Genomic DNA, 64154 nt, shown 5'->3' on the forward strand with positions numbered 1-64154 from the left:
CCGTTAATGAAACATCACACTGTGGTTCGACTGGAGAATACGGCAATAGCATGTCAGAAGGTGAACGCGTAGAGGTCAGTAGAGATACTTTGCATTCGTGTAAGGTCGGGGAAGGCTATTCAGGTGACCAGGTCGAGGCTAGCAAAGCAGTAAAGCACCGGTTCCAGATCAATCAGGGGCCTACGAGTATGTATTCTCAACGTCACAGCAATGCGGCGCCCGTGCTATCATCGTAAACGCGTAAAAGACGCGCCGTTCCAGGGCGGTTGTCCCAAACTCAAAAGAGACGCATGGTTCGTCTCACCTGGGACGCAATAACTTAAGAAGCCGATTGAATAGCCGGTTGCCATGTCAGGATTTTGACCAAGGACGGAAACATATTTGTTGTGAATCGACAACTTGGTTTTCAGTTGAACTACAAGTGCTTTATTTGAAGTAGTTTTTGTGAGCGTCATGCTTTATGCACCCCATAAAAATTGTTTTGAACTTGTAAGGGCTTTCGCTTGTTATGTGCATTCGTGAGTATTGTGCCTGAACGCCCTGTGAACTTTCTTTGGAACTTGCCAGCTCATGATTATTCTGACGGGTGTTCTCACTGAACTTTATCTCTATCAGTGTAATGACATCAACTCAATGTGCTGTGTGTTTGGACCAAGGATAGGTGGTGAAGACACAGCGAGCATAAGTGTGAAAGGTGTCGCGCACTGACCAGCAGTTTTTCCTGTGGAAAAACTTGTCCCAAAAGGGGCTTATGTGATGTGTGGTGCGCGACGGTGATATTTGTGGTGTGCGACAAGGTGCGGTACATTTAAACAAGAAGCAGACGACAAGGAGAGCGCGCGCCGCTCTACCGCGCCGCGCCGAAAACGACGACGCCGAAGACCATCCAGCACGTGAGCACGCGGCACAAGGAAAACAACAGAAGAAAGCCAATCCAATCGCAAAGGAACACGGAGCCTCGAGCAGCCAATGAGAAATCGACGAATCGACCAGAGTAGCAGAAAAAGGAGCTGCACTGGCAGTAGGGGGAGGAGTCCCAGAAGCGGCACCAGGACAAGGTCGGCCACCGGATCGGGAGTTGAAGACGGCCGTCGGGTTCCGGACCCGAGCCACCAGGACTTCACCCGGCCGGGGCCTCCTGCCAACCCATTCCTGGGCGCCGCTACTCCGTCCGTTCGAGAATTGCTGCCCGAGGCCGGCAAGCGTCTGCGCCCGTGGGCAGAACGAGAGCTGTCGGGCTACGGGCCCGAGCTCCACGTCCAGCTGCCCGGCCAGAACACCGCCGCCGTCAACCCGTGCTGCCGAGCCGCCTGTCTTCTCCCTCCGAGCCAGAGCTGCCACGCTCTGGTAGCCGGTCCGATACAGCGACCTTTTGGTGAGACCAACAACGCTTCTCTCGTCGTCTCGTCTCCGCTTCGCCGCGTCGAGACTGTAGTGCATACGCACACCCGCAGCCTGCCCGAACTTGCCTCATATCATTAGCGTTCTAGCTACATGTTTTCATGGTATATTTGTGTGTTTGTTTTTATGGGTTAATTTTCGTTTCTAGTTTCATTAAAAGTTCGTGTGTTTCCCAACAAACGGCTTTGTCCTCGATTGGGTTCTGGGAGGCTTCACCTCAGAGAACCGCCAGAAAATATAACACGAAAGAACCTGCTCATCACACATGTGCAGTTCTCATACATCCTTCGGGATGCTCAATTGCCCACGGTCGATGAAATGATATATCTTGAGGTGTACTTGGACAAAACGCTAATATTCCCTTCACATGCTAAATATTCAAAACAACGTGCCCTTCGCGCTCTTCGGATTGTTTGACATTTATCGCATGACTTCCACTCGCCTGCTGCCTTTCTGAAATTGTATTTTACTGTGTGCCTTGCACTGCTCGAGTATGCCTCTGTAGTTTGAGGCGGAACGTGCAAATTAATTCAACCCATTGAAGGCATCCAGAATAAATTGATATCTGTTTTCAAGCACAGTTTTTGTCTCTCTAGCGGCCGTAGCCCAGCTCTCTTCAATATATCCCAACTCACAACTCTAAAATAAAGTGGTATTAAAGAAGACCTTTTGTTCCTCTATAAGGTTGTCTATGGCATTATACATTGCCCTAAGCTTCTTGATCATGTGCAACGTTCCGTGCCGCAAAAGCGTGCAAGGCAGCATTCTGCATTCCCTGCCCGGCCTTGTTGCATTAACTTCTGTCCTATGGCTCAACTTCAAAAAATGTGTAATAAGTATTGTGCCTGTATTGTCATATTTCAGAGTTCATCGTCTGTGCTTTGTATATCTTTCCTGATTAACGTTTTTTTTTTTTTTACGCCCGCCTTCTGGTCTTCAGGTTCCCTATTAAAGCGAAGCTTTCTATGTCTCACAAATTCGTCCTTGAGCACCCAAACGCACTGCAAGAAAGCCAACTTACACAATGAATCTATCTGCGCATCTGCGCACACAATAGAAGAGTGCCGCACGACATACGTGTCGTAGAACACTACAGCCACATTCGCAGTTGTACCGATTAGAGCAATGGAAACTGCAACGCCACGCTATCCAGGCGAACTGTATATATCTGCATTGCACTACGCGTGTCACGCAATGCTTTGCCGGCCGTCACCATGGGTAGACCGCGGGTGCAGCGCACGGCAGTAGAGGCTGCCGTACACGAACGTAAGCGCGATCATGCCCGTAAGGCCGATCCAGTGTATCGGCAACGGCAGAGCTTCTGACCGTCTACCACAGCGATCACAAGTCAATACTGTGCAAGTGTAGTGGTCCCTGAAAGTGTGAGTGTGCCCGTGTAATCAGCGGCTACATGATTTAAAATAAAGGATATGCAGCTTAACGAAAAGCCTTCATTCAACTTCTACGTTCAAAAAATACAATCCTAAACAAGCAACAAAATCACATACGCATGGCATCGGGTCGCTCCGTATTTCTTGAGTTCGTTCCGTGGTCCTCGGCTTTGGACTTTGATTCAGTTTGCATGGGAGAAAGCTTCGCGTTCAGCCATCTTTCTTTAAGAATGGGGCTTTGATTTTTTTTTCATATCTCTATCTCACATTGTTTTGCCTACCACTATAGAAGGCAGTTTGGCTAGTTGGTGCTTATTACAGACTTGAGACATCATTATCGAGCGCGAAAAAGATATCGGGCGACTACCAGAAGCACACAGCAGATAGCTAGCGTTCTTGCTATATGTCTCTGTCGCCCTAGTTATTAATGTCTCAAGTCTGTAATAAGCAGCTAGCCCAACTGTCTTCACTATTTGTGCTACCTTCCAGTACAATGGGCCCTGTTCTTCCTCCTTTTCTGCTTGTTGATCTTTCAGTAACATTAGTCAACCTCATTGCTACGTGCCACGCCCGGGTGCTTTCCTTCGCACTGAACAACCATTTCGTTCCATTGAAGGTTCATGCTCTTTTCACACCCGGTTCCCCTTCAGCCAGGCATGCCAGAAGAATTACCAAGATTATGCGTTCTAAAATTTGGCGCCAAGTCCGGCACTTCCAGCTCTGCCTGCGTGTATTCAGAGCATCACTAAAGAGTGGGCAGTGTGCCTTAATTTAATTAATTATGGGGTTTTCTGTGTTAAAACCACGATCTGATTATGAGGCACGCCGTAGTGGGGGATGCTGGAATAATTTCGACAACCTTGGGTTCTTTAATGTGCACCCAAATCTAAGTACACTGGTGTTTTCGCATTTCGCCCCCATCGAAATGCGGCCGCCATGGCCGGGATTCGATCCCGCGGCCTCGTGCTCAGCAGCCTAACACCATAGCCACTGAGCAACCACGACGGGTCAGTGTGCCTTGGAAGTTGTGTTTCGAAGAAGAACGCGCAAGGCTTCGAACATTTGTGAGTTTCTTTGGGCGAAATCTTTAGTGACATTGAACGCTTGGAAGAAGTGAAACCGTAAAGTGCTCTCTGTGCCAGGAAATGTTACTCGTTTTGAGTGCTCGGTAGCCCCTAAAGTTTATGAAGTGTTGAAATGTGGGCCACAATTTTGCATGAGCCTAATGCAACGCCCGTCTCACTTACTGCTATTGTTATAAATGTGGCCAGTCGCGCAGTTAATTATGAACAGAAGAGGTGCATTTCTGATGCGATTGATTGCCTCCCTTCGAAATGCCGTGAAAGTGAGCTTAGCAAAGCGGCGAAGGAATCGGTGCAAGTTTTAAAAGCAAATGACCTTGCATGCTCCGCATGTTTCAGACCATGAAGAGTTTTTGTTGGGACGCCCAATTGAGAGTACCACGAAAAATCCAGCGGAGCTAGTAGTTGCTAATAATTTTTTTTAAACAAAATCTGCAGCAGCGCACGTGAAGAACAGGGCACTGACACTGTTCAAGGAAATGAATCTAAATAGCCTTGGAAGTACCTGTCAGTGACGAGGAAGGTCAAGCTAAGCTTGTTCTTTTCAGCTAAGACACACAAAGAAGGAATGCCGCTGACGACGATAGTGAAAGAAGAGGAATGTTGGCAAGGATAGCTTTCAAAATTTCTTCAAGAACACCTCAATCTTTCGCCATGTAATGATTATTTCCTAGCGCGCAACTCTACCTCTGTAATTGAATATTTCTCTGGGCATGAGACGGCCGGGGAGCGGTTTATTCCTTTATCGGTAGCTCGGTGATTATCAGCATGCTACATATAAGCGTTGTGCTTCGGCATTGCATTTTTGCCCTATAAAGCAGTAATAGCCGCAGGGAATCGCATAAAAAGAATGCGGTGGCTATTTGTGAGGACACGAGTTCCGTAAAACGGCTGAATGTGCCGTAGAGTACGAGAGGAACAAGATCGAAGGAAAATTAAGCCAGTTCCGCGCTTGTGAAATCTGCGAGCGTGGATGTATAGCGTTGTGGGTGTGACGCTCGCCTTCGGACCGTGAGTACCCAGGTTAAAGTCCCGCCTTGCCAAGGAAGTTTAGATTGTTCTTTTTTTTCTTTGTCTCTCACGATGTTTCTTTTTTTTTATTTCTCTATCTCTTTCTCTCTATTTCATTCTCCCTCTTCTTATCTCTCTCTCTCTTTCTTTCTTTCTTCTCTCTCTCTCTCTCTCTCATTGTTTTTTTCTCTCGCCCATAGCAAGTTGTGTTACAATCGTTGGTACAACGCTTCCATATCGTTCCCATATATAAATGCATGTTCAGCAAGCGTGGGTGTATAGCGCAGTGCATGGTTATGGCGCTCGCCTTCATACCGTGGGTGCCTCCGGGTTCAAACCCCGCCTCGCCAAGAAAGTCCATCTTGTTTCATTAATTTCTTTATTTCTCTCGCTCTCTTTCTGTCTCTCTTTCTTTTACTCTCCTTTCACCAGAAAAAACGCAAAATAATACATATACTTTTTATAGGAGTTTTGTTACTGCCACATATGTGGGACTCAGGGATGAGAAGGCGAAAATAGGAAACAGGTCTTCATTTCCGGCGGCTCTTAGGAAGTGTGTAAAACTTCAAAGCAGTTAATCATTTCAGTATCTACGCACAAATAGACCGAGCATTTCTTGCAAAATAATCGGCTGCGCCTTTGCGTGAGTTCAACTTGCACATGTGGGCGTTTTTTTTTTTTTTTTTTTTTTTTTTAGCCATTTTTACCGGCCAGTGGCCAACATTATCATGCCTCACAGACAGCTCTACGTGGTGAGCTCTTTTTGATACTAAGGCGTTACGTGAGACTGGCGCCTCTGGTGAAGATGCCGCTGAAGGAACCATGAAGGGTGAAAGATAAGTACACTCATTGTTCGATTCAGGCATGCCTTCTAGCGAGTATTGACACTGGAAGGACACGACTGCTATTTACTTGTACCCTCAACTTGTTTGGCTCAAACAAAGCTTCAGAAACATATTTAAAGGGCTTCTCACTTTCACCAAGCCTCTGCTGGCCTCAGAATGATCTGTTCTTCCCGGCAGTTGATGTTGATGTCCTTTTTTACCCAGTGCCATATTTCGATGTTAGCTGCATTTCTTGCTCACTGTCTGTAAAGCCTTCCCTGACGCTGCGCGACAGTCCTTGCGACAGAGTGTACTCTTCATCGCAATCAATTCCCTCCAATTTTTCCTCGTCGCTTCCACTTGCATATTCAGAGTCAAAGAGAATTCTCTCAATTTACTCCTCTGTAAGGCGCTGCCTGCATAGTCGACAACGATTTTTTTTTCAAACGTCAACGTGAACTAAACTGACAGCGAACAACAAGCACCAATGTTATTTGAAGGCAAGCGAACGAAAACTACATAATTGCGGAGCCCTACACACAGCGTTACACTTATCGTCGTTTATCCGCAAAACAGGACCTCATGGTCCTGAGTGCCACAAACGTGTATGCGAGCCAAAACTATACAAAAAGTATGCAACAACCCGTGTCGCCATTCTAAAGCTACTTAGGCGGATTCACAGAGTTCATAGAAGAAGATGTCGGTGGTGTTTTCAACTTTATATTAGAAGAAATAAACACAGAGAAGCAAGAAAATGCCGCACACTCACTGTATTTGCCGGCCGCACTTGGAAGCCATGTTTGCAAAACAAGAAACGCCCCTCTGTGGTACCCGTCGGGACATCTAGAGATCGTAAGTGGAAGCATCGACATCCACATTTGTGGCAGCTAGGAATTAGGGGTTATGCGAAAGAATTTTCTAGGTAAGAAAACATTTCGACAAAACTGCCATAAACATGGCACCTGGGATACAAAGGGTTAACAGCTCCACTGTAATATAATTGTTCTCATCCTCTTCTTCCGCGAGAAAGAAAAATTAAACGCCCTAACGCCGCAATTAGACTTCGGATGGCCATGCCGCATGCTCAGATCACGCGCTATACAGGGTGTCCCAACTATCATGCAGCAAGATTTAAAAATATGCAAATGACACGTGGCTGGACAGAACCAAGGTAATGCTGTTTGCCGTCGCTTGCAGATACTCAGAGTATTTTTTGCATTCCGCCTAATTAGATAATTAGTCGTAAATATTAATCAACATCTCAAATATTTTAATTAGATGAAAAGTGTCAATGAGACAATTGTAGTGCAACAGGAGAAACAACCGATACAACTTTCTGGTGTTTCATGCGTGCTACATAAAAGTGTTTTTCCGAGCGTGACAGAAGCCTACGAATACACAAAAAATTGCCGCGCGACTGGCCACTCGAGGCACTTTGCCTGTATTCGCGGGCTGCACGGAGAGTTGTGATGGCTGCACGGAGAGTTGGCTTGCAAAGGCTGGCTGCCTAGCTCCTTCCTCCGTGCTAATAACTGATGACGGCGATTTACTTATAGCATGCTTGTGCTAATAATGTAATTTACACATACAGCATTTTGTTTATGTTGTCTTAATGTTTTATCTCGTCCTTAAATCCTATGTCTACCTATTACAGTAAGCCTATGTCCTGTAACAATTCCGGTCCTATCAATCTCTTCCCCGCTTTTTTTTTCCACCAATACTTAAAAGCGTCTACTGCTTGTCTCGTCTGCTGACCGTGTTTAATGCTTCCATCCGCTTTTAATCCCAGCGATTCGTGAATGTGGACGTCACCTATGGGTGTCACGCTGGGTGATAACCTTCGCATTCCATAAAGATGTGGTCAGTTGTCCCGGATTTTTGCTGTGAGACATACCTCCTCTTGTTGCGAATATTTGCTCCGGTATGTTTTTTGTCCCTGGACACCTAACTGTTGGCCTTAAATAGGAAGACACTATTTCTGTTACCGTACAGATTTTCGGCTCGTGACTTTTTTGTCGTTTTTTTAAATCCCCATGTTTTTTATTCATCCTTGCTTAACAGGCGCATCGAGTGTCTGTGCAACTGCTATTGTTTAGGAATTGTGAATGAGAAAGCGTGCTAAATAATGGCACACTAGCGTATGAAGTAACAAAGATTGAATATCCATATCTAAGCGTGCGTTAAGAACACGACTGAAGAATTTTCTCTTGTATTTATTATTTTGGGCTGGCGCGCACGCCAAGCCCCACTACCAAAAATTACATGTCCCACCTATCCCACTTTGGGAAAGTGGCGTACTTCAGCTAACCAGAGTGCAATGGGAGGCCTCGGCACGTGGCACAGACCTCGCTGATCACCAGGAAGCCCGACACCAAGTAAGTAAGACCTGATCTGTGTCGTGAACAAACCCCATTCCAGGAGCAGCAGCGTCTGTCACAAGTTTGAAAGGCTGTTTTACAGTAAACCTAAAGCGCGGCCGAAGAGTCAACATTGTAAAATTAGATATTTGAATACAAAATCCAAAAATACGCAGTCTATAAATTCAAATAAAAAAGGCAGTTGCTTTGCTACGAACATATTAAGGAAAGACTACATGCAATCATGTAATACATATAGCCGACCACCCAAGTGCTTCCGCCTGGTGTGCGACCTACCGCTGGACAACCGATTGCTCAACCAAGCGTGAAGTATTTCATTTGAACTAGTAACATAAGGAAACCAAGGTGAACATTCACTAATTCACGAGCAGGTAATTTCACGCTCAGGTGGCTCATGAAACAGTATGCTGTGCCAGGAATCTTAGTCGAAGAAGGGTGGTGGGGGTGGGGGTGACACCTTTATTTACAAAAAAGTGACCGTCATGTGCAGTGCGTCGGGGACATGCATGCAGCAGTGCGACGATACCTACTTTCCTGCTTTTGATCATGCCACATCAACCGATGAAATGTCATTACATCATTAATTGAAAAATTGGAGAGTTACAATAGCCCCACACAAGGCACCACTGGTAATCAAATCACCTCAAGCGCTTCTAGAATGGGGGCCTCAGTGCTACAGTTGTCCTGCTGAGGGTGGCCGAGCCCCTCTTTAAAGGAAGGAGTGGGTACCGCCCCCCCCCCCCCCCCACCCCCGGGTAGCGACACTGAAAGCTTGCTCAGGCACATTTCGTCTAATTTTGCAATTTCATAGGCCTCCGCAATCTCCCTTGTCATCCTCCTATGAGCCCTATACAAAATAGAATTTCTTCAAACAAGTGTTTGCAGCCACAATCTCGCACATAAAAGCCGGAATGGCCCGAGATTACTCCAGTGACGTTATATTGATGTTATTTTAGTCTCTCATTGATGCATCTGCCAGTTTGACCAACATACGTTCTTTTGCACGAAAGCAAAAGTGCTTACACGTTCTATCGTGGATTCCCGCCGACTAGCCCGCCAATGGGTCTAAACCAGACCTGCATCTTTCCTGCGCTTTTCGAAACCAACAACGTGGTTCAGAGGGAGCCATTGCTGCACGGCTGAAACTAATTGCTAGGAAGCAGCACACCTCGTGAACTAGTTCAGGTGGTGCAGACGAATCGAATAGACCTTCCTTGTTTCTTGAACACTTTTGCCCGGTGTGTATATCGATAAATGAATACATTAAAGCTGCACCTCGTGGTCAACTTCTATTTTTCTATACGAATGCGCGTGCAACGGAGAAAGCAGTTCATTATCACGCAACCGCTGAAGCGATTTGAACGAAATTGGTGCAATTTGAGAAAGTAATCTGAATTATACTGCGTGCAGAAGCAGAATTCATACGAACGCCTATTTACCCCCCCCCCCTCCCCCAAGGCCTTGTCTTCTTCTTTTTTTAGTAAGAATAGAGTGGAAGACCAAAGTTTACAAATACGTAACCCGGCGTCAAATACGTAACCGGCGTCAAATACGTAACCCGGCGTTCTGTAAGATGCATATGTCGGAACATCTGAAATTGACAAGTTTGGTAGGTGAGTTTACACCTTGTGTGACATTTTTACAGCGTTTTCGAGGGTTTTGCAAAAGTCCCGCTCATAAACACAGTGTTCGAGAATGGCGTACAACGCACGAATTTTGTGCCCTTTACATGTGCGATTGTAGGTTCAATATACACAAAATTGACATAGCTTCATGTTGCTTCCTGACGTGTTACAGAGCTGTAAACCTCATATCTGGCTTTTTCTTTTCTTTCGCGATTGTAAATCATTTGTTCTTAAAAACGGACCTACACAAAACGATTGATTTTTACAATCAGTAAGCCTCATTCTTGTAAATGCGACAAACCCCATAACATTCTGCGCAGTGAATAATGAGCAAAATTATCTCTGCCTTTCAGTGCATTTAGATAGGAGCTCCTGAGCTAAAGCTTCATCTTAATCTTGCCGCAGCAACATATTGGCAGCGGCAGCGGTGGTGAAAAGTTACCTGCATAAGGCACCTAGCAGTTCGCTTTTCCAGAGAAAAAACGCAAAAGATGACCGTATCTGCAGTAAAGAAAAATGCATTCTGTAAAAAAAAATTTATTAAGGAAAAAAAGAAAACAGAAAATAAACAAAGCTAGACATGCCATGTAATGCGTACGGCAGATAATCGGTGTAGCAGTAGAGTTGCAGAATGGGTACCAAGGGAAGGGAAGCGCAGTCTAGCACGGCTGAAAATTAGATGGGGTGAAGTAATTAGGCAAATTTGCAGGGGCAAGTCGGGGGGAGGGGGGGGGGGATCAGCTATAGCGCAAGACAGGTGTAATTGGAGATCGCTGGGAGAGGCATCTGTCCTGCAGCGGGCATAAAAATTGTCTGATGATAATTATCTGCAGTGCACTCGAGCTGACGTAATGATCTTTATTTCTGCTGCTTTGCTCCTGGTGGACAACTTGGGCGCATCGCTCAATGGCAGAGCGGCGGTGGTGGACAGTTCCCTTTTGCAGGTTAGTCAACTTGGCTTTCCGGTCTCTTGCTTTCTTTTAAACGTATTATTACGCAACCGCCGCCGCTCTCGCTTCTGTCGTTATCTTGTGTGTCTCTCTATGGCGTAAAGCGAGTGATGGCCGATAAATTGTGCGCTTCGTAATGCTCCGTGATTTTTTTTACGCCGCAAATTCAGTTGGTTTATCTTTCCCACCAACATACATTTAAGTGAAGTCGAAGCCCGAACGAAAATGTTGCAATGGTGGGACTCAAATGGAAAAATCGTTTTCTTGGTGAAAACGCAAATTACGTCAAATAAAATTTCCGTGGCGAAAGTTGTTATGCGTCTCAGTTATATCAATTTTCTGCGTATTTTTTCATGAAACACCGTAGTTTGTTGCCAACGTCTAAGCATAGGCCAAAATAGGGTTTTGTTTTTGCCAAATTCAGGCTTTTATTTTAGAGCGTGTGCGCAGCACACTGACGACAATAAACCTTCAGAAGGTAGTGCGTTTTGGGGACAGTTGTATAAAATCCCGGCCACGGTGGCCGCATTTTGATGGGGGCGAAATGCGAAAACACCCGTGTACTTAGATTTAGGTGCACGTTAAAGAACCCCAGATGGTCCAAATTATTCCGGACTCCCCCCTACGGCATGCCCCATAATAATCATGTTGTGGTTTTCGCACGTAAAACCCCATAAACTACTGTTTTTGATAAAAATACGTCAAGGTTTCCTTCCGTGACCTTTTTTTGTGAAAAAGTTCTGGAAAACGCCATAATTTGATAATTTTCCACTGGGTGCTAAGTATTGAAAAACATAAAAGTATTTTGTGAAACTATTTTTATAATAATAGCACAATGTTCAAACAACGCAAAAACATAACGTCGGAAAAAATGCGCGAGAAGATCAATTTTTGGCACATTTCCTTGCGCACCTGGTTTTCCACCGTTTTGTGAAATTGACATGTCCTTCACGGTCGCAAAATGGTTTTTGCGCTCGAAATATATTGGGATAATGCTGTGCAAGTAATGCTTATATACGTGTATTTTTCTGTAATTTTTTGAGAGAAATGAACATTGCTCGAGCACCACGGTAGGGACAGTTGGCGTGGAATGACCCAAATATAAGAACTAGGCAACACAGGAGCATATCTGAACAGTTAAAAATGCGATTTAATATTGAAAAACACTTTTATGATTGCATGACCACAATTTCGTCCATTCCTTGCGCACGTCACGGTAAGCAGAATTGCATCCGTGGCTAAGGGACGTTGGGGATTATCTGGTCCGAGATCAGAGAATATGCTTTAATTTTCATAAAAGACAAGAGTTGGCGTCAACCACTGCTTCCATATCCTGTCAGGGGCAGCCTGTCTGGATAGAAGACGGGAAATATATTAGGCAAAAGTGAGTGTTGCCTGGTTTCAGCATGGAAAATTCTGCCGGAAATCAAGCAGTTGACAGCTATATATTTCTTGTTAGTGCTCTCAAAACAGTCGACAGAGCGCGTGCGCCTGCCATCACACCCCTCAAAAGACAATCATGCCAAGCATGTTGGTGTCAGTCTTGTTTACCAGATTTAGACTCGTAACGGCAAGCATTGACATTCTCAAGAACAACGCCAAAACCCATGGGCCACTGTCGGAACCTTTTTTAGCCTTAAGCAAGAACAAAGTCTTCTGTTTATTCGCTGTGTAATTCCTTGCCCGCTCGGTAATCGGACTTATATGTCCTGTAGAGTATGCAAGTGAGGTATTCGTTGGTCCTGGTACAAGAAAACAGAGAAGGTGCCTAATGTGTGTTCGTGTTAAGACTAGGGACGGCTGTGCCACCCCACCCTGACATCCACTTGGCTCCCTTTTGTAAGGTGAACAGTCGCAGACGATAAAAGAAAATCGCCTCTCGCAAAAAAAGGTCGTCCAACTATGCAGCCTGCCACGCACGCTTCGAAGACCCGAAAGTTGCACAAGCACATTGTTTACGGCTTCCGGTAAATAACGCGCCAAGGTCAACTGTTAAAATGGTGAAGTTTGTCTTCGTCTGTACACGTGTAATCACAAAGTATTTTGTCAATGGCGTTGTGGAATGAGCCACTGTAACTCTACTAGGGATTTTTCTTGCTGCTCAAAAAACTATTAGAAGCCCACATGGTGCCCATCTCTCTGAGAGCGGTGCGTCTTGCATTGCTCTCCTCGATACCTTCAACAAAAGAGTTCCCTCTGCTTGCAAGCTTGTAACTGCAAACGTGCACGGCAGCCTTTTCTATGGACACGAAAGAATACGACAACTTCGTCCATGGCGAAAGCAGAGTATCCTTTCTTTCGCCCTGTCTCTGCCTAAAACAATGGCTCGTCAATCTATCCATGCTCTGGAAGCTATGTATAACCTCCCTCCCGGCTGACATCATGGCTGCCTGTTTAGACGCAAACAGCTGCCATGATCTTGGAGCGTAGCCTCGTTGGCCTCGGCAAAGCGGACAAAAACTGAAGCACCATGGATCCTACGGCAACAAATGCCCTGGCATTAGCAGGTAATGCTGGGCGCTACCTTTTATGTGTTTCATGTTGCATAACCCTTTCTAGTGACTGTCTTACGTCATACTTATGTCACCCGCGTACTTAAGTTATAGCCTACTGTTTTTTTTTATCTGAAGCTACCATTATAGCTTTTGTTTTGTTTTTGTTTCCTTCTGTGTTACCTCGCTTGGTTTCGTCCTTTCGATTACTAAAGTTAGCACGTCAAGGCGCATGCTACCTGAGCCCATTACAAAGCCATGCCTCCTACAGCCAGTGATTTGTAAATGTACGAATTTGTGTACGCTTATGATAGCTAATCGGTGTTACTAATTATTTCACGTTTTCGAAAGCATGATGGAAAAAGTCATCGTTTTTATTGCCATATGTTACTTCATTAGCTGCTACTCTGTTTTACTACGACTAAACGGTCACCAGATAAGAATCGGACTATCTCTGCAGCATCACTCTGGAACATAAATTGGAAAAAATGCTGTCCTTGGGTAGGTCTGGTCCACGAACCCCACGACCATGATATGGGCGTTCTACAACTATTTTACACCCGCATTCAACTGGAAGCGAAAAACCTTACTCTTCTATAGCTAAGGATTAAAGCTTAGAATTTTCTTGAAGAAGCTGTATTTCTCTTTTTTTATGTTTCATGCAACCCCACACACTCATTTCCCCATCGCAAAAAGAATCAGGTCTCTACATTTTTCCGTTGAAGAATTACAGGCTAATTTTTAGCCACTTGGTGAAACCGAAACTTGCAAATTGGGGTTACACATTTTATTTTACTTTCTTGTTTAGAATAAGAATACTTAAGTTCAGTATTGAATCTTGCGCACACCAAAAATATGTTTTGGAAACCGTAACATTTTACTAATGTTTTGCCTAATGCTCACATAAAGAGGTGCTCAATGGCCTGATTTGGTAAAATCCCTAGATAGTTGTTTCATCTATGGACCTGATGCCAGGGGCGGATCCAGGTTTTTTCTGAGGGGGGTCAGCTTCTGTCAATAATGATTATGATGATGATGATAGTAGCCTTTCTTATTTACCGAAATTTACCGTTTTTCCTCACGATAAACCAGCGTTTTATACGGCTAAAGCAACACCTGTAGCCCTCCGTGGTGGCTCAGTCAGCTCAGGCGTTGAGCACGATGATCGCGGGATCAAATCCCGGCCGCGGCGGCCGCATTTCGATGGAGGCGAAATGTAAAAACGTCCGTGTTCTTGCGTTCTAGTGCAGGTTTAAGAACCCCAGGTGGTCCAAATTAATCCGGAGCCTTCCACTACGGCGTGCCTCATAATCAGAACTGGTTTTGGCATGTAAAACCCCAGAAAGAGGAAGAAGACCTGTAGCGAAGCCAGGTATCGGTGTCTCCGAGCTTATAGGAAAAGGACGTTACCCAATACAGCCATGTGCTTGGCGGCTGCGCCTGATAATACAGGGTGTTCAAAACTAAGCTTTATTGTTTTGTTAAAGTTAGGCACTGGGAGGCACGCGAAGACCACCTGTGCAAATAAGTCATGTGGCTTGGGGGGCACAAAGTGAGATGATAGTTATCGCTGTGAGCAGCCCAATTAACTGAAAATTGAACAATTATTTTTGTTGACTGCAGTAAGTGGGTATGTTTGTATTGAAAACTTAGAGACAGTCGAGTTTCTACACAGTATCAGTCGGAAGAATTATTCTAGCGTGTCCGTGTCCGTGCTCCGAGATATCAGACTCCAAATTTCAATTGTCGTACTGCGCAGAATAATCGAGAATAAAGACGCGACAATTCTGATGAATTCCCGTGAATGATCATGCAGCTCAGTGACCACTTCTGTGGAGGGATGGCGGTGCCATCTTCTCTCTTGAGTCGTGGTGGTGTGTTGACTAGAGGAACGTTCTTGAATACGGGCGTAACGCTCCGCTCCAACGCAGCAACCACTACGCTGGTTGTTTACGATATGTGAATCACCGCGTATGAAGACTCACGACGCCACCTACAAGAATAACGATGTGGCGTAGTAGGCGAGAGCGCGAGCCAGCGTCTTCATGTTTTGTTTCCCACGCGACGTCATCCTTTTACACAAGGCGCGCATCTGCTCCCGTTTCTCTAACCCCGCGACGCCATCCTAGGCCCGCGCGCTGGCGTTGGCCGCTGACGTCATGCTCCCCCACTTCGCAGCCGCGGCTCGAGGCTTCGCCCCGCTCCGCGAGAACGCCCACTCAGATAAACGGATCCGGCGGGCTTAAGCCTCCTATGCTTAATGTACGACAATAAAACTGCGAAGTTACAATGAAAAACTTGTAGCGTACGAACGGTACTGTGCTCGTACTGGATATTGTCAACGTGTAACTGTGATCACAATGAGTGCTAAAGTTAAAAAAAGTTGCCTATGCGTAGTTCTTAGTTTAGCTGTTAGTTGTTATTATTTATATATGAACACTTCAGCAAGAGATCTCTTTCATTAAGCAGGTTGGTCGCGGAACCGATGACAGCCAATGAGGCAACCGTTGATACCCCAAGGGGAAACTAAGTTAATCAGGCGCGAAGGCGCTCGAGCAGACCTCGGCGTGTTTGGCAAGAGGGACGTCCCCTCGTTCCTTCGATGCCACCGACGGGACGAGTAAGGCACGGCAGGCACCAGGAGGTCCAAGGCGTTCATGAGAAAAAATAACTACGGCAACTTCGCGACACCACACTCCTACGGAATACAACTAAGCGTGTGAACGAGCTAGCTTTACTTCTACATGGCTGATACCACTGGTACTCGCGAAAAATACTTTTGAAGAATGCTGGCGGCCACGTTTTTTTTTTTGTTTTTTTTTATACAGGGCCATCCCCCTGTCAGCGAGGGGGCGATGCAGAAATCTGAGGGGGGGGTCAGGACATCCGGACATCCCCCCTGGATCCGCGCCTGCCTGATGCATTGTAAAACCCATAGCATACGTCCGCGCTCCAGAAACTTGGGGATTCAAAACGGATGGAAGTATTTATTAGTCAGCAGCCGAGATAAGCAAGAAATGCTTAGAGATAAGCAAGAGACGGTTAGAATATTGGTGGAAAAAAGAAGGAACGACAATGACAGATCCAGACTCTCTACAGGCGCATCCAACTGTACCATACAGATAAAGAAGTTTTTATGAAACAGGTAAAGATGAAGCAAAGATAGGCAAACAACTAGACATCGATAAATGTAGTAAAACCTGATTGAATCAAGCAGGCTTTGTAATCAATTCTTGTCGCCCTCGTTTCAAGAGGACTCCATTAAAAATCCTAATCATTTGCAAAGGGTTCCACAAACATGTAAGGGAGTCTGTCAGTCCAAGTTTGTCATCTTTGATGCTGTCTGCCACTTCAATAGCAGAAACCACGCAACTTTTTATGTCTTGCGGCAAATTGAAATTGAACTTGGTCTATGCGGGGTTAGTTTGCATATAAAGGAGCACTCTCTTTTTGTGAAGGCACCTCGCCAGTCGTCTGATGGAGCAAAGCAAGCCATAAAAAAATGTCAGCTGATAAACAGAAAAAACAGGACAAGGAGGAAGCTCAACGACAGCCTTACTATACTAGTCTGGAGCGGATTAGCACTCTGGCATTTTGATTTCATGTGCATATTACTGCTTACTGTCTTTATATGTATTTTAATGGAAATGCATATTTGTTCATTTTGGTGCAATGCCATCATTTATGAACCTTTACTTGACGAAGAATTTTTGTTGAAACATTGTTGGCTGTTTTATTCATATCAAGTCATTCAGTGAACTTTGAATATTCAATTCCACTTATTTTATTTTATATTACGGTTTGTTGTCTCAGCATATAAGCTTAGAAAACGCAGTTTTCTTGTGTGTCTTCAGTTCTTGATAGATAATTACCAAAACATTCATCAGATGTTTTATTCTAGTTCATTGCATAGCTGCCAGCTCAAACTTCATAGCACTACAGGATTTCGTTTCAAAAGCGAATACAGGCATCAGGGGCAAGTGTGGAACTTTTAAAGATAAACAATAAATTCAAAAAATAATTTTAGGTGCTTTAAATTCATAAATAGCATTAAAACGCTGTTTCTAACAAGGGCCAGCAGTTCGTTAACTTTAGACAATAAAATAAAATCATTTATCTGCAGACTTCCGTCAAACCCAAACGGCTCACAGTAGACGTAGTAGTATTAAATATATAAAATATATTATATATAGGCATCGGGCGGCCGTCGTAAGGCGCCAGCGGCGCACCGGCGATATGCTGGCGAACAGCGCCGCGAACGGCAGCTGTCAAAGCACTGGCATGTGAAGCAGACGACGGGACGAAGGTGCTCGGTGCTTCCAGTGATTTGGCACAGCGGGTTTTAAGGGCTGACGCACCGGAAAACGCATTTTCCTGTGTATGCTTTTGAGAAAGGTCGTCACTTGTACGAGGCAGATCACATTCGTGGCATCAGGTAGTACATAAAGCAGAAAACGAGCGCAAATTGCGATGCAAATGCACCACGCGAACTGAGCTCACCGCGGCAAGCTAAGACTTCCACGTGGAACTCCAGCAGTTATATTCCAAATGTTATTTTGCTTTGCGCTTTAACATTACCGCGTATTTAATCATGGAAATATGCGAATGACACAAAAATTATGGACAGAAAAAAAAGGAGACATACGTCTTCCTTACTCTGTTTCTTGAGCTGCTTCGCCGATCGCACATGTGTCAGTAAGTTCCCGCTCTCTGTCCGTTGTAGTTCTTTTATCTTTGCAATGCTTCCCCATTCTTAATTGCTTATAAACTAGCCCAATCTTCAGTCACGGCCCATTTTATATAGCTTAGCGCGACGGGAGCCGTCGGTGGCGGCGAGTGTGAACACGCCACTGCGTTGGCGTTCGCCGTCGATGCACAGCACAGTCGTGTGCCGGACTCAACCAGAGTTTGGAATTGCTACGAAGGAAAATGTACATTAAAAGAAAGACTGATACACTGATAAGACGGCAAAATAACTACAAATCTGAGTGTTCGCCTTCGGTGCCCAAGCTCTGGAGCCGTTACACTGCGGAGGCGAAGACAGGCAAGTGGGACACGAAGCTCTTGCGTATGAATGGCTCTTTTATTAACGTTAGAACAACTAGACCATAGCAAATCAGCGTCGGAAATGTACAGTGCCCAGCGATTGAAGCGCTGGCAGCGCGCGGCTGCCGCCGTTTTTTTTTTTTTCTTTTTTTTTCGCGCCACAGGTGAGCGCCGTGGGACCAAATGCAGTCATAATGCGTTACTATGGTTCTGGCTTTCACTCTACACCACAATGCATCAGTTTGGCGCCCCCAGCGCTTACAGTCAATGCAAAAAGCGCTGGCGACCATGCGATTCGAGTATCGCGTTATTGCTGAGCACTGTATGCGCTGTTGCCTACAAACCGCACATATACAGACTTTCCGCCTGAAAAACGCGATGCCGCGATGAACAACGATTGAATATAAAGTCCTAACCAGTTTCAGTCATGTTTCAGTAACTGTTGGTGCACCCAAAAACGCAACATGTTTGATCAGACTTGGTTTCAAGGCAGCGCCTGCTGCGCGCGGCCCGGCGGCCACAGGCCATACATTCGCGGCGCAGCCGCATGAAGGCGCCACCAGTCCAAATTCATCCCGCGCCCGGTGCCTATAGGAGTACGACATCTTTCAAGGGACAAGTCTTTCGATTTCCTAAGACTGCTGGTATTGCCACACTCACAGCGACTCTTGATGAGACTACACAGTTCAGTCGGCCAGACCATGTAGCTTTCAAAACGGGTATACAAAATGCAGTTGCACAGCAGTCGGCATCGGCTTTGACGGACCCATCTGCGTAAAGTTAAAGGTGACTCTGGTAATTAGTAGTATAGTGCTTCAGAACAAGGGACTTTTTTTCTGCAGATGAAACAGTGTTCGTTGAATGTAGTCTCGTTACGCTTAACCTGCAGGTAATATATTCAAATGCGCAGGGCGGGTTTATTTATGCCTCTGTCTCGAACAGCGCAAACCCTTAGTCGCCAAGCGCGTTCAGCGCTGCATGAACATGTGAATGCGTCCTGTCACCTATACGTTAGAGAAGGTCTTTGCCGAGCGAAGATGCATTTAGTCGTAGTAACTAAGTCAAGAGAGCTTGAGGCGCCTGAAGATGGAAAAACACATGATGTTGTTACCGCGTCCAGTGACTCATTTGCCGATTTACTCCAGCGACATCTGCATCATACGCTACGATGATGTGGAGCTTTTAGGTCAAGGCAATACGCCCAGTACACCTCTTATCTTGTTCTTTTCCACATTGACTGACATCTCGGACTTTTACCTAAGATACTGTCCTGTCATTTTTGTTCTCTTTGTATAAATCTTCTTGCAGTTTTAGTTTATCTTGTAATATACCCCTGGTACAGCATTGCCCTCTGGGCACATGTAGTGATCTCAATAAATAAATAACACTAATGGAGCAGTGCACAGTGTCGTGTGAGTAAAGATCACTCTTGAACACTGATTTTATAAACAATTGTTCGGCCGTGTGGCTGGGTTTAGTGGGTCGCGCAAACTGGCATGACAGTAGAGTTGCTTAGCGCAGTCATTGGCTAGGGTCCGCAGTGTCTTTGTGATTCTAATGCGAATAGCAGTCTTTGCCTACACATCCGTTTTGAGCCTATCTCTCTATCTCTCTCTATCTATCCATCTATCGATCTATCCAACTATCGATCTATCTATCTACCTATCCTGTTACGCCGCCACACTGGCCCAAGTTGTCTTACTGCCTGGGCCACTATAGGTATGCGCTCCTGGTCCTGATGCCATCGTGGTCGTTCCATAATCATTCCAGCTTCGTCATCTCACTCTCGTTGTGCCATCACCACCACGCCTTCTACCGCGGCCCTGGTCGTGATGCCATCGAGGTCATTGCAGCTTCGTCATCTTACTCTTGTCGTGCCGTCGTCATCAAGCCATCATCGTCACACAGTGGTCGCCACCTCAGTGTGGTCACGGTGTCGTTTCGTCATTGTCATCACTTCAGTAACGCCATCCCAAGTCTTCATACCACCGTCGACGTTTCATCGACGTCAATCTTTCCGCTTCAATTTTATGGTTAAAGCGGTCCTTCATTTAGTCGTGATTATGCCACCCTTGTCATGCAGTGATCGTCAGACAGCCACGATCAAGCATCTGTAGTCAAAACGTCGTCGTCAAGCCGTCGTGATCATCGTCATTCCAGCTTCTTCATCCGGTTGTCATCACACCGTCATCATCACCTCATCGCCATAATACTGCCATCGCCATCTAATTGTCCTCATATCGGCGTCGTCATGGTGTTCTTCTTCCACCGCGGTCATAATTTATGAATTGACATTTTATTGTAGGCATGCCGTCAGCGTTATACCGCATTTGTCATTCCATCGACATCATTCCTTCATCGTAATGCTATCGTCAATGCGTCAGCGTCGTCGTCATATTAAAACTTGTTGCTGGGCTAGTCGGTTAATGTCATGCCGGTTTCCTTATCGCAAAAATGAAGGAGGGACGGGGTGAACGGGAGTGCCAAACTTTCGACTGTTTATTCATTTCTTTTTTCAACAAATATATATGCACAGAATACAACCAACCTCTCTATATGTCTTTCATAGATTATGAAAAAGCATTTGATTCAGTACAGATACTGTACAAGAGTCATAGAGTAATTGTGTAATCAAGGAGTACAGGAGGCATACTTGAATATATTGGCAAATATCTACAAGGATTTCACAGCAACTTTGTTTCTCCACAAGAAAAATAGAAAGTTAGCTATCAAGAAAGGGGTCGGGCAAGGAGACACAATCTCTCCAATGCTATTCACTGCACGCTTAGAAGAAGTATTCAAGCTCTCAGGCTGGGAAGGCTTAGGAGTGAGGATCAACGGCGAATATGTCAGCAACCTTCGGTTTGCAGATGACATTGCCCCATCCAGCAACAATGGGGACGAATTACAGCAAATGATTGAGGACCTTATTCGATAAAGTGTAGGAGTGGGGCTGAAGATTAATATGCAGAAGACAAAGATAATGTTCAATAGCCTGGCAAGGGAACAAGAATTCAGGATCGCCAGTCAGCCTCCAGAATCTATAAAGGGGCACATTTATCTAGGTCAATTACTCACCGGGGACCCTGATCATGAGAAATAAATTTATAGAAGAATGAAATTGGGATGGAGACACAGGGGACCCTGATCATGAGAAATAAATTTATAGAAGAATAAAATTGGGATGGAGTGCATACGGCAGGCATTACCAGATCCTGACGGTGAGATTGCCACTGTCATTGAAAATAAAAGTGTACAATCATTGCATTCTACCGGTGCTAACACATGAGGCAGAAACTTGGAGCTTAACAAAGAAGCTCGAGAACAAGTTAAGGACCGCTCAAAGAGCGGTGGAACGAAAATGTTAGGCCTAACGTTAAGAGACAGGAAGAGAGCGATGTGGATCAGAGAACAAACGCGGATAGGCGATATTCTAGTTGACATTAAGAGGAAGAAATGGAGCTAGGCAGGTCATGTAGTCCGTAGGATGGATAACCGGTGGATCATTAGAGTTACAGAATGGATACCAAGAGAAGGGAAGCGCGGTCAAGGACGGCAGAAAACTAGGTGGGGCGATGAAGTTAAGAAATTTGCAGACGCAAGTTGGAATCAGCTAGCGCAAGACATGGTTAATTGGAGATCACACTGAGAGGCCTTCGTCCTGCAGGGGACATAAATATAGGCTGATGATGATGATATGCACAGACATGCTCAGCCTACAGAAAAAAAAACATCATGCGCGCATTGCGCAAATCGCAAACATTCTCCACCGTCTCCGCAACCATAAATGGTTGTGATTTGCGCGATGCGTGTTGATGTTTTTTTTTTGTATGCTGAGCATGTCTGTGCACATATATTTGTTGAAAAAAAGAATTTATTGAGCAGTCGAAAGTTTGGCGCTCCCCTTGACCCCGTCCCTCCTTTATTTTTTTTATTTTTGTTAAGCGGCCATATGGTCAATGGTATGAAGTCGCCGTCAAGCCGCCATGCTCATGGGCAACCTCGACAAGCGAGTGCGATGGCAAAGTAGGACGACATTTTATTACATGGCAACTGGCCGAAGCAACGACAGTCTCCGATTTACCTCTATATGTGTTAAATAAACGTGACTCAGGAATACAGTCTGTCGCTATATGGATCGAAGACTATTCGCATTACCACCTACAGTCACCGTAAGAGGAGTTTTGCCGTAATTTCTGATTTATAATTACGAACTCAAAAAAAAATTCTTCTCACAGAAAGCGCATTCTTACTTCAATTCATCCTGCTAATCCGTAATTGCAAAGTGATAGTATCTTGAAGTATGCTAAACTAGGGAACAGCACAAAAGACGAGGTCGCAGAAGAGGCACACAACGACCACAGATAGAGCTGACCCATTGTGGCCAATCCCCCCTGTGGGTGCGAGTCATGTTTTGAGGCAACAGCAACAACAATTACCTTTATTGAGACGAAGGACGTACATATAAATATGCTGGAGCTCAATAATATTGACGATGACTCTACTGTATTTATAGGTACGCTCTTCGTATCAGTAAAGTCACTTGTTAGTCAGCGCTACGTGGTGAATGTTGTGTGTCACTTCTGCGTCCTCGTCTTTCGTGTTATTCCGTAGTCCAAGTTGTTCAACCAACTAGCCGGGAAGTTCACTTGATAGCACCCAATATATCTTTCTTGATACCAAAATATCAGCCTGTTTCATCGCCCCAACCCGTCTGTAGCCAAACGGAACTCTTTTTTTTTCTTTTTCTTGCTTCAGTTCCGTCACAAAGGCGTTTTTGTTGCTGCGAGGAAAGGGATATACATAAAAAAATCGCAGTTCCGCCCGAAAGGCGACGCATCGATTGCGATAGCAAATTAGTATTCAGCTATACGAAGTAAGGATAGTAATATTATCGTCCCTATAAAGATGTCAATGTTCGCTTACTAAGTAAATAAACAAGCACGGTGTCACGCACGCATCTGGTACACATCTCGCTCGATGACCCAGGAAGCTCGCCAAAACGCTGGAGTGAGAAAGCGTGCCAGCGGCAGCGAGCAAATTGACCTTCGCGCTGGCTCTCGCTTCAACGCGAACTAAACGTCGAAAGCACAGCGCATACGAAGCTACCGGCACTCGGCGAATGCACTTTCTCCCCATCGCAGATCGCTTTGAAGATGAGGCCCCCGCGGGCGCACACTTCGACCACATCGCAGATCGTTTTCAAGATACGGCGCCTGCGCGGCAGCTCCGTGAGCAGCAGCCGCGGGAGCAGAACGCAACCTCCCCCCCCCCCCCGTTTCCGTCGCCTCCTCCCCGTGCATCGCGCGTGAGCGAAGACCGCGCGCTTCCGGCTGCCTTCCTCTCTCGTGTGCGCGAGATTAAGCTGCGGTTGCCGGCTCACCCGCGCATGCTTTCACTCGCACACGCAGCCTGCGGCGCGCGGCGATGATTTCATCGCCGTTGGACTTTATACGGAACCTCACGGCGACGACTGCGACATCAGAAATGCGCTTGGAGTGTCCATATAATTGCGATCACAATAATATGCGCTGTATGACGCAGTAAGTACCTTCACCAGCCATCGCCGCAGTAATTATGAATGTTCATATGTTTCAATATTGAAATGCATGTCGGGTCGATTCAGTTCCGACTGTTGAGCAAATACACAGTTCTACTGTTGTTGCTGACACGAAGAGTTTTTTAACGACTGCAACCAAAACATGCTTCATTTGAATAAAATAACCGCATTTATTACAGCTACTGAATTGTGTTTTATTTATTTTCTGCTTGTGCACACATGACAGCACAGCGCGCCTTTAGATATTTGTTTTCTGTGGAGTATGTCTCCTATATCTTCTGTGCAGTGTTCTTTTTTTCATTTACATCTAAGTGCGTTGAAACTGAGGATATTATGTGTAAGGCTCAAAATAGTCTGTAAGAGAAAGTGCCAAACCTAGATGCGCGGGAATAATATTGAATATTTGAGAAACTGGTGGAAGAGCATCTGCGTCACTTTCCCTTGCAGCTATGCCTACAGTTTCAATTGAAAGTAGTGGTGTTCAATCCTATTGCAATACATGTGGCACATGCCAAACCTAAGCAGCACGTAAACTCTATATTAGTCCTAAAATTCAAGTCAACAACTCCTTACGCAAATTTATTGCAGTATTCGCATGCCAGAATAGCACGATGTCATTACGAGCACTGGTGCTTTTTGGACACACCAATGTAGGCGCGGATAGCGATGAATTCGAGGACGACAACGACAGAAGAGCAAGTCACGTTATATGGGCAGCTGTAGACGAAATGGTGGTGACAATTAAGTGAGACATTGTGCAGAACAATGGCTTAGTGAGCACTTCACCTCGTATAATCACTGCAAACTTCATAACTTAATCAACAACAACGGCTGCATATTTTATGCACGATTCCTCCCATTTCTACGAACATTGTATGTGCAAACACTTTTCTGTTTTCCTTATTTCAGCAGGCGTATCACATCCCCCTTATCTTCAATAGATGCTCGTTTGCAGCGATCCTGAAATTTCACTCCTAGCTACTCTAAGGTCCAAAACTGTTTCATGAGCATGTGCTTTCCGCCCCTTTGTATTATAGAATTGTCAGACGTCTGAGTCTAACGAAATATGTATGCTCGTATTTCAGCGTACATATTATTTCATCACATGCGCTTTTTATATATCTGTTTTACTAATGTACCTTGAAGTTGTATTTCTTTATGGACATTTACTTATGCTTCGTTATTATAAGATTATATATTTATATTCATTCTGTTTACTAGAGGGAAAGCGTGCAGATTGTTCATGTAATTGTCGTTTCTCTCTGTTTATGCTCTTGGATAAAAAACAACAGCATAGGCAATAAACTGCCTCTTAGGTTGTGCCACATTTTAGTGTTCAATAGACATAACCATGCTTTTCTTGCATTTTATTTCAGCACTGCTCTTCCTGCCACTACTTCAAGCCCTCTGTCCCCGTCTGGCCCCTGACGTCATAGTAAGTTGGTGTTCATCATCTCTCACATACGCATTTCAGCAGAAGGGCTGGCCACCTCTAACCACATAAAAGAGCAAAATAAAATGGGCAGCTGGAGAAGCCGGGGGCAATGCAGTGGTTTGGGTCATGCCTGCTGCCGTCTGCACTATTTCAGCATTAGTTCCGGGAGTGTTTGCAGAAGGATTAACCTTAATGATTTTTACAGCTGCGCTGCGCTGGCGAGTCAGTAACTCGGGCACATAAACAAGAAAATGTTCCTATTTGTTCCACCACAAGGATATGTTGAGAAGATAGCCAGAAATATCAATAATTCTTCCGGCATTTCCTGCTAATGCAAAATCTTTACAGTTCTTATATAATGTATTCTGTTGTGATCACCTGCTAGGTTTTGGGCATTCGGAACGATGTAATCTTCGTGAAGTTGCTTCCTATTTTCCCCCCACGCCTAATAGTCCAACGCGAGAATGTTTATCACGTGAGATTGTCGACCACCCCGTCATAAAGCGTCGTCATTACAACTGTTGTTCATGCATATGCGTCCCGTTATATGATACCAGATAACTACAGCACGTGTGCGTCAAGCGAGAAATATCAGCAGTCATTTCGTCTATTCTGCTCATAATTTCCTACCTAAAATTAAAGATGCTCGCCCTGCGCTGTAGCTTAGAGCCCTTCAGCCACGACGGACACAATGATCATGCACGTAGTTTATGGATTTTTCCAGTTCATGGCCAATGGCTTCGCTGGGACAACACATAGTGCTCATTTCTTTATTCCTTGAGCACTACCCATTTTGTGTCCGCTGGTATGAATTTTTTGTTTCGTTTTCATTGGTAAGTCATCATCACCACAACGCTATTCGGGCTGACTGTAGGACAGAGGCTTATATCGGCGATCTCGAGTGCCCTCTGCCTTTCCCCAGGTGTCTGAATTAGACGCCTGCAAATTCGCTAATACATTGAGCAAGTTCTCACACTCACGAATTATTGAATTCCTAGAGCAATATCTACCTTGATAAAGAAAAAAAAAGTAATTGCTTGTTTCACCCGCCTGGCGCTAAATCTTAGTTATTTTGGACATTACAGCTCACGCGGCCAAAAAAAATATTTTTGTTTTATTTTAAACTACTTACAGTTACTCTCTCACTTTTTCTGTCTATCTGGCTGTGACTGTGTGTAAATTGCTTAGAGCAATAAAATACAGCACTGCAATTTCATATAGAACTAATAACTGCAATCGATCATGTTAAGAAGACAAATTATATTCATGATGACCAATTTGGGCACCTAGAACAAATTTTGAGCACCGCAAGAAAGAAAAATTTCTCTTTCACCCATCATTCCACGCTAAAAGGCTTTTTCGAGCAGGCATTAGTGTGACATTTTCGTCTCTAATTCTGTAACTGCTGGCGTTTTGCACCTTTAGGCGCACGTTTTCCTTCCCGCTATGGGGCAGTTTAACCAGTCCCTGAATAACTCTTCTCTCTACTTTCTTGTGTCTAAAATTTTTAAAAAATCATTCGTGTAATTCTTGGCGCTCTCATGACTGGCTCTGCTTTAATGGAAACAGACGTAGCGAAAGATCTCCTGTGGCAGATATCACAGTTCCGTAACATCAGCTGAATTCTTTCAAGAAGCAGACGGTACTTGCAAGACAAATTACAAAGTCGCGTTACGTAACTAAACATCCATAGTTAGCGGCGTAATTATTAACTTAAGATCATATATTCCCATTGTTTAATTAAAGTAGAGCACTAATCAAGTAATTCCCATTTAAGAAATTGCTGAGTTCGCACGAGTTTAGAGAAATACGTCTTGGAGGTCTGTGACGAAACGTATTGATGTGCAAGTTAACACTTATGAACACTCCGTGATGATTTCAAGTAACTACATCACAATTCAGTCAGTACAAAAAGACATGTTCTGATGAGCTGTCTCTTTTAGTCTTTGTGCTTGGGAGACGCGCTTCCCTGCATGCGGCATGGGTTCATCGGCATGATCGTATGACCGTAAAGTGGCGCTTGTCTTAGAATTTTTGTTAAACAGAGGTAAATTTACTTCTGTCCGGCTTCAATATCGCAACTGCAATATTTGTCAGCATTGAATAAATGTATGTGAATATGTAAATGAGAATAAGTGACTCTTTTTGATTTGCTACATAGACACTGCTATTTTTTGTGTATATTCTTCTTCAGCAGATTCCCCTGAATATGTAGAATTACGCTGCATGGCTGCATTCCAGTTCTGTTAACCTGTTCTAATTGTATTAACTAAACAAATTACTTGAATAAGTAAAGATTAAATTATAAAAAAGCATACAGCTTACCTTTGTCACCTTGCCGGCTACAGCGCCACAGAACGATTAAGCTACCATTGTCTTTCATTTTCAGAGTGGGAAGGTTATTCCGTGCCGCTACCTATGCATCAAGATCAACTTCTTTGAGTTACCCTCCATCGTCTTCTCCACAGAGCGGGATGGAGTCCTATGTTCGGTAAGGCACTGAAACTGTAAACTTTGGGCACTACTGCCGAACCGCCATGTGTATATCCTACTAATCTCGCTTTAACAAATAGTTAGCGCATTGAAAGGCATCATGTTTGTTTCCCATTACCACGTGGACCACCTGCAAACTGTGGCAAATGCTTACGTGTCAAGCTATCACGATTTTCAACCTCTTATTTTCATAGTGTGAGCATGCTAATTGTAGCAATGTGCTCCATGAAGATTTTAATGTTGAAGCGTGAAAGTGGCTTCCGTTCTAATGTTTCTAGATTGAGTTCTTCAGCATATGCCACATTCTCAGACAAACGTGTTCAGGAGGCAGCACTCGAAGAATACAACTGTAGCCTCGATCACTTAATGATAATAGTCACGTAAAATTCATTCTAAAGCGCATTTCCAACACTTGTTTGAGGGTTCAGGTATCATAAGGTTACATGCAGCCACGAATTATTAAGCCGCTCAAAGATTTCTAAGTAATTTCATACTCCGCATGAACAAAATGCCTATTTTTTTAATTTTTGGATGGAATTACAGGAAATTTAGAACTGATAATCCATCTAGAACAAATATTTGGTAAGCGTGAATTCATCACTTTTATTACAGTGAAAATAATTTCTCAGCAACGCACACGCTCTTAATAAAACAATAGACTGGACCCTGAAGATTCTGCCACAACATACACAATGCAAACACCAATAACTTAAGGTCGCATTGATCAGAAAAATCAAAAGGCACAAAATTCCAGTTTCATATATTATGTTCCCTGACAAGAGTCTTGCAACTGCAGAACATATCGAGAAAAACGCGTGTATATTGTGTCGTGGGCTTAATTTCAAATTTACCGAGGCCAGATACTCGATAATCTGTACGTATATTATGAAAACCATGATGTTTCGCAATGGTAGTTTCAGTATGCCGACACATCGCTCTTGTCCTATCACCACCATACAAAAAGACACTCGAAAACAGCAGTGCAGGTGTGGCACCCCGTTATAGCTTAGCTGATTCGGATGAGGTGGAATTGCGAATCCATGGCAGGCTTTCAGCGCAGAATAACAGAAAAATCACGGGAACGAAAACATGAATATGGCGCTCAAAACAGAGTTGGAAAGCCTCCCATTGGAAGACGTTGTACAGTTGAGTACAACCGATGTTCTAATGCTATGGGAGAGGGTGTTATGCCTATATGGTGTAACGTTTGGTATGATGGTATGATGTAAGTGTTCTGTTATGACCTTGTTTATGAAACGGTCATTACTTTCATTCATGCTGCCAACGATAGCACTGTTATACATTATACAACCAGGCTTCTAATCTGAAGTTTGAAACCTCTTCTGAGTTTGAAACCTCTTCAGTCCACTAAGTTTTCTGGCTTGGAGTGGCGCCTGACACGGGCGAAAGAAAATGCTGGCAGCCAGTAGGGCTATACCAGTGCAGGTGCAATTAAATTAGGAAGGCGAATTAAGCTACCACAAAGGCAATCTCACACCAAAACAGGAATTTCCCTCCCTGGCTACTACCTCCCTTATGACTTGCAATTAACCCATGGCCCTCATGCGCCGGCGGTGCGACCTGCGACGTGCCAGGAGAGGGGGGGGGGGGGAGTTAAGAATCGCTGGGTCCGGGCAGGCCGCCACTGGAAAGTGAACCTGGCAACGTTCAACACGCAAACGCTCTCGAGTGAGGCTAGCTTAGCAGGGCTCTTTGAAGAATTACCAGGCATTGCCAGGGATATTATTGGCCTTAGTGAGGTTAGAAGAAATGGTGAGGCTTATACAGTGCTGACTAACGGCCACGTTTTCAGCTGCAGAGGTCTTCCAGATAACAGAGAATACGGTGTAGGATTTATAATCCATAAGGACATAGCGGGCAACATTGATGACTTTTTCAGCTACAATGAGAGGGTAGCAATCATCGTAATAAAGCTGAATATCAGTTATGGAATAAAGGTAGTACAAGCCTACGCTCCAACTTTTAGTCATGATTATGAACAAATAGAACTTTTTTGTGAAGATGTTCAGTTAGCAATGAGAAAGGTGCAAACTCAACGTACTGTAGTCAAGCGCGACTTCAATGCAAAAGTGGCGAGAAAGCAGGCTGGTGAGCAAGCGATTGGCAACTACGGCATTGATTCTAGGAATACCAGAGGAGAGATGTTGGTAGAATTTGCGGAAATGAATAGACTCCGAATAATGAATACCTCCTTCAGGAAGCGCAGTAACGGGAAGAAGACTTGGAGAAGCCTTAATGGAAAACAATAAATGAAATAGATTTCATACTCTCTGCCGATCCCAGCATAGTGCAGGATGTAGAAGTGTTAGGAAGGGTAAAGGGCAGTGATCATATGTTAGTGCGGTCTAGGACTTCTTACAATTTGAATATAGAGAGTAAAATTAGTCAAGAAGAAACAGGTTAACCTAAACGCAATAACGGTAAAAGCAAACGAATTCAGACTGGTGCTCGCAAACAAATATGCATCTTTAGAAGAGAAATATGAATACAACAGAGGCAATAAATTAAACTGTAACTAGGCTGATTTCAAAAGGAGCACTTGAAGTGGGAGGCCAGGCGCCAAGGCAGCCAGTAGGCAAGCTCTCCCAAGCATCATCATCATCATCAGCCAATATTTTATGTCCACTGCAGGACGAAGGCCTCTCCTTGCGATCTCCAATTACACCTGTGTTGCGCTAGCGTATTCCAACTTGCGTCTGCAAATTTCCTAACTTCATCACCCCATCTGTTTTTCTGCCGACCTTGACTGCGCTTCCCTTCTCTTGGTATCCATTCTGTAACCCTAATGGTCCCCCGGTTAGACATCCTGCGCATTACATGGCCTGCCCAGCTCCATTTCTTCCGCTTAATGTCAACTAGAATATCGGCTATACCCATTTGTTCTCTGATCCACACCGCTCTCTTCCTGTCTCTTAACGTTAGTCCTAAGATTTTTCGTTCCATCGCTCTTTGTGCGGTCCTTAACTTGTTCTCGAGCTTCCTTATTATCCTCCAAGTTTCTGGCCCATATGTTAGCACCGGTAGAATGCAATGATTGTACACTTTTCTTTTCAACGACAGTGGTAAGCTCCCAGTCAGGATTTGGCAATGCCTGCCGTATGCACTCCAACCCAATTTTATTCTTCTGTAAATTTCTTTCACGTGATCAGGGTCCCCTGTGAGTAATTGACCTAGATAAACGTACTCCTTTACAGACTCTAGAGGCTGACTGGTGATACTGAATTCGTGTTCCCTTGCCAGGCTATTCAACATTATCTTTGTCTTCTGCATATTCATCTTCAACCCAATTCTTACACTTTCTCGATGAAGGTCCTCAATCATTTGCTGTAATTCGTCTTCATTGTTGCTGAATAGGATAATGTCATCTGCAAACGGAAAGTTGCGGAGATATTCGTCGTTGATCCTCACTCCTAAGCCTTCCCAGTCTAAGAGCTTGAATACTTCTTCTTAACATGCAGTGAATAGCACTGGAGAGATTGTGTCTCCTTGCATGATCCCTTTTTTTGATAGGCAACTTTCTGCTTTTCTTGTGGATAACCAAGGTAGCTGTGGAATCCTTGTACATATTTGCCAAGATATTCACGTATGCCTCCTGTACTCCTTGATTACGCAATGCCTCTACGACTGCTGGTATCTCTACAGAATCAAATGCCTTTTCATAATCTGTGAATGCCATATAGAGAGTTTAATTGTACTCCGCAGTTTTCTCAATTACCTTATTGATGACATGGATGTGATTCATCGTAGAATATCTCTTCCTGAAGCGAACCTGTTCTCTTGGTTGCCTGAATTCAAGTCTTGCCCTGATTCTATTGGAAATTATCTTGGTGAATATTTTATACAATACTCAAAGCAAGCTAATGGGTCTATAGTTCTTCAGTTAATGTAATAGTTCTTCAAGTATAATGTTGACGTTCTTCCAGCTTTCTGGTACACTTCCAGCTCTCTGGCCCCAAGCAACAAGGGACTTAATAAAGAAATTGCTAAGCATGAAAGTTTCTAAGTTAACAAATCAGACAAAATTCACAGAACTGTGAAAACTAATCACACAGACGAAATTAAGGGATATTCGTAATTATAAGGTGGTAAAAATTGAAGAAGCAGTAAAAAAATGGCTGCAGCATGAAATAAGCGAGAAGTAAACTTCGCATAGGACAAGGCAAGATGCATGCACTCAAAGATAAGCACGTCAATGTCATCGGCAATTTCGATGATATAGAAAAAGCAGCAGAAAAATTCTATACTGGCCTTTACAGCCATACTACCTTCATACAAAGTAGTAATGAACAGGATACAGTGTCTCCTTCTATACCTAGAGGTGAAGTTAGAATAACCTTACAAGATATGACCTGGTGAAAAGTGGCAGGAGAAGATGGAATAACATTCGATTTAGTCAAAAATGGAGATGTTCTTGAAAAGCTTGCGGCCCTTTTTTATGCACAATGACTCAGGACTTCAAAAGTACCAGAGAGCTGGAAGAATGTCAACTTTATACTAGTTCATAAGAAGGGCGACGTTAAAAAATTGAAGAATAATAGGCCCATTAGCTTGCTTTCAGTATTGTATGAAATATTCACCAAGTCAACTTCCAATAGAATCAGGCCAACACTTCACTTCAATCAACCAAGGAAAGAAAGTGGCTTCAGAAAGGAATATTCTACAATGAATCACAATCATGTCATCAATTAGGTAATGGAGAAATATGCAGAGTACAATCAACCTCTTTATATGGCTTTCATAAATTATGAAAAGGCATTTGATTCAGTACAGATACTAGCAGCAAAAGAGGCATTGCGTTACCAAGCAGTACAGGAGTCATACGTCAATATCTTAGGAAATATCTAGAAAGATTCCACAGCTACCTTGGTTCTCCACAAGACAAGAAGAAAAGTAGAAAATTACCCATCAAGAAATTGGTCAGACAAAGAGACACAATCTCTCCATTGCTATTCACTGCATGCTTAGAAGAAGTATTCAAGCTATTATACCGGTAAGGCTTAGAAGTAAGGAACAACGGCGGATATCTCAGCAACCTTCAGTTTGCAAATGTCATTTTGCTGTTCAGCAACACTGGGGACAAATTACAACACATTATTGAGAGAGCTCACGTTATCTCACTGAGCTCACTAAGAGAGCTCACGGTTATCACATTATTGAGATAACCGGTAGACCATTATATTTACAGAACGGGTGCCAATGGAAGTCAAGTGGTCCTTGGTGTCACTGTTTGTTGACTTCTTATGATGTGATTAATAAAAATCGGGCCCCTAGGTTCCCTTTCTTCTCGTTCAACACATTATTGAGGAGCTTAACCATGAAATTGTAAGAGTGGGGTTGAAGATTAATATGCTGAAGACAAAAGTAATTCTCAATAGCCTGGCAGGAAAAGGAGAATTCTTGATCGCCAGTCAGCCTCTAGAGTCTGTGAAGGAGTATCTAGGTCAAAATTTACACAAGAATAAAAATATGTTGGAGGGCATACGATAGGCATTACCAAATCCTGACTGGGAACTTACCACAGCGTTGAAAACAAAAGTGTACAATCATTGCATTCTACCGGTGCTAACATATGGGACAGAAACTTGGAGGTTAAAAAAGACGCTCGTGGACAAGTTAAGGACCGCACTAAGAGCGATGGAACCAACAATTTTAGGCGTAACCTTAATAGACAGGAAGATAGTGGTGTGGATCAAGAGAGCAGACGGGCATAGCCGATAATCTAGTTGACATTAAGGGGGAAACATGGATCTGGGTAGGCCATATAACGCGTAGGGTAAATAACCGGTAGACCGTTAGATTTACAGAATGGGTGCCAATGGAAGTGAACCGTAGTCGAGGATGGCAGAAAATTAGGTGGGGTGATGAAATTAGGAAATTTGCAGGCGCAAGGTGAAGTAAGCCAGCGCACGACAGGGTTCATTGGAGATCGCAGGGAGAGCCCTTGGTCCTGCAGTGGACATCAAAATAGGCTGATGATGATGATATATAATGATAACTATAACAATGAAAGAAATAGATTTATGTAATCCTGTTGTTCTTTCTTTTTCTCCATTTTTGGCACCATTCTTCCTTTCTCTCTATTCGAAGTGCAGTGCTGCGCATGTGAGCTAACGTTGCATAATGACGTAGATATCGTTCAATAGTTATTCATTGTTTACATAAACGATGTAGTCTAAATTGATAGACACGCACAACTGATTCGACATGCAGACGGAACCAGCCAATCCTTGATCTCAGACAATGCCACAAATCTCTTCCCAGTAGAAAAGGACGTCATGTCAAAGCTCCAAAATTGCTCTAAAAAAGAATAGCGCGGAAATTATTACTATGAAACCGAAAGACATACTTATGGCCCCGAGGAACAGTTCATGCCTGCTCATGAAAGCTTGAGGGTGGGCGCTGCCCACATTGACATAGTTAAAGAGCCTGAAGTTCTACACGTAGTTTTATCAAGCCGAATGACTTCGGTCTCTCATGTTGACTATTTGTCCAGAACGTTTCCAAAGGAGCTGGTGCACTTTCTATTTTCTATTCTATTTTCCGATCCCGTTTAGGTTACTGTGTATTAGTGTGGCCGACAGCAACCAAGTAAAATATTAGCAGGCTGCTAATCCTCAAAAAAAAACTATTTGCTGCGTCACCAATAATCCCTACCAACATGATCCAAAACAATTATTTCAACAGCATAAGATTATATCTATAAAACACCTCGTGCCTTCCGTCTCTTATATGCAATACACTATTCAGGTAAACTTATTTCTATAGTTCTTTAAAAACTCCTCACATTTAAAAGAATCCCCACACTTCTCTCACACTCTTTGACCAGAGAAATGGCGTGTGCAAGGCTGATCAACAAACTATAATTTAAATCATTAGCGCACTTAGTTCTTGTGTCCTTCAATAAGTTAAGTTGTCAGTTTAGTACCGAAGACAGTATGTCTCCATTGAGGCTAAGAGATATGTTTCTAGAGAATGTTTTATGTTATTGACCCCGAATAATTTTACAGCATACACCGTTTGATGAAAACATAACCTTGTGTTACCTTTTATTATCTGTTTTTACATGTGTGTTCATTCTAAGTTTGTAATATGTTGTATTGTCACTTATACTTTCGTGTATCGTCGCATATATTTTTGTAATATCAATAACCTTATCTGTTTAACTGTGTGGCTAGACTCTATACTACATTTTCTATGCCTTCCTGTTTTGTCAACTGCCAGTGGCACCTTGGCCCCGTTAAACTGTGTTATACAGCTTCATTGCTAAGGCTGCAACCACCATTTTGTAAATCCAGGAAAATAAATATGATGATGATGGCAACCATAACCGTGTGTTAGCACAGCAGTAGGCGTACTGGTGCAGACGCATATTAGAATACCGCCAGGTGTATCCAGTAATAACAGCTTGGAAGTCCACATCACCTAGCTCTGTCACCAACAGCAGTCAGCGAAAAGCTCGAGAAACACAGCGGTAATGAAAACGTATAATCTCTTTTTGAGGACTATCCGCTGGCGACCTGCTTACGTCACTAGATCAATGGAACGCAGTCTTCCATTGCAAGGAAGCACAGCCACTTCGCAGTACGTATCAAGTAGTGTCACACTTCGGGTCTACTCATATATCTGCAGTAATTTCAGCATACACCCACGCTAGACTAGAGCTATCTACAAGTTGCCGTCCTCCCTCTAATTCCGTTCATACCGATAAATACAGGTGTCCACGAACGCTATTATTTAGTACTGTATTCATTCTTTACTGATCCGCAAAAAGTATAGTGGAACAATTGTCACTGTCTTGCGGAGGTTTACAATTCTTGTTACTCCATTCTTGCGACGCCATGCGCTTTAAGCAGCACAACCCTCAACTCTTAGTTTCTAATTACTGTATATGAAAATCAGAACAACGCAACGCGCTGCTTTAGCCAAACGCACGTTGTAAACGCGTAGTAGCAACACTACCGCGATATTGCATGAAGTAGCGATATGCGTATAAGCGTCATTTTAACAAACATGTCTTATACTTAATCGCGCATGAATAGGGACGAGGCACGGATGGACGACGCGGACACAGCGCTGTGTCCGCGTCGTCCCTTTCCGTGCCTCGTCCCTTTTCATGCGCTTATAAGTATAAGACATGGAATACCAACTCGCCCAATCTTACGCTCTTTAACAAACAACCACGATGGCAGAAGCAATGTGGAGCTTCTGGTTCGGCGATACTAATAAAATAGTTGCATGTTCAGCTTTAATTTGCCTTTAATGACAACAACCCATAGAACTGTGTATTCTTAGTTGGACTTAAGAGGAACTTCCTTTGCGATTGATGACATCTTCGAAATCGTGCAGTATAAACAAGACAGGAACAAAACATTACGCAGAGTTAGTGAGTGATTGAGATAAAGGGAAGGCAAGGATGTTAACCAATCAAGAGTCCGGTTGGCTACCCCACTCTGAGGGAAGAAAAAAAGGTTAATAGAAATACAGGAAAGAGACAAACGAGTGTGGTGAATGTGAGCACATGCACGGACAGCATTATGCAGTCAAAGACGCCCGCACAAGCAAGTCCTTCTCATAAAGCTCAAAAGTGCCTTCACTGCCTTCTGCGCCGATGATCGGTGCATGAGGACGGCGTTCCAGTATTGTGTTTACCTAGTGCACGATCACCTAGTCTCCTAAATGCGTTGGGCATAGATTGTCATTGTGTTTAAAATTGAGGCCAGTGGCACAATAGTAGATAGATTAAAAAGTTAGTTCGCATCATACTTAAAGAATATTATTAAGTGCAAGTGGCAGTTTAGCAAAAGTCAGCCCACATATAGTTGCCCCAAGACGCCTGGCACTTCCGAAAGGCTTCACCGAGGAAGACTAATAAAAAACTGGTAAATATCACGCCCCTGGCGCAGTCATTCGTTTCACATACCTGAGAAACATAAACTACGAACTTAGCCAGTTTCCCGTCTCTACACTGAAATGCCAAGACAGAGCCTCCTCTATTGGTTAATGCCAGCCAGATGCGGCCCATCGACCGACCACCCTCTCCGATTGCCATTTCCTACTCTCTCCCGTCGGCTAGCGCTCGCACCTGCTTTACGGTCGTGGGGGAGAGTACCCTCTGGGTGGCGCCTCACGACGGAAGTCGGAGGAAGTAATCCTGACAGACGCGTGAAGAGTCTACCGCATCTCCTCCGGAACAGCAGCGGCGCGCGCTCAGTGGCTCAGACGCACGCGTGACGCAAGCAGTCGTAGCGTGACGCAAGCAGTCTTACCCTCTGGGTAGCGTCACATCGCGGCAACTCGCTGGCCTAAGGCGGACCAGCGGCAACCATTGCGGATCGGGCGTTTGCACTGGCGTTAAAAAATAGAGGAGGCGCTCGCCAATACTACGAGCGAAAACCCTGAAAAGCATTTGAGCTTTAGGGGCGAAGCTCCTTAGGGCGTGGGTCTGTCCTTCCTCCGCATGTAGCCACCTGTAGTTTTATGAAGTGTTCACTAGATGGAGTAAGTCCGTAGCTCTGGTTGGCATGGAGACCGCTATGTATGTATGTATGTATACGCATATATACATATATATGTATATGTATAGTATAACCGGAAGCCGACTTCCGCTTCCGTTTCCACTTCCGGTTCCGCTTCCAGTTCCGAAGGCCAGCTTCCGGCTTCCGGAGAACGCTTCCGGCGTTTTTTTCTCTCGTCCATAGCTAGGTGCGCTGCGGTGCACAAGGGCGTTCGTTCCCGGCGCGCGTTCTCTTTCTCTCGTTCCCGCCGCGCGCTCTCTTTCTTTCTCGTCCATAGCTAGGGGCGCTGCATTGCACAAGGGCATTCGTTCCCGACGCGCGATCTCTTTATCTCTCGTCCGTAGCTGTGGATTACCAGAATGATCCCCCGGTGCTTCGCCCACTTATCATCATTCACTTCGTGGATATGCTGTGAGTTTTAGGGGCGAAGCTCCTTATAGCGGCACCCGTTCGTCCCCGTCGTCGTTGTCGTAGTAGTAGTGTGTAACCAGTCTGAGAAAAATGAGAAAAAAAATTCCGAAGTTGTGTCCGTAGCGCGGAATCGAACCAGGGACCCCTCGCTTCCGAGCGCGCGGCGTTAGCCCACTACGCCACGAAGCGGACATGGGCACACGCACCACGACGGCAATAAATACCCAACATTAACGAAAGGCCGCGTTTCTAGCGCGTTTCTAACGCGTTTGTGCTAGCGCGTTACGGCCCGTGTAAGAAGCTGGTGTAAGACGCTGTGGCTTCTCCGCCTTACCTTCAACGCGTTTCGAACGCGCTGCCCAAAGCGGTGGCAAGTCAAGTTCAAGTCGAGGAGCGTTTATGAATACGGGGGGTATACTCTCTCGGCAGTCATGTGATGGCGTCGGCAAACGCGGTGCACGTTCCGGCATGTGTAAATGGCTGCGTAAGACGCTGTGGCCGCTCCCCCTTACTAGAGAGTACTGCACGTTTCTAACGCGTTTGTGCTAGCGTCCCCTTAAGCGGGAGATCCGATGATTCCCTCCGGAGCTTCGCCCACTCATCATCATTCACCCCGTGGATATGCTGTGAATTTTTTCGTCTTTCTGATAGCCAGTCCACTAGAAGGTTAAGTATTTTCAATGATGAAACACTAGACCTTCTATTGCTTATTCTAGTGACTAAGCACCGCTATAAGGAATCACGTCCAGCTCTGATGTGCCTTGACCACACTGAACATCGCTGGGTAAAGCAAAGACGCAGCAGTTCTTACGCTGCGCACATTAAAAAAGTATATTCTGGGGTTTTATGTGCCAAAACCACGATCTCACTATGAGGCATGCCATAGTGGGAGACTCCGGATTAATTGTGACCACCTGGGGTTTTTTAATGCGCACCCAAAACAGTGGTGTTTCTGCGTTTCGCCCCCCATCGAAATACGGCCGCGGTGACTGGGATTTGATCTCGCGACGTCGTGCTTAGCAGCGCCACACCAGCACAGTTTACGGCAGAACGTAAAGTTGCGCCGACGTGCGCTTTTGCACCTGGGTAAATTTTTTTCACTTATTTCCTGATGGCATGCCTGGATTCCCAACACTGACCACGTGGAAGCACCAGCTCAAATGCGGCGCGACCAAGTGCAGAGGGCATGGGCAGTGCCAAGCGAAAGTGCTGATTCACGCAGCAACGGCCGTGGCACATCACAGTTTGACTCAAAACGTCGTCCCGATGTTGCATCGACGGGCTGCCGATACACCTGCCGAAAACTAGGCACTCCGCCATTTGCGCTTCAGTGCATCCTATGTCAGAATGAAAGTAGACAGCTTTACTAGTTACCAGCATTATGCATATTCGAACTTATGAAAGCGGCGAGCAGGCACGCAACATGATTATCCTGCTCTTTCCAGACACTCCTCCTACGCAGGCGCGGAGTCTGCAGAAACGGGGGCTGCGTCCCTTTCGATTCCGGCGAGTTCAAGGGGGCTTTCGGCAAGGCAGTTGCAGCCGTCGACACGTTCACCTCGGGAACTTTCAGGAAGACAGCCCCAGAACCAGGCCTACCCTCCGGGCCAACCGTGGACACGAGCGGCTCTCCATACAGCACAGGCTCAAACACCGCGGCCGGCCCAGTACTGCCGGTCGGCAGTGTGGCCACTACTCCATCTGTCGCAGGAGCCACGGCAGGTGCCTCAGCTCCTGTCAGTGGCCTGCTGCACACGTTAAAGACCAAGATCCAGCTCCTAAACAATCCTTTCGATGCCGGCAAGACTCCTTCGAACTTTCCAAACCAGATGCTGAACGGAGAAACGACAGGCGTCCCCTCTAGAGTGAATGCCGTCAACTTCGCTGGAGCAGGTCACAAAAGCGAAAGCCTCGCTTCGCAGACATCGCCAGTAGTGGTACCACCTGACTCATTGCCGAAAGCTGGGTCAACTGGCGTGCCGGCAACCATGCCTCCCATGGGTAACGCGCGGTCAGGACAAGCTAGCACTTCACTGAGTACAAGTTCACCCAGCACTGGAGGCACAGCATTAGGCGCAGGAGGAAGCGCAGGAGCAGCGAGCGGAGGAGTGTCTGGAGCAGGAGCCGGGACGTCGTTAGGACAAAACACAAACGCAGAGCCTACGCTGGCCAGCATACACGGCATTTCGCCGGAAGCGTAGTAAGGAAGAAACACTTCCTTCCAGCTCACCAGCGAAGAACGCAATTTCCGGGATCAACCGAACTTTCTCTACTGTCAGCGATACCTAATATATAAACTCACAAAATGACTACCAGTTTTTCTTCTTAGGTGGCTTCTACACAGTTTCACAGTATTGTGTTATTGCTGCGCCTTTATGTACCTAACATTTTTTTGAAATAAAATCAGCTGAATGAGACAGCTTGTTATGAATAAAGCTACAGTACATTTCGTCATTCCTGAGTCAGTTACGCACCGAAAAAATGTTTCTCAGCAGCCCAGGCTGCAAGTCGATCTGGCTGGTCACAACCACCATTCTTCTTTATATCGGTGCGTGACGGCAGGAAATTTAAAGCAACAACACAAGTATGCATAAAATGCAAAGCAATGGGCATGCCTTTAAGCGAAGTGCCACGCCAAACGGAGATTCTTATCTTGCGTAGGCTGATATTGGTGATGATTATGATGATGATGATGATGGTGATGATGATGATGATGATGATGATGGCTTTCACAAAGGGAACGCTCACTTTACATCGTCAGTTGTCCTGAGAGCTCGAATTACGCTAACTGAACGGCTTCGCTCATTTATTTTAGGCTATTTTGTCATTGCCATTTTAGCAAGCACATCTTTATCGCCATAATTATTATAATTAGCAAGGAAACTAAAACACAGCCTGTATTCCAAGACTTCTCTTATAGCGAACTTATTGTAAATTTTAATGCGTAGGTGCGCCTTGAGGGAAAATACAATGGCATAATGTGCCAGCGGGCACCCATACGTTCCCGAAGAGTTGCTCGTCCTGCACCTTAGCAGTGCTTCAAACAGCTTCTCGAGCCACTTCGTTCATTAATTTTGAGCTATTTGCCAACATCGTCTCGTGCGGAGGTCACCGTTTAATGTGAATGCCATCTCTCACAACAGCCTAACGACCGCAGTTCTAGATCAGCTCGCTCGGCTGTTATGGCTTATTCTAAACTGCCTGCATCAATATGAACTCTAAACAACGGTTCTCATGGGATAGGCCGAATTTTACAGAGTACTGTTTTGTGCCCAAGCTCCCAAAGTCGGGGTAGCTTAACAAGATGTAAGTGCAACGAGCCCTAAGTCCCAAATTAACCACGTCCAGAGTGCAATGAGTAATGGGACCTGTCGAAATTTATGGCCACTGTAATACCGTGTTTGCAGCGGCACGCTTCGCTGCAGCCGCACCAGCTCCGAGAGGAGCTGCAATCTGACTAGGCTGCCTGCCGAAAACATGTATTATTATAATTCATGTTAATGACGGATGCTTAAGACGCTCAACATTATTTTTTTTCACTAAGAGCAATGTTTTCAATTGGAGCGTCCATCTTAATACACGACGTCACAGTCAGACGACACAGAGATTCGGTTATCAATAGGTTTGCTCGACCACGGCGGCGACAACGGCTAGATTCACTCCTGCGGAAATTGCGTCGGTGAACACAGCCAATGGACTGTCGCCTACAGAACATGGCCGTTTGCGTAGCGGTCGACCTTTGACAGCACCACATGCAATGTTGTGTCGCATAGAATGACTTGCCATTCTAAACTTTCGTATTCGATAATTGCGAGTGTGAAATGTTGGCGGCATTTTTGTTTCAAAAAAGCTATTTTTATGCACAAGAAATTGGAAATTTTTATTGTAACACAAGCCTAAATTTATTTTTCGAGAATGTTACTGCTCAATATTAACAGTATAGCTGGCCCAACGATTGTGTTTAGCGACGTGAGTGATGTACAACTATTACGCGAAAATTATGCGATTTTTCTGTGGTCTTATAGCGCAATACATTTTCTCGGAAATCTAAATGTAAAACCAATCTGCCATACAGTACGGTTCTTTAACAACATGTAAGCCAATTTTTCAACAAAACTTCCCGAACTAGCTAAGACGAAAGCCTGGACAAGTTCCTTTTGCATCTTCGGGCATTCGACGCCAACTGACGATGACACATATGAGGTGTATTCAACTAGAAACCAAACTTTTGCTATAACATCTTTATTGCTTATTGTACAAGATTTTAAGCCCTGTCCCCCTCAAAGTAGTCCCCTCTGCTGGCAATACAAGGTTCTCGTCGTTTCTTCCATTTTTATAAAGCTTCCTAGAACGCACTTTATGGGATGGCGCGTAGGTCTCCTGTCGCATTATCTTGAATCTTTTTTATGGCTAGCAAACGATATCTCTTCAACGTGGCTTTTAGTATGGGAAACAGGAAAAACTGCTGCGGCTAGGTCTGGAGAATACGGTGGTGTTTGCTAGATAGCTGCGGTCAAGGAGCGACGCTTGAGCCGGCGCATTGTCATGATGCAACAATCAAGTCTGGGTTTCCCACAATTCAGGCTTCTTACTGCAAACAGCATTCCTCAAACCGCTAGAATCCGCCTTTTGCATTGCGCTGTGGCGCCACCTTAGCGGGCTCCGCGTGAAACAAAATGTATCGCGTGGGGGCGCCGCGGGACGCAGAGGCACGCTGCAAGAAGCGAGCTGCAATGGTTTTGTGCATTTGTCACTCGTTCTAATTTTTTTTTTTTTTTGTGACTGGGCGATTGTTGGAAAGGACGCCTAGGCCAGCAATGACTCTGGTGCGACTTACAGCAGCAAGGGGTCAAAATATGATGACGGGATTTTGTGCAGCTACGCCGACAAAGCCAGTCACCGTGCGATGTGCCTATGAACGAATACACCGCACCGTAATACAATTGACACAGCGCCTACGCTTGTATTCCTGTTATTCATATTTATTCGTATCGAATATGAATTCAAACATGCTTCGGAAGTTGAAATGCACGAACGTGAGCACTCGCCAGCCGCCCACATCAAGTTCAAGCTGGGGTCGATTCCCCTCAGCGGAGGTTAGCCGTATCGTAGCAGCCGAGTTCAGGCATTTACCACTGTTAGACCTGCACTGAACGTACGCTAATAGGATGATAAAAACCGCTTTTATAGCTCACTCGTGACTACAGTGGCCATAGCTCTTTGAAGGGGCGACACTGCGCGCAGAGTATTATTGCAACACAAGAACGGCGCATTGTTTACATCGGCACGCGTACGGCCACCGCTCACTGTTCGCTTCAAGTACAGTAGAAACCGTGTACCGCTCACACGAAATAATGAGGAAATGTTCAAAACATATATGGACACTTCTCATGCACATATCAGAAGCGATCTCACTGAGACGAGAAAGCATAAACGTCCCGGGCACATCAAAACGGCGCCAACGACCACCTAGCCGCACTGGCATGCGAAAATGCCGATGCCTGCCGTACTCGCGTGGCAACGAGCGTTGTTGTTGCTTACGATGCAGTATCGAAAGGGCCATCACTTGTTGCCTGTTTAGCATAAGAGGCAAACTGTGTTTTCGGTAACTACTAAATATGGCAGCATAAAAATACACGCAGATCTACCACTCTCCGTAGTTGCACTTCGTTCATCGAAGCGCGAGCGACTGCGACCGACAGCATTCGTTCAAGAACGGTGCCTGTACCGCGGTCATAGGTCGGCAGTGTGGGAGACTACTCGCTCACACTCACTCACCATAATTTTTTCCAGGCCCCGCACTCACTCACGTTCACACTCACCTCCACTCACACTCACAGCACTCACTTCCACTCACACTCACTGGCACTCACTCGCACTCGTCCTCACCTCCACTCACACTCACAGACACTCACTGGCACTCGCACTCATCTCCACTCACACTCACAGGCACTCACTCGCACTCGCACTCACCTGCACTCACACTCACTGGCACTCACTCGCACTCGCACTCACCTGCACTCACACTCACTGGCACTCACTCGCACTCGCACTCACCTGCACTCACACTCACTGGTACTCACTCGCACTCGCACTCACTTGCACTCCCTGGCACTCACTCGCACTCACCTGCACTCACACTCACTGGTACTCACTCGCACTCGCACTCACCTGCACTCACATTCACTGGCACTCACTCGCACTCGCACTCACCTGCACTCACACTCACTGGTACTCACTCGCACTCGCACTCACTTGCACTCCGTGGCACTCACTCGCACTCACCTGCACTCACACTCACTGGTACTCACTCGCACTCACCTCCACTCACACTCACCGGCACTCACCCGCACTCGCACTCACCTCCACTCACACTCACTCGCACTCGCACTCACCTGCACTCACATTCACTGGCACTCACTCGCACTCGCACTCACCTGCACTCACACTCACTGGCACTCACTCGCACTCGCACTCACCTGCACTCACACTCACTGGCACTCACTCGCACTCGCACTCACGCCTTTGAAATGAGTGCGAGTGAGTGTGAGTGAGTGCACTCATGAGTGAGTGCGCCGACCTATGACCGCGGTATTAGCACTGCGCCGTGTCGCCGCTTCCTACTCTCTGTGTGTGCATCGTGCTATGCTAAGAATGGTTCACTTCAAGTCGATAAGGTCAGGACCGAACTATATAAGCAGTTACCTTCGTCGTACTTGCTTATCCTATATTTTAGGTCCGATGGAGCGGAAGAACTCGTGCGGACGAACTCGTAGGCTGTGTTAGGCCTAATGAAGCTACGCTGAACGAGATCGACACCGCCTCAAACTTGATGTGGAGGGCTGGAAAAGGCTGGAAATCGTGCATATCAGCTTAGGGAGCACGTTTAGATACAATCTGAGCGTCAATAAATACATACACAAGCGCATTTGCGGCGATATTCGCGTTGTCGGTGCGATGTTCTCAATCGGTGGCCGCTCGTACGGCGATAAGCACACTAGTTTTGTCGGCGTCGTCGGCACGAAAGCCTATCACACTACGATCACTTGTTGTCGTCGGTCGTGTCGTCGGTCGCTTCTTCGTCATACTAGTATGATAATATAGGCCTCCCAATGGCACAGTATGCCAACTACAGCCGGCCGATCGTTGGCGCCGGCGTGAGTTAGACGTGAGGTAGACGTGAGGTAGACTTCTGACCGACATCGGTGTCGTGGCGGCATATATTGTGATGTACCGAACGTTAACCGAATATCGCTGTGAACAGCTGAAGTTTCTACCGAAACACAGCGCAAATACCGCGTCGTTGACCGGCACTGAGCCGACAATAAAGAGCTCGCGTCCTCGACGACTATGCTGCATGCAATTTGCACGCGCTTTTGCATACGCGTGCGTCGTCTGCTACACGAACCACCGGCGCTCGCCGCTAGGGTACAGCGCATGCGCACTGGGGACATGCAAAAGGCGGATTCCTTGGTAGACTTCCTTGTTTACCATCTGACCACGTGGTACAAATTCCTGATGAACAATGCCTTTGCAGTCAAAGAAGAAGAAGTAGTAGTTTATTGATTGGAAAATGTAGAGAGGTCGGCCGGAAAATGGAGCATCTGGCCTGCTACTCTACGTAAGGGAAGGGGGGAAGAAAAAGGGTCATAATGGGGGATGATAATGGGAGGAGCGAGGTGAAGGGACACATTGCATAAATGTTATCACAAGCGCGAGTATAGGCCCGTGTCGCCTAAGAAACATGAAAGAGCACGTATTGCCTCTATCGTCTCCCAACTCTGTGGTCATGCGCCTAGCAATAAGTCCTCCAACAGTGGTCTATTGTATAAATGCCTCAATGTAGCTGCCAGTGTCAGTCTTTCGCGCGCATACTCAGGGCACACCACGAGCACATGGCCTATAGTCTCTACAACGCCACACGCTGAACAGTCCAAGGTGTCTTTTCCGTCCAATGATGTGCAAGTATTTGCGCGTGAAAGCGACGCCTAATCGCAGTCTGTTTATCAGGCATTTATGAGGGCGTGGAATTCCATGCATAACAGAAAACTGCAGATTGCAGATCGGGTAGCGGCAGACGGATTTGCGCGTGAATGGAACCACCGCACATTTTTCAGCAGCTAAGAGCAAACTCTGACGCCCTATGTATCCTGAAGTAGATGACACAGCACATTGTAATCTCGCACGTAGTTGTGGGCGTGTTGTACCAGAAGCCCAGATGCAGATGTCCTCTGCATATGCACTGATGGGGATGTGAGCTGGAAGTTCGCTCATCAGGCCAACCAGTGCCGCATTAAATAATGTTGGGCTGAGAACTCCTCCCTGAGGAACTCCATGGCATACCTCATGACGATTAGTCTCTCCGTCAGCCGTGGACATGTAAACAAAACGGCCGCTGAGGTAGCTCACAATCCACAGGTAGAGCCGGCCGCCAAATGTCCAAGTCATCTAGGGCATCGAGAATGGCTTCATGAAGGATGTCGTCGTAGGCCCCTTTGATGTCTAAGAAAACAGCGGCAACGAGTCGGCGTCGACGTTTTTCATGTTCCACTGTCGTAACGAGGTCCCTGACGCTGTCAGTGAAAGAACGACCCCGCCGAAAACCGGTCATCATGTTCGATTAGAGATCATTCCTCTCCAGAAACACAACCTACATCACCTTGATCTTTTACCGACGCATGTGTGCTTTTCTTGGACGAGCAGACCATTCGCCCACCCACTGCGACGACTGCGTCTTCGTTTCAATATTATAGCCATAAACCCACGTCTCATCGCCTATTCTGATGTTTAAGGATTTTTTCAGTTATTGGCAATGGCAAGCAGTTCCTGGCTGATTTCAACACGGGTCTGTTTCTAATCGTCAGTCAACAAACGCGGCACGAATTTTGCACTGACACGACGCATCTCAAGTTCGTCACTCACAATGGGATGGCATAATCCTACGCTGATGTTCACCTCGTCAGCAAGTTCTCGAACGGTTAAACGACGATTTCCACGAACCACAACACGAACTCTTTCGACATGGTCATCAATCTGTTGATGTGGAAGGTTGTCTAGGCTTGGGATCGTCACCGGCGATATACCGTGTTCAAAACGCTCAAACTACTCATAGCCCTGCGTGCGACTCATACAGTTTTCTCCGTATGCTTGGCTAAGCAACTGAGGTCGCTCTGAAAGTTTTGCCAAGTTTGTAGGAAAATTTCACACACGTTGTTCTTCAAGCTCTTTCATTGCCACTTTGTCACTAATCCGACAAACTGCTTGTGCACGTGCGGACTTCAGCGGCTGTAACTCGCCAAATAACGGTCAGAGCGAAACGCGGCAAATGGCAGCTTGGTGTTTAAACATGCCGCTACATGAGCTCAGTAGCTGCAGAGCGCTCCTTCTGTCGGTTCGCGCGCTATTTCCAAAGTTTGGTTTCCTTTTGAACACACCTCGTAGACAAATAGCTTTGCGTGCGCGCTGCACCAGTTTTCAGAACTTCAAGAGAATGGCGCACGCGACGAGCTGAACGATAAACCTTCAGCGTTTCTCAGTGCGCAAATTGGGTATTTGTTGGCTGCGCAAAACGTCTGTGAGGTAGGGGTTACGATGCTCGGCATGAAACCGCAATATCGTGGGCTCGCTCCCAGGTATGCATGCTCCGAGTCCCTTACATCACGTCATGCCATGCTTCTAGCTGATTACTGCTGCTCTCAGTAAAATTACCTTCAACACACAGTAATCACTCTAGATTTACTAGATTTTCAAAATTGGAAAAGAAACGCATAGTCGCGCATTCATCAGTACAGCATAAATGTTTTAGAAAACACAGAGGAGTTGATTCTGGCCAGAGGCGCATGCGCTACAAAAAAAAAAAAGTCACAGGCATGCGTGGCACACGCAGCGAAGTCACAGCGTAAGTTGGAGGAGCGGCTCCAAAGGAGCTCCATTTTCGGCACCTCGCACTAGAGCGTCTTCGTGGCGAAGTCTTTTCGCGTCGTCTTCACGAGTATGATCTGAACTGTCCGCCTGACGTCGACGGCGAGACGCTACTTGTGCTGCTCTCTACACAGCTGTCTGCTGAGCCCGATGTTGCAGCCGCGCGCGTAGCTCTACGATTCACTTCTTCAGCAGCGGTTCGTACCTTGAAAGGAGCTGCCATAACATTTACTGAAGAGTAAACACAGGTATCCAGACTACGTGGCACACATGCCATATTCCTTGACGCGTGGCATGGTATGTTGCTGTTGATTATGATGATGATTCATTCGCGTCTGTTTTGAGACGCGGCGGTGATATATTTACCTAGCCAGCTTGATTTAATCAGGTACACAAGGCATATTTTTCTAGCATTCTTCTATACATCTCCTTAAACTTGTTTTTCTTCCTCAAACCTTCTTGAACGGCCTTGTACTGCTACCTATGGATCTGCTACATGGCGTTCTACCTGGTGTAATATAATGCAACTGCAATGCAAAATGTGCACGTATCCGCGCTACGTGGTGTTTACGTCACATCGTGTGTCTCCTCGCGTGCTAGGACGCGTTTATAAGGCATTTTGCCGATGACTGCTAGTAAGCGCTGACATGGCTCAGTGGCAGAGTAGCTGACTCCCGCGCAGCGGCCCGGGTCAGGAACTGAGTATCTTCTTTTTTTTTCATTCCCGGAGATAGTAGCTACGAACACCGAACATCGGCGGCAGGAGGCAGCGGCGGACACCATCGCCAACCGAAACGGATATTGGAATGAGCCCAATACAGCTTACGCTGGAAAAGAATGCTATCTGATGAGCACATGCAGCACCAAGAAGTAGACAGCCATGATTAAAAAAACAATGTCTTATACTTCAGTGGCCCTTTTATTGCCAGGCAATAGGGAGTGTGCGCTGCGTCATCGTGGTTGCCAGAATGTAATACAGCCAGCATGGCGAAAAGCTGCTCGTTATCTCAATCTGCTTATCTCCAGCAGCACAGTGGAAGCTGAGAATAGGACTACAAGAAAGGGCATATGTGACGTCATTTGAATACCCCCCAATAGACCCTTTTCGTGGCGATCCCGTGGGCGCCGCCATGTTTGATCTCGTGGTGACGCGCCCATTGCTTGCCTCAGCTACCTCCGTTGCCTCCGTGTTTATAATGGATGTGCACGACGCCCGGTGGGACTCAGCAAACCTCTATTTCTGCGGATATCGTAGACGGTGACTAAGTTGACGACCCGAAACATTGGCCACAGCTTCAAAGAACATGTAAGCTCTTTCGGTGCGCAGTTACCCCTGGTCCAAACATCGCGCACAGCGTATACGGTGCTTGTACTTAAAAGCGGAGCTATAAATGTATTCCAAGCTGTCCGAACGTTCCTCTTATGATTTGAAACAGGATCAGTGTACTTTACTATTCATTCGACAAACAGTTCGAAGCAGTGATTTGTAATGTTTCTGACTCAGTAACGTTTCTCGGTGCACTCCCTATCTCATTGTTCATTTTCAGCCTAATCGCTTGCGGGTGTGCTTGGTTGCCATAGATATTGTTCTTGCTGCACACAGGGCTTGGAACGTAGATGTCCTGTACTTTGTAGTAGCTTGTAGCAAACACGTATTATTGCTAGCCACGCGCTTACACCCTGTGGACCAGCAGGAAACGTTGAGCTTGGAACATTCGTGCGTAATTGGTGTAGCCACCGTCACAAATGCTTCGGCGCATTGATTCAAGTGAGCGTCCATTCACTTATCTTGACAAGTTGGCGATATAGTGCGCGTAAACTTGCGTGTGAGTTGGGGTGGATGTGTGTAGAGAAGAGAGAAACTTACTATGCCAGAAAACGGCGCTACTCCCTTTGTCACTGTGTAACGATCAGTATTCAGTCTTGCCGACGTTGCGGGGCTCAAGTCCTTTCTTTCGAGGTTAGCGATACAACGCTGACGGATGAGTGAATATTTTTATCCTCAAGCAAGCCCTGCATCGCGAGAGGCCGGCCACACCAGCAGTCCTTATGTAGCAGCTGTCTGTGAACTTGACTGCACAGATTCGTTCCATTCCGTATGATATGCCAGTCACGGGTTTTGCAGTCAACGACTGCACACGTGTTCTCTCTACCGTTCCACATTTTGCAGCACGGATTGAGCATAGTGCGTTAGCGAACACCCAGTTGTATTTTCGATAGCTGGTCGCACAGTAGCAGGGCTGAAGCGGTAATGGTTTCGTATTCCTTCGCTTTCGCTGATGCTACGTGCGGCACGCCACCGATAGCGCGATCTCGTTCCTCTAGAGTGAAGTGCTCCGTGAAAAGGGTCTATAAGTGCTCAGTCACCCGCTCATACTGACAGGATTCCAAAGCCCGCAGGGAACTCCTGCAGACTTCAAGAAAGACACACAAAGGCCATGTTCAGCCCATTTACTAGCTAATAATCGCTGCTTCCTTACGGGCACCTGCGACTTCACCATCGTCTGCAAATGGCCTCCGAGGTCTGGTCGCACGCAGTGCATCGCGCAATCTCAAACGCCATGATCTGCCTGGCATTTTTGAAGAGCACGCGTACGCTACCGGTCTGCTCCTCATTACCTCACACACCCCTCCGTGCCATAGCCCTTCCTTCTTCCTTTCAGCTACTGAACATCGATTTGCACATCCCTGAAAATCACCCAGCCTCCCCCTGTTTTATCCTTCACTGCGTAGCATACTACGATGCAGGAAAGACGCCGTACAAGGCAATGCAGGGATAACTGAATTACACCCTGGTGTCTTAAACCGCCAAGGCGTTAGTAGTGCTACGGGACAGGTACGCCTAACCTCTGCAACTGTTATCACCACGTATCGTATGCTTAAAACGGCTGATTGCGACCGGACAAGCGAAAGAATGAAAATGTGCATCTGATTTCATTAGCCCATAACTGCTCTTACCAGTAATAACACCGCCTACAGTGAGGTGAGTAAATGTTTAGTAGGATGCCGCGGGCTGAATACGTTGAAGGTATTCACCCCTGCCGGTACGGCCGTTTAGTGACCGGCAAGTAAGCGAAGCGCAGTTTCAATGTGAAAGTTTATGTATCAAGGGGGGACAGACCAGCGGCTGCGATTTTCAGGAGCATGTCATCCAGCAGTAGCACGATAATAGGATACGGTCCGATTTGCGAGATAAGAAGTCTAACATTGTCAAGGTATCCCCAAGTATCAGGGGTCAAGTCACCATGAACAGGAGTCGAGGCAAGAAGATCTGCCTCCTCGTTGTTTATGATACTAACCAACATACGATGGGATCCACTAGACAATATCTCATCGGGGCCTCGGGGCCTCGTTTCGTTAGCACGGGCTGCAACGCAGAACAAAATAGGATGACCGGTAGTTATTTTAGAAAGGCAACTGAACGTCACACCTTTGGAGTGCTGTTTGGAGCAATGTAAGTTGCAACCTGTTCTTTTGTAGTGTGTAGACCGTGTAAAGTAATTGCGATATTGCGTGCAAAGCTAAACAGGGGAGCCTCGCTCTTCTTGCTCTAGTGAGAGCTGGAGATGTACAGTACAGCATAGCGAAATTGTTGGCTCGCTACTCAAGATGAATATAATGAAACAATAAATGAAAACGTTAGGAATAATTGCTGCTCATTTTTTTGTCAATGAACACTCACACAAAGGCGGAGAAGCTTTCCGAAATCTGTGAATCGCGCAGTTGTATAAGCGCTGACACAGAACGCTACACTTTCTTTCCTACACCAGTACATATAGAGCAACTGAAAAGAAAGCCCATCTTTAATGTATTGGTGCTGGCAAGGGTGTAATGTGCGTTGCATACTGACCAGTTCTGTTGCATAATGACCAGTTATGGCGGCAAAGCTGACCAGTCAGCTTTGCCGCTATACATTAGTGTTTTGCGACTAAGCTTACGCAAAATATTGGAGTGAATGGTACCATGGACGGAAAGTGGCCACTGTCGTGGGACGTAGTACGTATTGCTTAATTATACACGCACGCAGGCGCTGTCTCCGGTCACAGTACGAGCGCCTAGACATCCAACTGTACTGACAGTCATTCAGAGCTGTTTTGGACGTTGCTGTTGCGATTTAAGCCACTTGGTTTGGGGCCATGGCCATGCTCCTTTAAAGAGCGCAAAGATAGAGTAATCGCGGTCAGAGAGCATGGCACGAACACCGCTGGCGTGTTCCCCGAAATCAGCCGTTGTAAAAAAAAACACACACACAATATAGGCAGTGATCTAAGTAAACAAAAATACCCAAGTTAGTGGACGAATTGATGGCCGCCGCCGTAGCGCAATTGGTAGTGCCATGCGGAGGTTGCGGGTTCGGCTCCCACCGGCGACAAGTTATCATTTAGTCCACTTTCATTTCCCTTTTCTTCATTATTTCCTGCATTCGAATTTCAACCACACCTAATTTCCCCGATGCTTCCTTGGCTTCATTGTCTGTTGGTTTTATGTGGTTATGATTAACAAAATTTGAGCCCCTCGGTTCCCCTTCTTCTTTGGTTTATTCATTGCGAAGATCTCGAATCTGGCAGCCTAGATGTATTTAGGTAACATGCGAGGGTTTGATAGCCACGTGCCTGCGCTCCCAAAATCACGTGTTACGTGACGCCATCGGGCGAAAGAGGATGTTCCACATCCGCCCACCATGGTTCTGAGTGGCGCTGGCTAACACACATAGGGCTTGATCGAGTAAACATAAATACCCAAGTTAGTGGTCGAATTGACCGCCGTCGCCGTGGCACAATTGGTAGTGCAACGCACGCGTAATGCGGAGGTTGCGGGTTCGGCTCCCACCGGGGACAAGTTATCTTTTCGTCCACTTTCATTGCCCTTTTCTTCATTATTTCCTACATTCGAATTTCAACCACACCTAATTTCCCCGATGCTTCCTTGGCTTCATTGTCTGTTGGCTTTATGTGGTTATGATTAACAAAATTTGAGCCCCTCGGTTCCCCTTCTTCTTTGGTTTATTCATTGCGAAGATCTCGAATCTGGCAGCCTAGATGTCTTTAGGTAACATGCGAGGGTTTGATAGCCACGTGCCTGCGCTCCCAAGATCACGTGTTACGTGACGCCATCGGGCGAAAGAGGATGTTCCACATCCGCCCACCATGGTTCTGAGTGGCGCTGGCTAACACACATAGGGCTTGATCGAGTAAACATAAATACCCAAGTTAGTGGTCGAATTGACCGTCCGTCGCCGTGGCACAATTAGTAGTGCAACGCACGCGTAATGCGGAGGTTGCGGGTTCGGCTCCCACCGGGGACAAGTTATCATTTTCGTCCACTTTCATTGCCCTTTTCTTCATTATTTCCTGCATTCGAATTTCAACCACACCTAATTTCCCCGATGCTTCCTTGGCTTCATTGTCTGTTGGCTTTATGTGCTTATCATTAACAAAATCGAGCCCCTCGGTTCACCTTCTTCTTTTGAATAGGCAGTGATGACACTTAACATGTCTTCATATGGGGCACCTCCGTGAACTGGCTTCGGCAAGCTGTTAGTACGCGACACGGCATCGTTTACGATCATTAATCGAAAGCCAGCAGATCCATGTGAAATGTGACTGCGGTAGCCGCTTCTGGAAATTTCTGATCATTTCACACAAGACGGTGTTTCATTTTCTGCCAGCAGCTTTCAATATTATGGGTGCGAAAGCCCGTCGTAGATTTTACGGAATTCTCAGAGTTGTTAACGGAGTTACTCACTCAACTCGTCGCTAAATGGAGGTACCTTCGACGCTCCTAATACGCGAGGCGCGACAGCTCGGTGCTCATATTGTGGCCAGAGACGGCCCGGGTGCACGTGTATACCGTATTTACTCGTGTAGTGAACGCACTCGCATAATGAAGGCACCCCCAACTTTAGTCGTCAAAATTTGGATTTTTTTTCACCGCGAAATAAACGCACCCTGAACTTGCTGCCGTGAAGTAGGAGAGACACGGTACGATTCGCTGTCCGATATGGCGTCCGGCGGGTACGATTACATCGGACGCCGAATCGTACCGTGTGTCTCTTTCTTTTTTTGCGATAGCAATCATATGGACATTCCAGGCGCATTATTGCCGTCAGCGCCAACGATCGCGGCTCTATCTCCCGCGTTCCAGGGAGGAAAGAGGCGAGGAAACGCGCCGTATTCGGTCGCGCGCATGAACTGTGCATTGCGTGGCCGCGCACGCACTATCTTGAAAGCGATCTGCGTCGGGGACTGAGTTTAGGTACGACAGCGGCTTATACCTTTGTGCGTGCTCCCTTCTCGCCACTCAGTTTGCGTTGAAGCGATACACGGCACGACGTTAAGGTCACTTCGCTCGCTGTTGCAGCCACGCTCCCTCACGCCAGCGTTTTGACAGCGAGTATCCGCTGTAAGAGGAGGGAAGCGCAGTCGAGGTCGGCAGAAAACCAGATCGGATGATGAAGTTAGGAAATTTGCAGGCGCAAGTTGGAATACGCTAGCGCAAGACAGGGGTAATTGGAGATCGTCCTTCGTCCTGCAGTGGACATAAAAGATAGGCTGATGATGATGATGATGATGATGATGATGATGATGATGATGATGATGATGATGATGATGATCCGTGGTCATCGAATGCGATGTGTTCATGTTTGCCAGTACGCGCCGACACCATGCCGGTTAAATTAATTTGCAACTTTGTACGGGCGATCGTACGGCCGATCCTTACATCGTATAGCTGTCTACGCCTTTGCTATTGCAATCGATGGTTCGCTTTTCGGGCAAAACTGCGACTTTTTTGAAGGTGGCCGCGGCAAAAGAAATCTCTCAAACTTAAATTTACCCCGCATAATAAACGCACCCCCTAACTTTGCGTATATTTTTCGTGAAAAAAGTATGTTCATTACACGAGTAAATACGGTAATTGAGGAACGCATACTATGTCCCGGTACGGCTTCATATACAGGGCGTGCAAGGTGGGCAAAAAAAGGGCTCAAGTTGCCACAGCCACGTCAGAAAAAGCTCTGAAGGCCTGCCCGTACACTAATGTGGCGTCTCAGTGCTGTCAGTGTGACTGTGCGCGTGTATAACTACGAAACAGGCACTACGTCTCGTGACAGGGGCCCCGTTCCACTTTCAATACGCTTCACTGCAATACACTGCGTGTGTTTCAATGCATAAGACAACTGTATTTCAGCAAAGCTGACTTTGAGGAACCAGCCGTTATGCAGCACATATTAGACCCTTGCCTTGGTGCCCTGGCTGAGGCAATCCTTCCGACCCTAATGACAAGACAAAATGCAATCTTCCCCAACTGCAAACAAGGGCGTAGAACTAGACATTCCGTGAGATGGTGTCTCTCTAGCTACAGCTCTTTTGCATGGGCATGCGACGCGTAGAAAAATATTTCGGATTCCTCGCCGCATCTTTTTTTAACATCACACGGGGACATTTACGCAAAGCGGGGACGAAGAACTGATACAACTATAACACAATTATTATTGTATCAAAGTGGAGGAGTTAAAGAGCAGCGTTTTTACTGTACTTTCACATTGCTATTTTCTAACTCTGAGAGGAGTTCTTACTGCGTTTTGCAACATCTCTTCGGCAGTAGTGCAGAAATGACATGTCAATTAAAAAGAACTTCGCGTGAAGAAAAGCGTAAGGCACTTCGGTGCCATGCTTGAAGCATATATTTGAGTTTTGATCCCACTTAGTAAAGCTGAATCCACCTGGCTATCTTCATGAAATCGAAAAAGCTTGTCATGACTTAGCCTGTCCCTGACGAACAATATTTATGGGACTGATTACTCGAAGCAGATACGCACCAGAGCATTACACTCATCCTTTTGTTTGACTGTCAGAACAACTTAGGTTCAAGCAGCGATTCTGCGAAGAAGGTCACAGTTAGTTCTTTTCACTTTTATAAACTTATTGCAGCGTACTTCTATACCTGTGAATCAGTGCCCAATGGATAAAACCAATAGGTGCGTACTTCAGATCTTAGAGAGCCGCCTCACCCTTCCAACACTTTCCGCTACAGTTTAAGTGTAAAGGGAAAAATTCACCAGCCCTTCCCGTGTCGAGAAAATGGGGATAAGCGAACCTTGTTGTGTGAATTGACCTTCGAATCGTGGTGAATTTCTTCCTTTTTCTCTCTCCCTCTCTCTTTCTCTCTTTCTCTCCTTATTTCTTTCTCTCTTTCTTCCTTTCTCTCTCTTTCTTCCTTTCTCTCTCTTTCTCTCTTTCTTATGTTCTCTCTCTCTCATTCTTTTTTGTTCCTGGTATGTGCCATTGAGCTTGGATTTCTTCACTGTCGCTAGGATCGGCCCATTTTTCAGTGTGACACCGCTGCCGCCGCCACTTGTGAACCTATAAATCTTCGTTTAAAACGGTCAAAGCAACTCCAGACGTCATTGAGTGCAATATCAATGCCGTTCAGCGACTAACAAGAACATAACGTCCTGGTGATTTTTAAGCGAAGCTTTATAGGCTCCAAAGTGTCGGCGTTGGTGGTGGTGGCGGTGGCGGCGGTGTCACGCTGAAAACTGGGCCGATCCTGGCAATTGTGCGGAAAGGGTTCAAGCTCAATGGCACATACCAGGGAAGAAAAAGAAAGAGAGATTGAAATAAATAAGGAGAGAGGGAAAGAAAGACAGAGAGAGAGAAAGAAAAAGAAAATCACCACGAAGGTCACATACACACACGACAAGCTTCACTTATCCCCATTTTCTCGCCAGGGGAAGGGCTGGTGTGACGCGCCTTATATATCTAACACTCCTCCGTGACCCGCGCTCTTGTCAGGGCGGTGCCGCCGCCTACGAGCAGAAAAAGTTGTGCAGTTCACCTGAAAGGGTGGCGATAGCAAATTTGTAGAGAGCTATATGGAGTAATGATATGCTTTATCTGTATAAACGCTGCAGCAGCACCGGCAACACGAAACTGTTGTCGACGCCGTCGGCGTTTTGGCGTTCGGATGCGTGCGGCGTTGGTGACTGCCGGGCGATATAAATAGGCACTTGGTGCGCAGCTAAACGTCGCCTCCCTTCCCCCCCCCCCCCCCCCCTCCCCCAGCTTCTCGCGCGTCGGTAGAAGCTCTCATATATGGTGATTGTGGCACAGCCCTTACCGGCGCAGAAGTTCAGAAAGGAGATAGAAGCCAGAGACCCTCCCCGTGGCGCTGAAGATAGCGCCAACCTTTCCCTTTCCCTCAGACCAACCGGCGCCGATTTCATCTCCAGAGAGATCACGGCGACAGGGGAAGGGCTGGTGAATTTTTTTTCTTGCTTTTTCCATGCAGCGCAGGGAGCAACAGGCTGCCCAATCACGTAGGCATGCCATGGGGAGGAAAAGGCGAAAGGCATTGATAGCTAAATAATGGCCCTGATAAGTAATTCACTTTTTCTATTACTTAACACTCAGTACGGGGTGGCCAACATGCTAAAGTAAACAGCCTCAGGCTCAGGGCAAGGAACTAGTCAACTGGTCTTGAATAGAGAGCGAAACATCACCAAGTCCCAGAAAACAACAGACAACACACAGCGCTGTGTGTCATCACCCCCTTATAATGTGTAGTAGTCCCGTCTCGCTGTTCCCATCATGAACAGTGCTAGGAGGGGGCTCCATTGCTTGCTTGTCCTCTGGAACATACAACAGCGTAACTATCGGCACGTTCACACAGCTTTTAGCTTTGTAAACCAGAGTTTTCACGCAGTACTGTCGAAGCGCTGTAGTCCAGTCGGCTGTCCTGGCATCTCAGCTTGTGCTTGTGCTCGGTGAATGCGAGCACAGCACTCGCCAGAACGGCAAAGTAGTTGATTCCACTGACTGCAACTTTGGCGCGTGGGCGGCACCTCCTGTGTCAGTGTCGCCTTGTAGGCATCCACATCACGCGCCAAATCGCGTGTACGAGTAGGGAATGACGAATGCGACCAATGCGCACTGATAGCTTCAATTTAAACACTGATACTCCTCACCGTAGTCCTCTAGCACCGGCTTAATGTTTAATGAATATGTTACGTACCATGTACCAAAAGCCAGTGATCCGATGCTTTCATTTTCGGTGTTGTACATTTCTGTGTAGACCAAGCAGCCAGCTTCATTGGTCGCTGCAATTATGCCGATCGAAACGCGTCAAAGCAGTGCAAGGATAAAGTTATTCATGCTTCTTTGTGCAGACGCTGCTGCTACGCCGGCGCGGAGTCTGCAAGAACGGAGGCTGCGTCCCTTTTGAATCTGAGGACCAAAAACCCAAGGGAATTTTCAATAGAGTAATCACATCCATCGACAAGTTCGCCTCTGGTTCCTTCAGAAAAACCGTCCCTGGACCGGATGCACAGTTTGGACCCATCGTGACCATTAGCCCTTCTCTGGTTGGCGGTGGTTCGAAGGACGCCACCGGGGGAACGTCAGAGCCTGCAAGTGGCCTCTCCCCCAGCTCACCATCCGCAGGTGTCGGGTCGGCTCCCGTGGTCAAAGCTGTAAGCTCCACACTTAAAAATATCTGGACGCAAGCGTTTCCACTTAATCTCAGAGCACCACCTCGGACCCGGCCCTCCGCGTCCGGTAAAGCACCCTCCAACGCCCCTGATCAGACATTAGGTGGAGTGACACCTGGTGGCAGCAATACAGCAAGTGTTGTCGATATCGGTGCTGGTCCACCAGCTGTCCCACCACTGCTGGCAGAGGGCAGCAACAACGCAAGCCTGGCCTCGGGGACGTCCCAACGATCGAAACTTTTTGGGTCAATGCCAGGACTCGCGTCAACATTATCCTTACGCAGGGCGATAACGACACTGCGAGGCAAAAATTCAGTATCAGGCGTTACTTCGGGGAGTCCGAGCTCCCCCGTAGGTGGAATAAACTTGGTAAGTGCAGCGGGTTTTAAGGAAGCAGTGCCTGCAATAGTGGTAGCAACGTCACGACCAAATGCCGTCAGCACTGATGGAGGTCCACCAACGGTTCCTCCACTGATGGCACCGGGAAGCAACAACGAAGGACCTGCCTCAGAGACACCGCGAGTGCCGGAGTCATCTGGAATATTGTCAGGACTTATATCAACAACAGGATTAGGTGGCATACTAAACACATCGCACGACAAGAAATCGGGAATAGGTCTTCCCGCAGAGAATGCGAGCATTCTCGCAGCTGGGATAAGCACTGGAAGCGCCGCGGTCACAAACGAAGGTGTGTCTGGAACAGTAGGTGGAACGCCGAGACTAAATATGAACTTAGGAGGTGGACCATCAAAGGTTGCACCAATCACGCCACAAGGCAGTGGTAATGAACACATGGTTCCAGAAACAACCCGAGAATCGGGATTTCTTGGAGGAATATCAAGGTTTCGGTCAAGATTAGCGGTAAATAGTGCTCTAAATAGATGGAAAAGTAAAAAGCATGAACCTGGTGCTGCTCCTGAACGTCCGAGCTCTACTGCAGGTGGAACAAATGCGGGAAGTGTAGCAGTAGTCAACAGATCTGTGTCTGGGGCAGTTGGAGAAACGTTGGGAGGAAAGGCTGTAAACATTACTGGAAGTCTACCAGTCTCACCAATGAATGCAATGGAGAACAACAACAGAACGTCGGCCTCAGATACACCTGGAGGATTGGAGTCACCTGGACTAATGCCAGTACTCACGTCAACAACCGGCTTAGATAGCGCACTGAAGACATCGCAAGGCAAGGATTCGAGACCTAGTGTTGCACTAGAAAGTCCTAATTCTTCCGCAGTTGTAAGAAATGGGGGAATCGCGGGGGTAATTCATGAATCGGTCCCTAGAGCAGTTGATAAAGCAATGGGAGCAAATGAGAAGTTTAGAGAAGCTCTACCAACTGGCGCACCAATGACGCCACCGAGCAGCCATAGCACAAGCATGGCCTTAGAGGCGTCCCGAGGGGGACTGTCGCCTGAAGTGATATCAACACTGCCGACAAAAATAACGTTAGATGGTGCTGGAAAGAAACCGCAAGATGAGAAGTCTGGATCCGGTGTTGCTCCAGTCAGTCTGAATTCGCCCGCAGTTAGCACGAGTGGGGCAATGGCAACGGTAACGACTGCAGGAGCATCTTCACCGTCTGTAGCAGCCGGCGGGACTTCGCTAGCACCTGTCGTCGAATTCACTGGACATCCACCAACAGTTCCACGTTCGATCGAAAATGAAGCACGCAGAGTATCAGAGACGCCCTCAGAGAAAACGGAAGGGTCTGGTTTGCCCTCTGGGATACGCGGAGGGCCGACGACTGCGACGCCTCCAATTTCGGGGCCCTCTGGTTCAGCCATGATAGATAAAGCGCCGAGACCACCACAAACCGCACCGGGACACGCGACGCCGGTTTCCCCTTTACGAGCCGGAGCACCTCATACCCCGAGTCTAGGCTTACCCGCACGACGCTTATTTGGGGGAATTGCAAGCGCTGCGAGTGCTCTAGCACGTGCTAAGGAAGGCCGAACATTAACACGGACAAGCACGAACGGAGGCTCGCAACCAGGCACAACATCACCAGCTTCTGAGCACCGCGAAACGCGTATGGAAAGCGACCAAGCAGACAAAAAATCATCAGACTCATCATTAAAGGTTGAAACTCCCCGCGCACCTATCAGTGCCCCAATGAGCGGTGATTCCTTAATGCCAAGGAGATTCATTAGCAATTTCCTTGGTAGGAGGCGTTGACGCAGTCTCAATGCATAACGCATTCTCGCAACTTACATGGAAACAAAGACAGAATAAAGCTTACAGCGAAGCTTTGTGTATTCAGTGAACCTTCCAGTCGGAGAAATTATCCTATATACCCTCATTCGTTTTACAACCAAACAGATCTTTTAGAAGAAGCCCATGGCACAAATGTCAACTTTATCATTTCAACTAGACAATTTGAACAGGCACAAATATAGCTTCCACGAACAATAAATGCACGTTTATATATAAGTTCCCGTGTGTATTTTGTGATGACATTTTTTATTTTACATAATTTTTATTTGGTCGTGCGCATGCCAAAAGCAACGCCATAACTACCAAAAAATCATCGAGACGATTGAAAAGAAATTTATAGAGCCTTGGTAAAGTCCTTACGAAATATCCCTTCCAGTCACGAATCATGATCGACTGTCGATGCATGCCTGAAATATGCATAATTTTATGCCAGGCTCCTTGAGACTCCAGTGAAAGCAAACCAAGGTGGTAGAATATCACTCTTCGTGCTTTTTATGATGAGTCATAATTACAAAGTAATTAAATATTGTAAAGTCAGTCATGCTAAGTTTCTTCATAAAAAGGATTGAATCACCCACTCGAAACACATGGACAAGTTATTTATTGGCGGCAAGCATTTCAAGAAAAAAAATATTTCGAGGTTGCTACCGCATTCCCCACGTCAGACGTCATGTAAAACGCGGTAGTGCCTTCACACAAAGCAGCGCTCTGTAACGATACGTGTGACTCAGAAGTAAAATGGAAATAATTTAGGTTAGCAGAGTATTAAATTTACCCTAAACGCAATGTTTGTGCTCTTGCCCTGCTACCACTGCACAGAAATGGCAAAAATAGGTCGTGTCTGCAAATGTGGACACCGGGACTGAAGTGGATAGGGCACCTGGTATGAATATTTCATATTTGAAAGCAACAAATCACCATAGCACTATCAATGAATAATTCGAAGATCAGCACACTATAAACATCAATTCTGGCATAGAATGACAAAGAAGTGTACTACGAAAAAAACAATAAATATAAGTCTAGGGTTTTGCATGCCAAATCACGATCTGATTGTGAGGCACGCCGTAGGGCGATGGTATGGTAGTAGTAGTAGTAGTATAAACTTTATTTTGTACGAGCTGGAGTCTAGGGAGGAGGGTATAGTGGGAGGGCCCGTCCTCTTCTTCCTCAGTCGGCAGCCAGGCCTTGCGCTTTCGGTGGCGTCTTCGGCATCTGGACGACCCGGGGTTCGATATCCCGGTCTGAGCTGAGCAGCGCAGTCTCCCACTGCTCTAGGGTAGTGATGGGAAGGGGAGGCAATAAGCTAGTGGGTTTTCAGGTCCTTATCAGGGGACATGCCCACATGCTGTGATGAAGATCGGCTCTACGTGTGCATAATTTGCAATCTGCTGTATATAGCCCAGAATAGAGATGAATGTACGTCACTGGGTTTGGGAAAGTGTGCGTCTATAAAAGGCGCCAGGTAACTGATTGCTTTTTATCTAAATTTTAGTGACCGGCAGGGTAATGCCTCCTGCCCTGGTGGTGTAATGTAGAATTTCCTTGTAGGATACCATCCGGTCCCTGCCTTAACGGCGGAGGGATTCGAACTGCTCATCGCAAGAGGTTGTCGTGCGGCCGCGGATGGCCAGTTCTCGCGCCGCACTGTGAGCAGCTTCGTTTCCCGGAAGACCGGAGTGCGCCGGTGCCCAAACGAGTTGCGCCCATCTGCGCCGGGTCTCGGGTACCCTGGTCAGAATTTCGAGGGCTTCGGGTGAAATGCGCCCTTTCACGAAATTTCGTATAGCTGTCTTTGAGTCGCTGACTATGAATTTGGCTGCGGAGGAAGCGTACGCCAAGGCGATTGCGACCTCCTCCCCGACCTCCGTCGAGGTTGTAATAACTGAGCTTGCAGCTATGATTTGATTTTGCTCATCTAGTACAGCCGCTGTCATAGCGTCTCGGTCACGATACTCGGCAGCGTCTACATAGGCCACGTCCTTACAGTTTGCAAAGCATTTCTGCAAGGATTCGGCTCTTTCCTGCCTGCGCTCTAGGTTGTGCAGAGGGTGAGTGTTCTTGAGTAAGGGTGGGACACGTATGGGTTTTTTTAACTCTGTGGGAATGTCTCGACTCGGAATTGGGTGTTGTATGTAATCCCGAGTGATTGGAGAATGTGTTGCCCTGCCGGAGAACATGAGAGTCTCTCTAGTTGGGCAATTATTTGGGCTTCCATGAGCTTGTCAAGAGTATTGTGTACTCCTAGAGTCTCAAACTTTTCGTTTGCGGCCATAATTGGGAGGTGTAGAGCATGCTTGTATGCTCTCTTGATCATGAGGTTAATGTTGGAGCGTTCATCACTCTTTAGTTGCAGGAATGGGGTAGCGTACACTATTCTGCTTATGACAAAAGCCTGTACCAATCTGAGTAAATTAGTTTCTTTCATGCCGTGGTGTCTGTTGGCGATGCGCGAAATGAGTCTTGTTGTTTGATGTACGTGCGAGTCCAGTGCCTTTATCACTTCGTTGTTGTACCTGTATCCTGAGTCCAAGGATCCTGATGCTCGGTAATATTGGGATGTCCTGGCCGTTAGCTTTGAGCATGATTTGAGGGGGTGTGGTGACAGTTTTCCTGCCTCTGCACGTGGGACTATGCAGAACTAACTCTGATTTTGCGTGGAGCAGGAGAGTCCTTTAGGTGGTACGTCTTCCGTGACAACTTCGATTGCGCTTTGCAAAGTTTCTTGGATTTATCCGTCACTCCCTCCGGTTACCCAGAGTGTCACGTCGTCTGCATATAAGGTATGCTGTAGCTTAGGGATTTTATCTAGCTTGCTTGGCAACCCTAGCATGGCCATATTGAAGAGGTAGGGAGACAGATCCGAGCCCTGGGGTATCCCTCGATTCTCTAGCCAAATGTTCTCCGAGATTACCCCACCGACGGAGATTGTGGCTGTCCTGTCTCTAAGAAAGTCTTTTATATGACTGTATGCTCTGGAGCCAACTCCTAGTTTGTTTAGCTGGGTTATGATGGCTTCGTGATGAACATTGTCGAAGGCTTTGGCTAGATCAAGGCCAAGAATGGCCCGGGTATCAAGTTGTGAGCTGTGATATCCGTGTATTATTTGGTGCTTAATTTGAAGCTTATGTCCTGCGTGGAAAGCTTGGGCCGGAATCTAATCATCGTGTGAGGGTACAGGTCGTGCGCTTCCATGTATTTGTTAAGGCGAGTAATGATGATGTGTTCCATAAGTGTGCCTAGGCAGGAGGTGAACGAGATGACTCTTAGGTTCTGTAGCTGAAACCTCTTGCACGGCTTCGGTATCATGACAATTTTAGCTTCCTTCCACTGTTGAGGGATGTGGCCAGTCTCCCAACACTTATTCAGATACTTAGTTAGTGCTCCTACGGATGTCATCGTCCAGGTTCCGTATAGTTTTGTTTGTTACGCCGTCCGGGACCGGGAGCGGATGTGCGTTCGTTAGACCGTGTATGGCCTCGCGGACTTCAGCTTGCATTATCGGTTAGTCGATTATTGGTTTTGGATCTCCCGTGTATGCGGGTAAGGGCATTTGGAATGGTTTCCGATGTATATATTCTTGAGTTCGTTAGTTAGGTCTGTGACTGATCCCAGGTAATATGAATTATTTTGCTGAGATTGTGCCCCTGCATAGTTTTACTGCCTCTCGGGATCAAGTAGACATCTAAGTATGCGCCATGTTATGGCCATTCCTATTTGGCGCGTCCATTCCATCACATGCACTGTGCCAGTTTTGGCTGGTTAGCTGGTGAGCAAATCTTGACTTTGTTTGTTTTAAGATCGATATGCGTTTGTGCAGGGATCTATTCAGTTTGTGTTGTTTTAGTCGCCTTTCCCAGCTAGCTTTTGCTTCCCACTGTGGAGGAGCTTGGCATCT

At 46.2% G+C, this 64154-nt stretch overlaps 1 protein-coding gene and 1 non-coding gene across 3 annotated transcripts; one reads left to right on the forward strand and one right to left on the reverse strand.

Moving 5' to 3' along the window:
• Positions 1-7929: 7929 nt before the first annotated feature.
• LOC119447006 (U1 spliceosomal RNA) lies at positions 7930-8092 on the reverse strand. The gene has a single exon (XR_005190903.1). It is a non-coding gene; the product is annotated as a U1 spliceosomal RNA (small nuclear RNA).
• Positions 8093-13022: 4930 nt separating this feature from the next.
• LOC119445663 (mucin-19-like) lies at positions 13023-60472 on the forward strand. Of its 2 annotated transcripts, none has more exons than XM_037709936.2 (4): positions 13023-13169; positions 25137-25195; positions 27585-27686; positions 57725-60472. In XM_037709936.2, the coding sequence occupies exons 1-4, from the start codon at positions 13133-13135 to the stop codon at positions 60215-60217; spliced, it is 2691 nt and encodes an 896-aa protein (XP_037565864.1). In that variant the 5' UTR covers positions 13023-13132; the 3' UTR covers positions 60218-60472. The 2 variants fall into 2 exon arrangements, with proteins under 2 accessions (XP_037565864.1, XP_037565865.1); XM_037709937.2 differs by lacking the exon at positions 57725-60472 and adding an exon at positions 39081-40089 and having other exon boundaries at positions 13024-13169.
• Positions 60473-64154: the final 3682 nt, after the last annotated feature.

Source organism: Dermacentor silvarum, chromosome 3 (assembly GCF_013339745.2).
Source record: "Dermacentor silvarum isolate Dsil-2018 chromosome 3, BIME_Dsil_1.4, whole genome shotgun sequence".
In the NCBI taxonomy this organism is placed as follows: Eukaryota; Metazoa; Arthropoda; class Arachnida; order Ixodida; family Ixodidae; genus Dermacentor; species Dermacentor silvarum.

Bases quoted from the DNA above. Each gene is read 5' to 3' on its own strand.
- LOC119445663 (XM_037709936.2), top strand. From the start codon at position 13,133: ATGGATCCTACGGCAACAAATGCCCTGGCATTAGCAG. The intron at 13,170-25,136 runs GTAATGCTGGGC...ATTTTATTTCAG, and splicing joins AAATGCCCTGGCATTAGCAG to CACTGCTCTTCCTGCCACTA. The intron at 27,687-57,724 runs GTAAGGCACTGA...TTCTTTGTGCAG, and splicing joins GGGATGGAGTCCTATGTTCG to ACGCTGCTGCTACGCCGGCG.